A 66,205-nucleotide genomic window follows, 5' to 3' on the forward strand; every position below is an offset into this window, starting at 1 on the left:
GGCCCCAGGCGTCCTTGGGGAGGGCTTAGGGGCCGGTGGCTTGCAGAGTCCCAAGGGCTCCAGCAGGAAGAGCTCTGTGCGAGGGAAGGGAAGGGCCAGTGCAGGGCTCCTACAGCGGTTGCTTGGCCGCCCAGGCTCAGCGCCGCACGGAGTGCACCAGGCTCCCAGGGCCCCTGGCTGGGGTCTGCAGCCCCGCACACCCGGAGGCTGACTCCCTGGGCGCCCAGCAGCTGCCTCACACACGTAGCTTCCCTAGCGCTCTCCTCCCCAGCAGAGACGTGTGCAGCTGGTTGTGGCCTGCCCCTGCGTGCCTGGGCTCCCGCCCACAGCCCCAGCTCAGGGCAAGCAGCCCCTGAGCCAAGACCTGCAGGAGGCGCAGAGCGCCCCCACCTGGAAGCCGAGTGAACAGCTGGCGGGGAGGCGAGCCTCCTCGAGGGAAGAAGAGGCAGCCCAGCCTCGTTTGGCTCAAGCCCTACTTGGCTGGAGCCGAGTGCGCCTCCAGGAAGGCAGAGCTCCAGCTCTGCTGAGAGGCCCGTTCTGGCAGAGTTGCTGGCGCGAGGCTGCTCTGCCCTGGGCGAGCCTTGCCCAGACTTGCCTCGCTGCTAGGCTTCCTGCCCAGGAAGGAGCAGGCTGCGCGAGGCTGGGAGACGCCACTGGCGCCTTCCTGGCCTCAGCTCCGCTCCTGCCTTGCCTTTGCACCTAGGCCCCAGGCGTCCTTGGGGAGGGCTTAGGGGTCGGTGGCTTGCACAGTGCCAAGGGCTCCAGCAGGAAGAGCTCTGTGCGAGGGAAGGGAAGGGCCAGTGCAGGGCTCCTCCAGCGGTTGCTTGGCCGCCCAGGCTCAGCGCTGCACGGAGTGCACCAGGCTCCCAGGGCCCGTGGCTGGGGTCTGCAGCCCCGCACACCCGGAGGCTGACTCCCTGGGAGTCCAGCAGCTGCCTCACACACGTAGCTTCCCTAGCGCTCTCCTCCCCAGCAGAGACGTGTGCAGCTGGTTGGGACCTGCCCCTGCGTGCCTGGGCTCCCGCCCACAGCCCCAGCTCAGGGCAAGCAGCCCCTGAGCCAAGACCTGCAGGAGGCGCAGAGCGCCCCCACCTGGAAGCCGAGTGAACAGCTGGCGGGGAGGCGAGCCTCCTCGAGGGAAGAAGAGGCAGCCCAGCCTCGTTTGGCTCAAGCCCTACTTGGCTGGAGCCGAGTGCGCCTCCAGGACGGCAGAGCTCCAGCTCTGCTCAGAGGCCCGTTCTGGCAGAGTTGCTGGCGCGAGGCTGCTCTGCCCTGGGCGAGCCTTGCCCAGACTTGCCTGGCTGCTAGGCTTCCTGCCCAGGAAGGAGCAGGCTGCGCGAGGCTGGGAGACGCCACTGGCGCCTTCCTGGCCTCAGCTCCGCTCCTGCCTTGCCTTTGCACCTAGGCCCCAGGCGTCCTTGGGGAGGGCTTAGGGGCCGGTGGCTTGCAGAGTGCCAAGGGCTCCAGCAGGAAGAGCTCTGTGCGAGGGAAGGGAAGGGCCAGTGCAGGGCTCCTCCAGCGGTTGCTTGGCCGCCCAGGCTCAGCGCCGCACGGAGTGCACCAGGCTCCCAGGGCCCCTGGCTGGGGTCTGCAGCCCCGCACACCCGGAGGCTGACTCCCTGGGAGTCCAGCAGCTGCCTCACACACGTAGCTTCCCTAGCGCTCTCCTCCCCAGCAGAGACGTGTGCAGCTGGTTGGGGCCTGCCCCTGCGTGCCTGGGCTCCCGCCCACAGCCCCAGCTCAGGGCAAGCAGCCCCTGAGCCAAGACCTGCAGGAGGCGCAGAGCGCCCCCACCTGGAAGCCGAGTGAACAGCTGGCGGGGAGGCGAGCCTCCTCGAGGGAAGAAGAGGCAGCCCAGCCTCGTTTGGCTCAAGCCCTACTTGGCTGGAGCCGAGTGCGCCTCCAGGACGGCAGAGCTCCAGCTCTGCTCAGAGGCCCGTTCTGGCAGAGTTGCTGGCGCGAGGCTGCTCTGCCCTGGGCGAGCTTTGCCCAGACTTGCCTCGCTGCTAGGCTTCCTGCCCAGGAAGGAGCAGGCTGCGCGAGGCTGGGAGACGCCACTGGCGCCTTCCTGGCCTCAGCTCCGCTCCTGCCTTGCCTTTGCACCTAGGCCCCAGGCGTCCTTTGGGAGGGCTTAGGGGCCGGTGGCTTGCAGAGTGCCAAGGGCTCCAGCAGGAAGAGCTCTGTGCGAGGGAAGGGAAGGGCCAGTGCAGGGCTCCTCCAGCGGTTGCTTGGCCGCCCAGGCTCAGCGCCGCACGGAGTGCACCAGGCTCCCAGGTCCCCTTGCTGGGGTCTGCAGCCCCGCACACCCGGAGGCTGACTCCCTGGGCGCCCAGCAGCTGCCTCACACACGTAGCTTCCCTAGCTCTCTCCTCCCCAGCAGAGACGTGTGCAGCTGGTTGGGGCCTGCACCTGCGTGCCTGGGCTCCCGCGCACAGCCCCAGCTCAGGGCAAGCAGCCCCTGAGCCAAGACCTGCAGGAGGCGAAGAGCGCCCCCACCTGGAAGCCGAGTGAACAGCTGGCGGGGAGGCGAGCCTCCTCGAGGGAAGAAGAGGCAGCCCAGCCTCGTTTGGCTCAAGCCCTACTTGGCTGGTGCCGAGTGCGCTTCCAGGACGGCAGAGCTCCAGCTCTGCTCAGAGGCCCGTTCTGGCAGAGTTGCTGGCGCGAGGCTGCTCTGCCCTGGGCGAGCCTTGCCCAGACTTGCCTCGCTGCTAGGCTTCCTGCCCAGGAAGGAGCAGGCTGGGCGAGGCTGGGAGACGCCACTGGCGCCTTCCTGGCCTCAGCTCCGCTCCTGCCTTGCCTTTGCACCTAGGCCCCAGGCGTCCTTGGGGAGGGCTTAGGGGCCGGTGGCTTGCAGAGTCCCAAGGGCTCCAGCAGGAAGAGCTCTGTGCGAGGGAAGGGAAGGGCCAGTGCAGGGCTCCTCCAGCGGTTGCTTGGCCGCCCAGGCTCAGCGCCGCACGGAGTGCACCAGCCTCCCAGGGCCCCTGGCTGGGGTCTGCAGCCCCGCATACCCGGAGGCTGACTCCCTGGGCGCCCAGCAGCTGCCTCACACACGTAGCTTCCCTTGCGCTCTCCTCCCCAGCAGAGACGTGTGCAGCTGGTTGGGGCCTGCACCTGCGTGCCTGGGCTCCCGCGCACAGCCCCAGCTCAGGGCAAGCAGCCCCTGAGCCAAGACCTGCAGGAGGCGCAGAGCGCCCCCACCTGGAAGCCGAGTGAACAGCTGGCGGGGAGGCGAGCCTCCTCGAGGGAAGAAGAGGCAGCCCAGCCTCGTTTGGCTCAAGCCCTACTTGGCTGGAGCCGAGTGCGCCTCCAGGACGGCAGAGCTCCAGCTCTGCTCAGAGGCCCGTTCTGGCAGAGTTGCTGGCGCGAGGCTGCTCTGCCCTGGGCGAGCCTTGCCCAGACTTGCCTCGCTGCTAGGCTTCCTGCCCAGGAAGGAGCAGGCTGCGCGAGGCTGGGAGACGCCACTGGCGCCTTCCTGGCCTCAGCTCCGCTCCTGCCTTGCCTTTGCACCTAGGCCCCAGACGTCCTAGGGGAGGGCTTAGTGGCCGCTGGCTTGCAGAGTGCCAAGGGCTCCAGCAGGAAGAGCTCTGTGCGAGGGAAGGGAAGGGCCAGTGCAGGGCTCCTCCAGCGGTTGCTTGGCCGCGCAGGCTCAGCGCCGCACGGAGTGCACCAGGCTCCCAGGGCCCCTGGCTGGGGTCTGCAGCCCCGCACACCCGGAGGCTGACTCCCTGGGCGCCCAGCAGCTGCCTCACACACGTAGCTTCCCTAGCGCTCTCCTCCCCAGCAGAGACGTGTGCAGCTGGTTGGGGCCTGCCCCTGCGTGCCTGGGCTCCTGCGCACAGCCCCAGCTCAGGGCAAGCAGCCCCTGAGCCAAGACCTGCAGGAGGCGAAGAGCGCCCCCAACTGGAAGCCGAGTGAACAGCTGGCGGGGAGGCGAGCCTCCTCGAGGGAAGAAGAGGCAGCACAGCCTCGTTTGGCTCAAGCCCTACTTGGCTGGAGCCGAGTGCGCCTCCAGGACGGCAGTGCTCCAGCTCTGCTCAGAGGCCCGATCTGGCAAAGTGGCTGGCGCGAGGCTGCTCTGCCCTGGGCGAGCCTTGCCCAGACTTGCCTCGCTGCTAGGCTTCCTGCCCAGGATGGAGCAGGCTGCGCGAGGCTGGGAGACGCCACTGGCGCCTTCCTGGCCTCAGCCCCGCTCCTGCCTTGCCTTTGCACCTAGGCCCCAGGCTTCCTTGGGGAGGGCTTAGGGGCCGGTGGCTTGCACACTGCCAAGGGCTCCAGCAGGAAGAGCTCTGTGCGAGTGAAGGGAAGGGCCAGTGCAGGGCTCCTCCAGCGGTTGCTTGGCCGCCCAGGCTCAGCGCCGCACGCAGTGCACCAGGCTCCCAGGGCCCTTGGCTGGGGTCTGCAGCCCCGCACACCCAGAGGCTGACTCCCTGGGCGCCCAGCAGCTGCCTCACACACGTAGCTTCCCTAGCGCTCTCCTCCCCAGCAGAGACGTGTGCAGCTAGTTGGGGCCTGCCCCTGCGTGCCTGGGCTCCCGCCCACAGCCCCAGCTCAGGGCAAGCAGCCCCTGAGCCAAGACCTGCAGGAGGTGCAGAACGCCCCCACCTGGAAGCCGAGTGAACAGCTGGCGGGGAGGCGAGCCTCCTCGAGGGAAGAAGAGGCAGCCCAGCCTCGTTTGGCTCAAGCCCTACTTGGCTGGAGCCGAGTGCGCCTCCAGGACGGCAGAGCTCCAGCTCTGCTCAGAGGCCCGTTCTGGCAGAGTTGCTGGCGCGAGGCTGCTCTGCCCTGGGCGAGCCTTGCCCAGACTTGCCTCGCTGCTAGGCTTCCTGCCCAGGAAGGAGCAGGCTGCGCGAGGCTGGGAGACGCCACTGGCGCCTTCCTGGCCTCAGCTCCGCTCCTGCCTTGCCTTTGCACCTAGGCCCCAGGCGTCCTTGGGGAGGGCTTAGGGGCCGGTGGCTTGCAGAGTCCCAAGGGCTCCAGCAGGAAGAGCTCTGTGCGAGGGAAGGGAAGGGCCAGTGCAGGGCTCCTCCAGCGGTTGCTTGGCCGCCCAGGCTCAGCGCCGCACGGAGTGCACCAGGCTCCCAGGGCCCCTGGCTGGGGTCTGCAGCCCCGCACACCCGGAGGCTGACTCCCTGGGCGCCCAGCAGCTGCCTCACACACGTAGCTTCCCTAGCGCTCTCCTCCCCAGCAGAGACGTGTGCAGCTGGTTGGGGCCTTCCCCTGCGTGCCTGGGCTCCCGCGCACAGCCCCAGCTCAGGGCAAGCAGCCCCTGAGCCAAGACCTGCAGGAGCCGCAGAGCGCCCCCACCTGGAAGCCGAGTGAACAGCTGGCGGGGAGGCGAGCCTCCTCGAGGGAAGAAGAGGCAGCCCAGCCTCGTTTGGCTCAAGCCCTACTTGGCTGGAGCCGAGTGCGCCTCCAGGAAGGCAGAGCTCCAGCTCTGCTCAGAGGCCCGTTCTGGTAGAGTTGCTGGCGCGAGGCTGCTCTGCCCTGGGCGAGCCTTGCCCAGACTTGCCTCGCTGCTAGGCTTCCTGCCCAGGAAGGAGCAGGCTGCGCGAGGCTGGGAGACGCCACTGGCCCCTTCCTGGCCTCAGCTCCGCTCCTGCCTTGCTTTTGCACCTAGGCCCCAGGCGTCCTTGGGGAGGGCTTAGTGGCCGGTGGCTTGCAGAGTGCAAAGGGCTCCAGCAGGAAGAGCTCTGTGCGAGGGAAGGGAAGGGCCAGTGCAGGGCTCCTCCAGCGGTTGCTTGGCCGCCCAGGCTCAGCGCCGCACGGAGTGCACCAGGCTCCCAGGGCCCGTGGCTGGGGTCTGCAGCCCCGCACACCCGGAGGCTGACTCCCTGGGAGTCCAGCAGCTGCCTCACACACGTAGCTTCCCTAGCGCTCTCCTCCCCAGCAGAGACGTGTGCAGCTGGTTGGGGCCTGCCCCTGCGTGCCTGGGCTCCCGCCCACAGCCCCAGCTCAGGGCAAGCAGCCCCTGAGCCAAGACCTGCAGGAGGCGCAGAGCGCCCCCACCTGGAAGCCGAGTGAACAGCTGGCGGGGAGGCGAGCCTCCTCGAGGGAAGAAGAGGCAGCCCAGCCTCGTTTGGCTCAAGCCCTACTTGGCTGGAGCCGAGTGCGCCTCCAGGACGGCAGAGCTCCAGCTCTGCTCAGAGGCCCGTTCTGGCAGAGTTGCTGGCGCGAGGCTGCTCTGCCCTGGGCGAGCCTTGCCCAGACTTGCCTGGCTGCTAGGCTTCCTGCCCAGGAAGGAGCAGGCTGCGCGAGGCTGGGAGACGCCACTGGCGCCTTCCTGGCCTGAACTCCGCTCCTGCCTTGCCTTTGCACCTAGGCCCCAGGCGTCCTTGGGGAGGGCTTAGGGGCCGGTGGCTTGCACACTGCCAAGGGCTCCAGCAGGAAGAGCTCTGTGCGAGGGAAGGGAAGGGCCAGTGCAGGGCTCCTCCAGCGGTTGCTTGGCCGCCCAGGCTCAGCGCCGCACGGAGTGCACCAGGCTCCCAGGGCCCCTGGCTGGGGTCTGCAGCCCCGCACACCCGGAGGCTGACTCCCTGGGAGTCCAGCAGCTGCCTCACACACGTAGCTTCCCTAGCGCTCTCCTCCCCAGCAGAGACGTGTGCAGCTGGTTGTGGCCTGCCCCTGCGTGCCTGGGCTCCCGCCCACAGCCCCAGCTCAGGGCAAGCAGCCCCTGAGCCAAGACCTGCAGGAGGCGCAGAGCGCCCCCACCTGGAAGCCGAGTGAACAGCTGGCGGGGAGGCGAGCCTCCTCGAGGGAAGAAGAGGCAGCCCAGCCTCGTTTGGCTCAAGCCCTACTTGGCTGGAGCCGAGTGCGCCTCCAGGACGGCAGAGCTCCAGCTCTGCTCAGAGGCCCGTTCTGGCAGAGTTGCTGGCGCGAGGCTGCTCTGCCCTGGGCGAGCTTTGCCCAGACTTGCCTCGCTGCTAGGCTTCCTGCCCAGGAAGGAGCAGGCTGCGCGAGGCTGGGAGACGCCACTGGCGCCTTCCTGGCCTCAGCTCCGCTCCTGCCTTGCCTTTGCACCTAGGCCCCAGGCGTCCTTGGGGAGGGCTTAGGGGCCGGTGGCTTGCACACTGCCAAGGGCTCCAGCAGGAAGAGCTCTGTGCGAGGGAAGGGAAGGGCCAGTGCAGGGCTCCCCCAGCGGTTGCTTGGCCGCCCAGGCTCAGCGCCGCACGGAGTGCACCAGGCTCCCAGGGCCCGTGGCTGGGGTCTGCAGCCCCGCACACCCGGAGGCTGACTCCCTGGGCGCCCAGCAGCTGCCTCACACACGTAGCTTCCCTAGCGCTCTCCTCCCCAGCAGAGACGTGTGCAGCTGGTTGGGGCCTGCACCTGCGTGCCTGGGCTCCCGCGCAGAGCCCCAGCTCAGGGCAAGCAGCCCCTGAGCCAAGACCTGCAGGAGGCGAAGAGCGCCCCCACCTGGAAGCCGAGTGAACAGCTGGCGGGGAGGCGAGCCTCCTCGAGGGAAGAAGAGGCAGCCCAGCCTCGTTTGGCTCAAGCCCTACTTGGCTGGTGCCGAGTGCGCTTCCAGGACGGCAGAGCTCCAGCTCTGCTCAGAGGCCCGTTCTGGCAGAGTTGCTGGCGCGAGGCTGCTCTGCCCTGGGCGAGCCTTGCCCAGACTTGCCTCGCTGCTAGGCTTCCTGCCCAGGAAGGAGCAGGCTGCGCGAGGCTGGGAGACGCCACTGGCGCCTTCCTGGCCTCAGCTCCGCTCCTGCCTTGCCTTTGCACCTAGGCCCCAGGCGTCCTTGGGGAGGGCTTAGGGGCCGGTGGCTTGCAGAGTCCCAAGGGCTCCAGCAGGAAGAGTTCTGTGCGAGGGAAGGGAAGGGCCCGTGCAGTGCTCCTCCAGCGGTTGCTTGGCCGCCAAGGCTCAGCGCCGCACGGAGTGCACCAGCCTCCCAGGGCCCCTGGCTGGGGTCTGCAGCCCCGCACACACGGAGGCTGACTCCCTGGGCGCCCAGCAGCTGCCTCACACACGTAGCTTCCCTAGCGCTCTCCTCCCCAGCAGAGACGTGTGCAGCTGGTTGGGGCCTGCCCCTGCGTGCCTGGGCTCCCGCCCACAGCCCCAGCTCAGGGCAAGCAGCCCCTGAGCCAAGACCTGCAGGAGGCGCAGAGCGCCCCCACCTGGAAGCCGAGTGAACAGCTGGCGGGGAGGCGAGCCTCCTCGAGGGAAGAAGAGGCAGCCCAGCCTCGTTTGGCTCAAGCCCTACTTGGCTGGAGCCGAGTGCGCCTCCAGGACGGCAGAGCTCCAGCTCTGCTCAAGGCCCGTTCTGGCAGAGTTGCTGGCGCGAGGCTGCTCTGCCCTGGGCGAGCCTTGCCCAGACTTGCCTCGCTGCTAGGCTTCCTGCCCAGGAAGGAGCAGGCTGCGCGAGGCTGGGAGACGCCACTGGCGCCTTCCTGGCCTCAGCTCCGCTCCTGCCTTGCCTTTGCACCTAGGCCCCAGGCGTCCTAGGGGAGGGCTTAGTGGCCGGTGGCTTGCAGAGTGCCAAGGGCTCCAGCAGGAAGAGCTCTGTGCGAGGGAAGGGAAGGGCCAGTGCAGGGCTCCTCCAGCGGTTGCTTGGCCGCCCAGGCTCAGCGCCGCACGGAGTGCACCAGGCTCCCAGGGCCCCTGGCTGGGGTCTGCAGCCCCGCACACCCGGAGGCTGACTCCCTGGGCGCCCAGCAGCTGCCTCACACACGTAGCTTCCCTAGCGCTCTCCTCCCCAGCAGAGACGTGTGCAGCTGGTTGTGGCCTGCCCCTGCGTGCCTGGGCTCCCGCCCACAGCCCCAGCTCAGGGCAAGCAGCCCCTGAGCCAAGACCTGCAGGAGGCGCAGAGCGCCCCCACCTGGAAGCCGAGTGAACAGCTGGCGGGGAGGCGAGCCTCCTCGAGGGAAGAAGAGGCAGCCCAGCCTCGTTTGGCTCAAGCCCTACTTGGCTGGAGCCGAGTGCGCCTCCAGGACGGCAGAGCTCCAGCTCTGCTCAGAGGCCCGTTCTGGCAGAGTTGCTGGCGCGAGGCTGCTCTGCCCTGGGCGAGCTTTGCCCAGACTTGCCTCGCTGCTAGGCTTCCTGCCCAGGAAGGAGCAGGCTGCGCGAGGCTGGGAGACGCCACTGGCGCCTTCCTGGCCTCAGCTCCGCTCCTGCCTTGCCTTTGCACCTAGGCCCCAGGCGTCCTTGGGGAGGGCTTAGGGGCCGGTGGCTTGCACACTGCCAAGGGCTCCAGCAGGAAGAGCTCTGTGCGAGGGAAGGGAAGGGCCAGTGCAGGGCTCCTCCAGCGGTTGCTTGGCCGCCCAGGCTCAGCGCCGCACGGAGTGCACCAGGCTCCCAGGGCCCGTGGCTGGGGTCTGCAGCCCCGCACACCCGGAGGCTGACTCCCTGGGCGCCCAGCAGCTGCCTCACACACGTAGCTTCCCTAGCGCTCTCCTCCCCAGCAGAGACGTGTGCAGCTGGTTGGGGCCTGCACCTGCGTGCCTGGGCTCCCGCGCAGAGCCCCAGCTCAGGGCAAGCAGCCCCTGAGCCAAGACCTCCAGGAGGCGAAGAGCGCCCCCACCTGGAAGCCGAGTGAACAGCTGGCGGGGAGGCGAGCCTCCTCGAGGGAAGAAGAGGCAGCCCAGCCTCGTTTGGCTCAAGCCCTACTTGGCTGGTGCCGAGTGCGCTTCCAGGACGGCAGAGCTCCAGCTCTGCTCAGAGGCCCGTTCTGGCAGAGTTGCTGGCGCGAGGCTGCTCTGCCCTGGGCGAGCCTTGCCCAGACTTGCCTCGCTGCTAGGCTTCCTGCCCAGGAAGGAGCAGGCTGCGCGAGGCTGGGAGACGCCACTGGCGCCTTCCTGGCCTCAGCTCCGCTCCTGCCTTGCCTTTGCACCTAGGCCCCAGGCGTCCTTGGGGAGGGCTTAGGGGCCGGTGGCTGGCAGAGTCCCAAGGGCTCCAGCAGGAAGAGCTCTGTGCGAGGGAAGGGAAGGGCCAGTGCAGGGCTCCTCCAGCGGTTGCTTGGCCGCCAAGGCTCAGCGCCGCACGGAGTGCACCAGCCTCCCAGGGCCCCTGGCTGGGGTCTGCAGCCCCGCACACACGGAGGCTGACTCCCTGGGCGCCCAGCAGCTGCCTCACACACGTAGCTTCCCTAGCGCTCTCCTCCCCAGCAGAGACGTGTGCAGCTGGTTGGGGCCTGCCCCTGCGTGCCTGGGCTCCCGCCCACAGCCCCAGCTCAGGGCAAGCAGCCCCTGAGCCAAGACCTGCAGGAGGCGCAGAGCGCCCCCACCTGGAAGCCGAGTGAACAGCTGGCGGGGAGGCGAGCCTCCTCGAGGGAAGAAGAGGCAGCCCAGCCTCGTTTGGCTCAAGCCCTACTTGGCTGGAGCCGAGTGCGCCTCCAGGACGGCAGAGCTCCAGCTCTGCTCAGAGGCCCGTTCTGGCAGAGTTGCTGGCGCGAGGCTGCTCTGCCCTGGGCGAGCCTTGCCCAGACTTGCCTCGCTGCTAGGCTTCCTGCCCAGGAAGGAGCAGGCTTCTCGAGGCTGGGAGACGCCACTGGCGCCTTCCTGGCCTCAGCTCCGCTCCTGCCTTGCCTTTGCACCTAGGCCCCAGGCGTCCTTGGGGAGGGCTTAGGGGCCGGTGGCTTGCACACTGCCAAGGGCTCCAGCAGGAAGAGCTCTGTGCGAGGGAAGGGAAGGGCCAGTGCAGGGCTCCTCCAGCGGTTGCTTGGCCGCCCAGGCTCAGCGCCGCACGGAGTGCACCAGGCTCCCAGGGCCCCTGGCTGGGGTCTGCAGCCCCGCACACCCGGAGGCTGACTCCCTGGGCGCCCAGCAGCTGCCTCACACACGTAGCTTCCCTAGCGCTCTCCTCCCCAGCAGAGACGTGTGCAGCTGGTTGTGGCCTGCCCCTGCGTGCCTGGGCTCCCGCCCACAGCCCCAGCTCAGGGCAAGCAGCCCCTGAGCCAAGACCTGCAGGAGGCGCAGAGCGCCCCCACCTGGAAGCCGAGTGAACAGCTGGCGGGGAGGCGAGCCTCCTCGAGGGAAGAAGAGGCAGCCCAGCCTCGTTTGGCTCAAGCCCTACTTGGCTGGAGCCGAGTGCGCCTCCAGGACGGCAGAGCTCCAGCACTGCTCAGAGGCCCGTTCTGGCAGAGTTGCTGGCGCGAGGCTGCTCTGCCCTGGGCGAGCTTTGCCCAGACTTGCCTCGCTGCTAGGCTTCCTGCCCAGGAAGGAGCAGGCTGCGCGAGGCTGGGAGACGCCACTGGCGCCTTCCTGGCCTCAGCTCCGCTCCTGCCTTGCCTTTGCACCTAGGCCCCAGGCGTCCTTGGGGAGGGCTTAGGGGCCGGTGGCTTGCACACTGCCAAGGGCTCCAGCAGGAAGAGCTCTGTGCGAGGGAAGGGAAGGGCCAGTGCAGGGCTCCTCCAGCGGTTGCTTGGCCGCCCAGGCTCAGCGCCGCACGGAGTGCACCAGGCTCCCAGGGCCCGTGGCTGGGGTCTGCAGCCCCGCACACCCGGAGGCTGACTCCCTGGGCGCCCAGCAGCTGCCTCACACACGTAGCTTCCCTAGCGCTCTCCTCCCCAGCAGAGACGTGTGCAGCTGGTTGGGGCCTGCCCCTGCGTGCCTGGGCTCCCGCCCACAGCCCCAGCTCAGGGCAAGCAGCCCCTGAGCCAAGACCTGCAGGAGGCGCAGAGCGCCCCCACCTGGAAGCCGAGTGAACAGCTGGCGGGGAGGCGAGCCTCCTCGAGGGAAGAAGAGGCAGCCCAGCCTCGTTTGGCTCAAGCCCTACTTGGCTGGAGCCGAGTGCGCCTCCAGGACGGCAGAGCTCCAGCTCTGCTCAGAGGCCCGTTCTGGCAGAGTTGCTGGCGCGAGGCTGCTCTGCCCTGGGCGAGCCTTGCCCAGACTTGCCTCGCTGCTAGGCTTCCTGCCCAGGAAGGAGCAGGCTTCTCGAGGCTGGGAGACGCCACTGGCGCCTTCCTGGCCTCAGCTCCGCTCCTGCCTTGCCTTTGCACCTAGGCCCCAGGCGTCCTAGGGGAGGGCTTAGTGGCCGGTGGCTTGCAGAGTGCCAAGGGCTCCAGCAGGAAGAGCTCTGTGCGAGGGAAGGGAAGGGCCAGTGCAGGGCTCCTCCAGCGGTTGCTTGGCCGCGCAGGCTCAGCGCCGCACGGAGTGCACCAGGCTCCCAGGGCCCCTGGCTGGGGTCTGCAGCCCCGCACACCCGGAGGCTGACTCCCTGGGCGCCCAGCAGCTGCCTCACACACGTAGCTTCCCTAGCGCTCTCCTCCCCAGCAGAGACGTGTGCAGCTGGTTGGGGCCTGCCCCTGCGTGCCTGGGCTCCTGCGCACAGCCCCAGCTCAGGGCAAGCAGCCCCTGAGCCAAGACCTGCAGGAGGCGAAGAGCGCCCCCAACTGGAAGCCGAGTGAACAGCTGGCGGGGAGGCGAGCCTCCTCGAGGGAAGAAGAGGCAGCACAGCCTCGTTTGGCTCAAGCCCTACTTGGCTGGAGCCGAGTGCGCCTCCAGGACGGCAGTGCTCCAGCTCTGCTCAGAGGCCCGATCTGGCAAAGTGGCTGGCGCGAGGCTGCTCTGCCCTGGGCGAGCCTTGCCCAGACTTGCCTCGCTGCTAGGCTTCCTGCCCAGGAAGGAGCAGGCTGCGCGAGGCTGGGAGACGCCACTGGCGCCTTCCTGGCCTCAGCCCCGCTCCTGCCTTGCCTTTGCACCTAGGCCCCAGGCGTCCTTGGGGAGGGCTTAGGGGCCGGTGGCTTGCACACTGCCAAGGGCTCCAGCAGGAAGAGCTCTGTGCGAGTGAAGGGAAGGGCCAGTGCAGGGCTCCTCCAGCGGTTGCTTGGCCGCCCAGGCTCAGCGCCGCACGGAGTGCACCAGGCTCCCAGGGCCCCTGGCTGGGGTCTGCAGCCCCGCACACCCAGAGGCTGACTCCCTGGGCACCCAGCAGCTGCCTCACACACGTAGCTTCCCTAGCGCTCTCCTCCCCAGCAGAGACGTGTGCAGCTAGTTGGGGCCTGCCCCTGCGTGCCTGGGCTCCCGCCCACAGCCCCAGCTCAGGGCAAGCAGCCCCTGAGCCAAGACCTGCAGGAGGCGCAGAGCGCCCCCACCTGGAAGCCGAGTGAACAGCTGGCGGGGAGGCGAGCCTCCTCGAGGGAAGAAGAGGCAGCCCAGCCTCGTTTGGCTCAAGCCCTACTTGGCTGGAGCCGAGTGCGCCTCCAGGACGGCAGAGCTCCAGCTCTGCTCAGAGGCCCGTTCTGGCAGAGTTGCTGGCGCGAGGCTGCTCTGCCCTGGGCGAGCCTTGCCCAGACTTGCCTCGCTGCTAGGCTTCCTGCCCAGGAAGGAGCAGGCTGCGCGAGGCTGGGAGACGCCACTGGCGCCTTCCTGGCCTCAGCTCCGCTCCTGCCTTGCCTTTGCGCCTAGGCCCCAGGCGTCCTTGGGGAGGGCTTAGGGGCCGGTGGCTTGCACACTGCCAAGGGCTCCAGCAGGAAGAGCTCTGTGCGAGGGAAGGGAAGGGCCAGTGCAGGGCTCCTCCAGCGGTTGCTTGGCCGCCCAGGCTCAGCGCCGCACGGAGTGCACCAGGCTCCCAGGGCCCCTGGCTGGGGTCTGCAGCCCCGCACACCCGGAGGCTGACTCCCTGGGCGCCCAGCAGCTGCCTCACACACGTAGCTTTCCTAGCGCTCTCCTCCCCAGCAGAGACGTGTGCAGCTGGTTGGGGCCTGCCCCTGCGTGCCTGGGCTCCCGCGCACAGCCCCAGCTCAGGGCAAGCAGCCCCTGAGCCAAGACCTGCAGGAGGGGCCGAGCGCCCCCACCTGGAAGCCGAGTGAACAGCTGGCGCGGAGGCGAGCCTCCTCGAGGGAAGAAGAGGCAGCCCAGCCTCGTTTGGCTCAAGCCCTACTTTGCTGGAGCCGAGTGCGCCTCCAGGACGGCAGAGCTCCAGCTCTGCTCAGAGGCCCGTTCTGGCAGAGTTGCTGGCGCGAGGCTGCTCTGCCCTGGGCGAGCCTTGCCCAGACTTGCCTCGCTGCTAGGCTTCCTGCCCAGGAAGGAGCAGGCTGCGCGAGGCTGGGAGACGCCACTGGCGCCTTCCTGGCCTCAGCTCCGCTCCTGCCTTGCCTTTGCACCTAGGCCCCAGGCGTCCTTGGGGAGGGCTTAGGGGCCGGTGGCTTGCACACTGCCAAGGGCTCCAGCAGGAAGAGCTCTGTGCGAGGGAAGGGAAGGGCCAGTGCAGGGCTCCTCCAGCGGTTGCTTGGCCGCCCAGGCTCAGCGCCGCACGGAGTGCACCAGGCTCCCAGGGCCCCTGGCTGGGGTCTGCAGCCCCGCACACCCGGAGGCTGACTCCCTGGGCGCCCAGCAGCTGCCTCACACACGTAGCTTTCCTAGCGCTCTCTTCCCCAGCAGAGACGTGTGCAGCTGGTTGGGGCCTGCCCCTGCGTGCCTGGGCTCCCGCGCACAGCCCCAGCTCAGGGCAAGCAGCCCCTGAGCCAAGACCTGCAGGAGGGGCCGAGCGCCCCCACCTGGAAGCCGAGTGAACAGCTGGCGCGGAGGCGAGCCTCCTCGAGGGAAGAAGAGGCAGCCCAGCCTCGTTTGGCTCAAGCCCTACTTGGCTGGAGCCGAGTGCGCCTCCAGGACGGCAGAGCTCCAGCTCTGCTCAGAGGCCCGTTCTGGCAAAGTTGCTGGCGCGAGGCTGCTCTGCCCTGGGCGAGCCTTGCCCAGACTTGCCTCGCTGCTAGGCTTCCTGCCCAGGAAGGAGCAGGCTGTGCGAGGCTGGGAGACACCACTGGCGCCTTCCTGGCCTCAGCTCCGCTCCTGCCTTGCCTTTGCACCTAGGCCCCAGGCGTCCTTGGGGAGGGCTTAGGGGCCGGTGGCTTGCACACTGACAAGGGCTCCAGCAGGAAGAGCTCTGTGCGAGGGAAGAGAAGGTTCAGTGCAGGGCTCCTCCAGCGGTTGCTTGGCCGCCCAGGCTCAGCGCCGCACGGAGTGCACCAGCCTCCCAGGGCCCCTGGCTGGGGTCTGCAGCCCCGCACACCCGGAGGCTGACTCCCTGGGAGTCCAGCAGCTGCCTCACACACGTAGCTTCCCTAGCGCTCTCCTCCCCAGCAGAGACGTGTGCAGCTGGTTGGGGCCTGCCCCTGCGTGCCTGGGCTCCCGCGCACAGCCCCAGCTCAGGGCAAGCAGCCCCGGAGCCAAGACCTGCAGGAGGCGCAGAGCGCCCCCACCTGGAAGCCGAGTGAACAGCTGGCGCGGAGGCGAGCCTCCTCGAGGGAAGAAGAGGCAGCCCAGCCTCGTTTGGCTCAAGCCCTACTTGGCTGGAGCCGAGTGCGCCTCCAGGACGGCAGAGCTCCAGCTCTGCTCAGAGGCCCGTTCTGGCGGAGTTGCTGGCGCGAGGCTGCTCTGCCCTGGGCGAGCCTTGCCCAGACTTGCCTCGCTGCTAGGCTTCCTGCCCAGGAAGGAGCAGGCTGCGCGAGGCTGGGAGACGCCCCTGGCGCCTTCCTGGCCTCAGCTCCGCTCCTGCCTAGCCTTTGCACCTAGGCCCCAGGCGTCCTTGGGGAGGGCTTAGGGGCCGGTGGCTTGCAGAGTGCCAAGGGCTCCAGCAGGAAGAGATCTGTGCGAGGGAAGGGAAGGGCCAGTGCAGGGCTCCTCCAGCGGTTGCTTGGCCGCCCAGACTCAGCCCCGCACGGAGTGCCCCAGGCTCCCAGGGCCCTGGCTGGGGTCTGCAGCCCCGCACACCCGGAGGCTGACTCTCTGGGCGCCCAGCAGATGCCTCACACACGTAGCTTCCCTAGCGCTCTCCTCCCCAGCAGAGACGTGTGCAGCTGGTTGGGGCCTGCCCCTGGGTGCCTGGGCTCCTGCGCACAGCCCCAGCTCAGGGCAAGCAGCCCCTGAGCCAAGACCTGCAGGAGGCGAAGAGCGCCCCCAACTGGAAGCCGAGTGAACAGCTGGCGGGGAGGCGAGCCTCCTCGAGGGAAGAAGAGGCAGCACAGCCTCGTTTGGCTCAAGCCCTACTTGGCTGGAGCCGAGTGCGCCTCCAGGACGGCAGAGCTCCAGCACTGCTCAGAGGCCCGATCTGGCAGAGTTGCTGGCGCGAAGCTGCTCTGCCCTGGGCGAGTCTTGCCCAGACTTGCCTCGCTGCTAGGCTTCCTGCCCAGGAAGGAGCAGGCTGCGCGAGGCTGGGAGACGCCACTGGCGCCTTCCTGGCCTCAGTTCCGCTCCTGCCTTGCCTTTGCACCTAGGCCCCAGGCGTCCTTGGGGAGGGCTTAGGGGCCGGTGGCTTGCACACTGCCAAGGGCTCCAGCTGTAAGAGCTGTGTGCGAGGGAAGGGAAGGGCCAGTGCAGGGCTCCTCCTGCGGTTGCTTGGCCGCCCAGGCTCAGCGCCGCACGGAGTGCACCAGGCTCCCAGGGCCCCTGGCTGGGGTCTGCAGCCCCGCACACCCGGAGGCTGACTCCCTGGGAGTCCAGCAGCTGCCTCACACACGTAGCTTCCCTAGCGCTCTCCTCCCCAGCAGAGACGTGTGCAGCTGGTTGGGGCCTGCCCCTGCGTGCCTGGGCTCCCGCGCACAGCCCCAGCTCAGGGCAAGCAGCCCCTGATCCAAGACCTGCAGTAGGCGCAGAGCGCCCCCACCTGGAAGCCGAGTGAAAAGCTGGCGCGGAGGCGAGCCTCCTCGAGGGAAGAAGAGGCAGCCCAGCCTCGTTTGGCTCAAGCCCTACTTGGCTGGAGCCGAGTGCGCCTCCAGGACTGCAGAGCTCCAGCTCTGCTCAGAGGCCCGTTCTGGCAGAGTTGATGGCGCGAGGCTGCTCTGCCCTGGGCGAGCCTTGCCCAGACTTGCCTCGATGCTAGGCTTCCTGCCCAGGAAGGAGCAGGCTGCGCGAGGCTGGGAGACGCCCCTGGCGCCTTCCTGGCCTCAGCTCCGCTCCTGCCTAGCCTTTGCACCTAGGCCCCAGGCGTCCTTGGGGAGTGCTTAGGGGCCGGTGGATTGCAGAGTGCCAAGGGCTCCAGCAGGAAGAGCTCTGTGCGAGGGAAGGGAAGGGCCAGTGCAGGGCTCCTCCAGCGGTTGCTTGGCCGCCCAGACTCAGCCCCGCACGGAGTGCCCCAGGCTCCCAGGGCCCTGGCTGGGGTCTGCAGCCCCGCACACCCGGAGCCTGACTCCCTGGGAGTCCAGCAGCTGCCTCACACACGTAGCTTCCCTAGCGCTCTCCTCCCCAGCAGAGACGTGTGCAGCTGGTTGGGGCCTGCCCCTGCGTGCCTGGGCTCCCGCGCACAGCCCCAGCTCAGGGCAAGCAGCCCCGGAGCCAAGACCTGCAGGAGGCGCAGAGCGCCCCCACCTGGAAGCCGAGTGAACAGCTGGCGCGGAGGCGAGCCTCCTCGAGGGAAGAAGAGGCAGCCCAGCCTCGTTTGGCTCAAGCCCTACTTGGCTGGAGCCGAGTGCGCCTCCAGGACGGCAGAGCTCCAGCTCTGCTCAGAGGCCCGTTCTGGCAGAGTTGCTGGCGCGAGGCTGCTCTGCCCTGGGCGAGCCTTGCCCAGACTTGCCTGGCTGCTAGGCTTCCTGCCCAGGAAGGAGCAGGCTGCGCGAGGCTGGGAGACGCCACTGGCGCCTTCCTGGCCTCAGCTCCGCTCCTGCCTTGCCTTTGCACCTAGGCCCCAGGCGTCCTTGGGGAGGGCTTAGGGGCCGGTGGCTTGCACACTGCCAAGGGCTCCAGCAGGAAGAGCTCTGTGCGAGGGAAGGGAAGGGCCAGTGCAGGGCTCCTTCAGCGGTTGCTTGGCCGCCCAGGCTCAGCGCCGCACGGAGTGCACCAGGCTCCCAGGGCCCCTGACTGGGGTCTGCAGCCCCGCACACCCGGAGGCTGACTCCCTGGGAGTCCAGCAGCTGCCTCACACACGTAGCTTCCCTAGCGCTCTCCTCCCCAGCAGAGACGTGTGCAGCTGGTTGTGGCCTGCCCCTGCGTGCCTGGGCTCCCGCCCACAGCCCCAGCTCAGGGCAAGCAGCCCTTGAGCCAAGACCTGCAGGAGGCGCAGAGCGCCCCCACCTGGAAGCCGAGTGAACAGCTGGCGGGGAGGCGAGCCTCCTCGAGGGAAGAAGCGGCAGCCCAGACTCGTTTGGCTCAAGCCCTACTTGGCTGGAGCCGAGTGCGCCTCCAGGACGGCAGAGCTCCAGCTCTGCTCAGAGGCCCGTTCTGGCAGAGTTGCTGGCGCGAGGCTGCTCTGCCCTGGGCGAGTCTTGCCCAGACTTGCCTCGCTGCTAGGCTTCCTGCCCAGGAAGGAGCAGGCTGCGCGAGGCTGGGAGACGCCACTGGCGCCTTCCTGGCCTCAGTTCCGCTCCTGCCTTGCCTTTGCACCTAGGCCCCAGGCGTCCTTGGGGAGGGCTTAGGGGCCGGTGGCTTGCACACTGCCAAGGGCTCCAGCTGTAAGAGCTGTGTGCGAGGGAAGGGAAGGGCCAGTGCAGGGCTCCTCCTGCGGTTGCTTGGCCGCCCAGGCTCAGCGCCGCACGGAGTGCACCAGGCTCCCAGGGCCCCTGGCTGGGGTCTGCAGCCCCGCACACCCGGAGGCTGACTCCCTGGGAGTCCAGCAGCTGCCTCACACACGTAGCTTCCCTAGCGCTCTCCTCCCCAGCAGAGACGTGTGCAGCTGGTTGGGGCCTGCCCCTGCGTGCCTGGGCTCCCGCGCACAGCCCCAGCTCAGGGCAAGCAGCCCCTGATCCAAGACCTGCAGTAGGCGCAGAGCGCCCCCACCTGGAAGCCGAGTGAACAGCTGGCGCGGAGGCGAGCCTCCTCGAGGGAAGAAGAGGCAGCCCAGCCTCGTTTGGCTCAAGCCCTACTTGGCTGGAGCCGAGTGCGCCTCCAGGACTGCAGAGCTCCAGCTCTGCTCAGAGGCCCGTTCTGGCAGAGTTGCTGGCGCGAGGCTGCTCTGCCCTGGGCGAGCCTTGCCCAGACTTGCCTCGCTGCTAGGCTTCCTGCCCAGGAAGGAGCAGGCTGCGCGAGGCTGGGAGACGCCCCTGGCGCCTTCCTGGCCTCAGCTCCGCTCCTGCCTAGCCTTTGCACCTAGGCCCCAGGCGTCCTTGGGGAGTGCTTAGGGGCCGGTGGATTGCAGAGTGCCAAGGGCTCCAGCAGGAAGAGCTCTGTGCGAGGGAAGGGAAGGGCCAGTGCAGGGCTCCTCCAGCGGTTGCTTGGCCGCCCAGACTCAGCCCCGCACGGAGTGCCCCAGGCTCCCAGGGCCCTGGCTGGGGTCTGCAGCCCCGCACACCCGGAGCCTGACTCCCTGGGAGTCCAGCAGCTGCCTCACACACGTAGCTTCCCTAGCGCTCTCCTCCCCAGCAGAGACGTGTGCAGCTGGTTGGGGCCTGCCCCTGCGTGCCTGGGCTCCCGCGCACAGCCCCAGCTCAGGGCAAGCAGCCCCGGAGCCAAGACCTGCAGGAGGCGCAGAGCGCCCCCACCTGGAAGCCGAGTGAACAGCTGGCGCGGAGGCGAGCCTCCTCGAGGGAAGAAGAGGCAGCCCAGCCTCGTTTGGCTCAAGCCCTACTTGGCTGGAGCCGAGTGCGCCTCCAGGACGGCAGAGCTCCAGCTCTGCTCAGAGGCCCGTTCTGGCAGAGTTGCTGGCGCGAGGCTGCTCTGCCCTGGGCGAGCCTTGCCCAGACTTGCCTGGCTGCTAGGCTTCCTGCCCAGGAAGGAGCAGGCTGCGCGAGGCTGGGAGACGCCACTGGCGCCTTCCTGGCCTCAGCTCCGCTCCTGCCTTGCCTTTGCACCTAGGCCCCAGGCGTCCTTGGGGAGGGCTTAGGGGCCGGTGGCTTGCACACTGCCAAGGGCTCCAGCAGGAAGAGCTCTGTGCGAGGGAAGGGAAGGGCCAGTGCAGGGCTCCTTCAGCGGTTGCTTGGCCGCCCAGGCTCAGCGCCGCACGGAGTGCACCAGGCTCCCAGGGCCCCTGACTGGGGTCTGCAGCCCCGCACACCCGGAGGCTGACTCCCTGGGAGTCCAGCAGCTGCCTCACACACGTAGCTTCCCTAGGGCTCTCCTCCCCAGCAGAGACGTGTGCAGCTGGTTGTGGCCTGCCCCTGCGTGCCTGGGCTCCCGCCCACAGCCCCAGCTCAGGGCAAGCAGCCCTTGAGCCAAGACCTGCAGGAGGCGCAGAGCGCCCCCACCTGGAAGCCGAGTGAACAGCTGGCGGGGAGGCGAGCCTCCTCGAGGGAAGAAGCGGCAGCCCAGACTCGTTTGGCTCAAGCCCTACTTGGCTGGAGCCGAGTGCGCCTCCAGGACGGCAGAGCTCCAGCTCTGCTCAGAGGCCCGTTCTGGCAGAGTTGCTGGCGCGAGGCTGCTCTGCCCTGGGCGAGCCTTGCCCAGACTTGCCTCGCTGCTAGGCTTCCTGCCCAGGAAGGAGCAGGCTGCGCGAGGCTGGGAGACGCCACTGGCGCCTTCCTGGCCTCAGCTCCGCTCCTGCCTTGCCTTTGCACCTAGGCCCCAGGCGTCCTTGGGGAGGGCTTAGGGGCCGGTGGCTTGCACACTGCCAAGGGCTCCAGCAGGAAGAGCTCTGTGCGAGGGAAGGGAAGGGCCAGTGCAGGGCTCCTCCAGCGGTTGCTTGGCCGCCCAGGCTCAGCGCCGCACGGAGTGCACCAGGCTCCCAGGGCCCCTGGCTGGGGTCTGCAGCCCCGCACACCCGGAGGCTGACTCCCTGGGCGCCCAGCAGCTGCCTCACACACGTAGCTTTCCTAGCGCTCTCCTCCCCAGCAGAGTCGTGTGCAGCTGGTTGGGGCCTGCCCCTGCGTGCCTGGGCTCCCGCGCACAGCCCCAGCTCAGGGCAAGCAGCCCCTGAGCCAAGACCTGCAGGAGGGGCCGAGCGCCCCCACCTGGAAGCCGAGTGAACAGCTGGCGCGGAGGCGAGCCTCCTCGAGGGAAGAAGAGGCAGCCCAGCCTCGTTTGGCTCAAGCCCTACTTGGCTGGAGCCGAGTGCGCCTCCAGGACGGCAGAGCTCCAGCTCTGCTCAGAGGCCCGTTCTGGCAGAGTTGCTGGCGCGAGGCTGCTCTGCCCTGGGCGAGCCTTGCCCAGACTTGCCTCGCTGCTAGGCTTCCTGCCCAGGAAGGAGCAGGCTGCGCGAGGCTGGGAGACGCCCCTGGCGCCTTCCTGGCCTCAGCTCCGCTCCTGCCTAGCCTTTGCACCTAGGCCCCAGGCGTCCTTGGGGAGGGCTTAGGGGCCGGTGGCTTGCAGAGTGCCAAGGGCTCCAGCAGGAAGAGCTCTGTGCGAGGGAAGGGAAGGGCCAGTGCAGGGCTCCTCCAGCGGTTGCTTGGCCGCCCAGACTCAGCCCCGCACGGAGTGCCCCAGGCTCCCAGGTCCCTGGCTGGGGTCTGCAGCCCCGCACACCCGGAGGCTGACTCTCTGGGCGCCCAGCAGATGCCTCACACACGTAGCTTCCCTAGTGCTCTCCTCCCCAGCAGAGACGTGTGCAGCTGGTTGGGGCCTGCCCCTGGGTGCCTGGGCTCCTGCGCACAGCCCCAGCTCAGGGCAAGCAGCCCCTGAGCCAAGACCTGCAGGAGGCGAAGAGCGCCCCCAACTGGAAGCCGAGTGAACAGCTGGCGGGGAGGCGAGCCTCCTCGAGGGAAGAAGAGGCAGCACAGCCTCGTTTGGTTCAAGCCCTACTTGGCTGGAGCCGAGTGCGCCTCCAGGACGGCAGAGCTCCAGCTCTGCTCAGAGGCCCGATCTGGCAGAGTTGCTGGCGCGAAGCTGCTCTGCCCTGGGCGAGCCTTGCCCAGACTTGCCTCGCTGCTAGGCTTCCTGCCCAGGAAGGAGCAGGCTGCGCGAGGCTGGGAGACGCCACTGGCGCCTTCCTGGCCTCAGTTCCGCTCCTGCCTTGCCTTTGCACCTAGGCCCCAGGCGTCCTTGGGGAGGGCTTAGGGGCCGGTGGCTTGCACACTGCCAAGGGCTCCAGCAGGAAGAGCTCTGTGCGAGGGAAGGGAAGGGCCAGTGCAGGGCTCCTCCAGCGGTTGCTTGGCCGCCCAGGCTCAGCGCCGCACGGAGTGCACCAGGCTCCCAGGGCCCCTGGCTGGGGTCTGCAGCCCCGCACACCCGGAGGCTGACTCCCTGGGCGCCCAGCAGCTGCCTCACACACGTAGCTTTCCTAGCGCTCTCTTCCCCAGCAGAGACGTGTGCAGCTGGTTGGGGCCTGCCCCTGCGTGCCTGGGCTCCCGCGCACAGCCCCAGCTCAGGGCAAGCAGCCCCTGAGCCAAGACCTGCAGGAGGGGCCGAGCGCCCCCACCTGGAAGCCGAGTGAACAGCTGGCGGGGAGGCGAGCCTCCTCGAGGGAAGAAGAGGCAGCCCAGCCTCGTTTGGCTCAAGCCCTACTTGGCTGGAGCCGAGTGCGCCTCCAGGACGGCAGAGCTCCAGCTCTGCTCAGAGGCCCGTTCTGGCAGAGTTGCTGGCGCGAGGCTGCTCTGCCCTGGGCGAGCCTTGCCCAGACTTGCCTCGCTGCTAGGCTTCCTGCCCAGGAAGGAGCAGGCTGTGCGAGGCTGGGAGACACCACTGGCGCCTTCCTGGCCTCAGCTCCGCTCCTGCCTTGCCTTTGCACCTAGGCCCCAGGCGTCCTTGGGGAGGGCTTAGGGGCCGGTGGCTTGCACACTGCCAAGGGCTCCAGCAGGAAGAGCTCTGTGCGAGGGAAGAGAAGGTTCAGTGCAGGGCTCCTCCAGCGGTTGCTTGGCCGCCCAGGCTCAGCGCCGCACGGAGTGCACCAGCCTCCCAGGGCCCCTGGCTGGGGTCTGCAGCCCCGCACACCCGGAGGCTGACTCCCTGGGAGTCCAGCAGCTGCCTCACACACGTAGCTTCCCTAGCGCTCTCCTCCCCAGCAGAGACGTGTGCAGCTGGTTGGGGCCTGCCCCTGCGTGCCTGGGCTCCCGCGCACAGCCCCAGCTCAGGGCAAGCAGCCCCGGAGCCAAGACCTGCAGGAGGCGCAGAGCGCCCCCACCTGGAAGCCGAGTGAACAGCTGGCGCGGAGGCGAGCCTCCTCGAGGGAAGAAGAGGCAGCCCAGCCTCGTTTGGCTCAAGCCCTACTTGGCTGGAGCCGAGTGCGCCTCCAGGACGGCAGAGCTCCAGCTCTGCTCAGAGGCCCGTTCTGGCAGAGTTGCTGGCGCGAGGCTGCTCTGCCCTGGGCGAGCCTTGCCCAGACTTGCCTCGCTGCTAGGCTTCCTGCCCAGGAAGGAGCAGGCTGCGCGAGGCTGGGAGACGCCCCTGGCGCCTTCCTGGCCTCAGCTCCGCTCCTGCCTAGCCTTTGCACCTAGGCCCCAGGCGTCCTTGGGGAGGGCTTAGGGGCCGGTGGCTTGCAGAGTCCCAAGGGCTCCAGCAGGAAGAGATCTGTGCGAGGGAAGGGAAGGGCCAGTGCAGGGCTCCTCCAGCGGTTGCTTGGCCGCCCAGACTCAGCCCCGCACGGAGTGCCCCAGGCTCCCAGGGCCCTGGCTGGGGTCTGCAGCCCCGCACACCCGGAGGCTGACTCTCTGGGCGCCCAGCAGATGCCTCACACACGTAGCTTCCCTAGCGCTCTCCTCCCCAGCAGAGACGTGTGCAGCTGGTTGGGGCCTGCCCCTGGGTGCCTGGGCTCCTGCGCACAGCCCCAGCTCAGGGCAAGCAGCCCCTGAGCCAAGACCTGCAGGAGGCGAAGAGCGCCCCCAACTGGAAGCCGAGTGAACAGCTGGCGGGGAGGCGAGCCTCCTCGAGGGAAGAAGAGGCAGCACAGCCTCGTTTGGCTCAAGCCCTACTTGGCTGGAGCCGAGTGCGCCTCCAGGACGGCAGAGCTCCAGCTCTGCTCAGAGGCCCGATCTGGCAGAGTTGCTGGCGCGAAGCTGCTCTGCCCTGGGCGAGCCTTGCCCAGACTTGCCTCGCTGCTAGGCTTCCTGCCCAGGAAGGAGCAGGCTGCGCGAGGCTGGGAGACGCCACTGGCGCCTTCCTGGCCTCAGTTCCGCTCCTGCCTTGCCTTTGCACCTAGGCCCCAGGCGTCCTTGGGGAGGGCTTAGGGGCCGGTGGCTTGCACACTGCCAAGGGCTCCAGCAGGAAGAGCTGTGTGCGAGGGAAGGGAAGGGCCAGTGCAGGGCTCCTCCTGCGGTTGCTTGGCCGCCCAGGCTCAGCGCCGCACGGAGTGCACCAGGCTCCCAGGGCCCCTGGCTGGGGTCTGCAGCCCCGCACACCCGGAGGCTGACTCCCTGGGAGTCCAGCAGCTGCCTCACACACGTAGCTTCCCTAGCGCTCTCCTCCCCAGCAGAGACGTGTGCAGCTGGTTGGGGCCTGCCCCTGCGTGCCTGGGCTCCCGCGCACAGCCCCAGCTCAGGGCAAGCAGCCCCTGATCCAAGACCTGCAGTAGGCGCAGAGCGCCCCCACCTGGAAGCCGAGTGAACAGCTGGCGCGGAGGCGAGCCTCCTCGAGGGAAGAAGAGGCAGCCCAGCCTCGTTTGGCTCAAGCCCTACTTGGCTGGAGCCGAGTGCGCCTCCAGGACTGCAGAGCTCCAGCTCTGCTCAGAGGCCCGTTCTGGCAGAGTTGCTGGCGCGAGGCTGCTCTGCCCTGGGCGAGCCTTGCCCAGACTTGCCTCGCTGCTAGGCTTCCTGCCCAGGAAGGAGCAGGCTGCGCGAGGCTGGGAGACGCCCCTGGCGCCTTCCTGGCCTCAGCTCCGCTCCTGCCTAGCCTTTGCACCTAGGCCCCAGGCGTCCTTGGGGAGTGCTTAGGGGCCGGTGGTTTGCAGAGTGCCAAGGGCTCCAGCAGGAAGAGCTCTGTGCGAGGGAAGGGAAGGGCCAGTGCAGGGCTCCTCCAGCGGTTGCTTGGCCGCCCAGACTCAGCCCCGCACGGAGTGCCCCAGGCTCCCAGGGCCCCTGGCTGGGGTCTGCAGCCCCGCACACCCGGAGGCTGACTCCCTGGGAGTCCAGCAGCTGCCTCACACACGTAGCTTCCCTAGCGCTCTCCTCCCCAGCAGAGACGTGTGCAGCTGGTTGGGGCCTGCCCCTGCGTGCCTGGGCTCCCGCGCACAGCCCCAGCTCAGGGCAAGCAGCCCCGGAGCCAAGACCTGCAGGAGGCGCAGAGCGCCCCCACCTGGAAGCCGAGTGAACAGCTGGCGCGGAGGCGAGCCTCCTCGAGGGAAGAAGAGGCAGCCCAGCCTCGTTTGGCTCAAGCCCTACTTGGCTGGAGCCGAGTGCGCCTCCAGGACGGCAGAGCTCCAGCTCTGCTCAGAGGCCCGTTCTGGCAGAGTTGCTGGCGCGAGCTGCTCTGCCCTGGGCGAGCCTTGCCCAGACTTGCCTCGCTGCTAGGCTTCCTGCCCAGGAAGGAGCAGTCTGCGCGAGGCTGGGAGACGCCCCTGGCGCCTTCCTGGCCTCAGCTCCGCTCCTGCCTAGCCTTTGCACCTAGGCCCCAGGCGTCCTTGGGGAGGGCTTAGGGGCCGGTGGCTTGCAGAGTGCCAAGGGCTCCAGCAGGAAGAGATCTGTGCGAGGGAAGGGAAGGGCCAGTGCAGGGCTCCTCCAGCGGTTGCTTGGCCGCCCAGACTCAGCCCCGCACGGAGTGCCCCAGGCTCCCAGGGCCCTGGCTGGGGTCTGCAGCCCCGCACACCCGGAGGCTGACTCTCTGGGCGCCCAGCAGATGCCTCACACACGTAGCTTCCCTAGCGCTCTCCTCCCCAGCAGAGACGTGTGCAGCTGGTTGGGGCCTGCCCCTGGGTGCCTGGGCTCCTGCGCACAGCCCCAGCTCAGGGCAAGCAGCCCCTGAGCCAAGACCTGCAGGAGGCGAAGAGCGCCCCCAACTGGAAGCCGAGTGAACAGCTGGCGGGGAGGCGAGCCTCCTCGAGGGAAGAAGAGGCAGCACAGCCTCGTTTGGCTCAAGCCCTACTTGGCTGGAGCCGAGTGCGCCTCCAGGACGGCAGAGCTCCAGCTCTGCTCAGAGGCCCGATCTGGCAGAGTTGCTGGCGCGAAGCTGCTCTGCCCTGGGCGAGTCTTGCCCAGACTTGCCTCGCTGCTAGGCTTCCTGCCCAGGAAGGAGCAGGCTGCGCGAGGCTGGGAGACGCCACTGGCGCCTTCCTGGCCTCAGTTCCGCTCCTGCCTTGCCTTTGCACCTAGGCCCCAGGCGTCCTTGGGGAGGGCTTAGGGGCCGGTGGCTTGCACACTGCCAAGGGCTCCAGCAGTAAGAGCTGTGTGCGAGGGAAGGGAAGGGCCAGTGCAGGGCTCCTCCTGCGGTTGCTTGGCCGCCCAGGCTCAGCGCCGCACGGAGTGCAACAGGCTCCCAGGGCCCCTGGCTGGGGTCTGCAGCCCCGCACACCCGGAGGCTGACTCCCTGGGAGTCCAGCAGCTGCCTCACACACGTAGCTTCCCTAGCGCTCTCCTCCCCAGCAGAGACGTGTGCAGCTGGTTGGGGCCTGCCCCTGCGTGCCTGGGCTCCCGCGCACAGCCCCAGCTCAGGGCAAGCAGCCCCTGATCCAAGACCTGCAGTAGGCGCAGAGCGCCCCCACCTGGAAGCCGAGTGAACAGCTGGCGCGGAGGCGAGCCTCCTCGAGGGAAGAAGAGGCAGCCCAGCCTCGTTTGGCTCAAGCCCTACTTGGCTGGAGCCGAGTGCGCCTCCAGGACTGCAGAGCTCCAGCTCTGCTCAGAGGCCCGTTCTGGCAGAGTTGCTGGCGCGAGGCTGCTCTGCCCTGGGCGAGCCTTGCCCAGACTTGCCTCGCTGCTAGGCTTCCTGCCCAGGAAGGAGCAGGCTGCGCGAGGCTGGGAGACGCCCCTGGCGCCTTCCTGGCCTCAGCTCCGCTCCTGCCTAGCCTTTGCACCTAGGCCCCAGGCGTCCTTGGGGAGTGCTTAGGGGCCGGTGGATTGCAGAGTGCCAAGGGCTCCAGCAGGAAGAGCTCTGTGCGAGGGAAGGGAAGGGCCAGTGCAGGGCTCCTCCAGCGGTTGCTTGGCCGCCCAGACTCAGCCCCGCACGGAGTGCCCCAGGCTCCCAGGGCCCTGGCTGGGGTCTGCAGCCCCGCACACCCGGAGCCTGACTCCCTGGGAGTCCAGCAGCTGCCTCACACACGTAGCTTCCCTAGCGCTCTCCTCCCCAGCAGAGACGTGTGCAGCTGGTTGGGGCCTGCCCCTGCGTGCCTGGGCTCCCGCGCACAGCCCCAGCTCAGGGCAAGCAGCCCCGGAGCCAAGACCTGCAGGAGGCGCAGAGCGCCCCCACCTGGAAGCCGAGTGAACAGCTGGCGCGGAGGCGAGCCTCCTCGAGGGAAGAAGAGGCAGCCCAGCCTCGTTTGGCTCAAGCCCTACTTGGCTGGAGCCGAGTGCGCCTCCAGGACGGCAGAGCTCCAGCTCTGCTCAGAGGCCCGTTCTGGCAGAGTTGCTGGCGCGAGGCTGCTCTGCCCTGGGCGAGCCTTGCCCAGACTTGCCTGGCTGCTAGGCTTCCTGCCCAGGAAGGAGCAGGCTGCGCGAGGCTGGGAGACGCCACTGGCGCCTTCCTGGCCTCAGCTCCGCTCCTGCCTTGCCTTTGCACCTAGGCCCCAGGCGTCCTTGGGGAGGGCTTAGGGGCCGGTGGCTTGCACACTGCCAAGGGCTCCAGCAGGAAGAGCTCTGTGCGAGGGAAGGGAAGGGCCAGTGCAGGGCTCCTTCAGCGGTTGCTTGGCCGCCCAGGCTCAGCGCCGCACGGAGTGCACCAGGCTCCCAGGGCCCCTGACTGGGGTCTGCAGCCCCGCACACCCGGAGGCTGACTCCCTGGGAGTCCAGCAGCTGCCTCACACACGTAGCTTCCCTAGCGCTCTCCTCCCCAGCAGAGACGTGTGCAGCTGGTTGTGGCCTGCCCCTGCGTGCCTGGGCTCCCGCCCACAGCCCCAGCTCAGGGCAAGCAGCCCTTGAGCCAAGACCTGCAGGAGGCGCAGAGCGCCCCCACCTGGAAGCCGAGTGAACAGCTGGCGGGGAGGCGAGCCTCCTCGAGGGAAGAAGAGGCAGCCCAGCCTCGTTTGGCTCAAGCCCTACTTGGCTGGAGCCGAGTGCGCCTCCAGGACGGCAGAGCTCCAGCTCTGCTCAGAGGCCCGTTCTGGCAGAGTTGCTGGCGCGAGGCTGCTCTGCCCTGGGCGAGCCTTGCCCAGACTTGCCTCGCTGCTAGGCTTCCTGCCCAGGAAGGAGCAGGCTGCGCGAGGCTGGGAGACGCCACTGGCGCCTTCCTGGCCTCAGCTCCGCTCCTGCCTTGCCTTTGCACCTAGGCCCCAGGCGTCCTTGGGGAGGGCTTAGGGGCCGGTGGCTTGCACACTGCCAAGGGCTCCAGCAGGAAGAGCTCTGTGCGAGGGAAGGGAAGGGCCAGTGCAGGGCTCCTCCAGCGGTTGCTTGGCCGCCCAGGCTCAGCGCCGCACGGAGTGCACCAGGCTCCCAGGGCCCCTGGCTGGGGTCTGCAGCCCCGCACACCCGGAGGCTGACTCCCTGGGCGCCCAGCAGCTGCCTCACACACGTAGCTTCCCTAGCGCTCTCCTCCCCAGCAGAGACGTGTGCAGCTGGTTGGGGCCTGCACCTGCGTGCCTGGGCTCCCGCGCACAGCCCCAGCTCAGGGCAAGCAGCCCCTGAGCCAAGACCTGCAGGAGGCGAAGAGCGCCCCCACCTGGAAGCCGAGTGAACAGCTGGCGGGGAGGCGAGCCTCCTCGAGGGAAGAAGAGGCAGCCCAGCCTCGTTTGGCTCAAGCCCTACTTGGCTGGTGCCGAGTGCGCCTCCAGGACGGCAGAGCTCCAGCTCTGCTCAGAGGCCCGTTCTGGCAGAGTTGTTGGCGCGAGGCTGCTCTGCCCTGGGCGAGCCTTGCCCAGACTTGCCTCGCTGCTAGGCTTCCTGCCCAGGAAGGAGCAGGCTGCGCGAGGCTGGGAGACGCCACTGGCGCCTTCCTGGCCTCAGCTCCGCTCCTGCCTTGCCTTTGCACCTAGGCCCCAGGCGTCCTTGGGGAGGGCTTAGGGGCCGGTGGCTTGCACACTGCCAAGGGCTCCAGCAGGAAGAGCTCTGTGCGAGGGAAGGGAAGGGCCAGTGCAGGGCTCCTCCAGCGGTGGATTGGCCGCCCAGACTCAGTGCCGCACGGAGTGCACCAGGCTCCCAGGGCCCCTGGCTGGGGTCTGCAGCCCCGCACACCCGGAGGCTGACTCCCTGGGAGTCCAGCAGCTGCCTCACACACGTAGCTTCCCTAGCGCTCTCCTCCCCAGCAGAGACGTGTGCAGCTGGTTGTGGCCTGCCCCTGCGTGCCTGGGCTCCCGCCCACAGCCCCAGCTCAGGGCAAGCAGCCCTTGAGCCAAGACCTGCAGGAGGCGCAGAGCGCCCCCACCTGGAAGCCGAGTGAACAGCTGGCAGGGAGGCGAGCCTCCTCGAGGGAAGAAGAGGCAGCCCAGCCTCGTTTGGCTCAAGCCCTACTTGGCTGGAGCCGAGTGCGCCTCCAGGACGGCAGAGCTCCAGCTCTGCTCAGAGGCCCGTTCTGGCAGAGTTGCTGGCGCGAGGCTGCTCTGCCCTGGGCGAGCCTTGCCCAGACTTGCCTCGCTGCTAGGCTTCCTGCCCAGGAAGGAGCAGGCTGCGCGAGGCTGGGAGACGCCACTGGCGCCTTCCTGGCCTCAGCTCCGCTCCTGCCTTGCCTTTGCACCTAGGCCCCAGGCGTCCTTGGGGAGGGCTTAGGGGCCGGTGGCTTGCACACTGCCAAGGGCTCCAGCAGGAAGAGCTCTGTGCGAGGGAAGGGAAGGGCCAGTGCAGGGCTCCTCCAGCGGTTGCTTGGCCGCCCAGGCTCAGCGCCGCACGGAGTGCACCAGGCTCCCAGGGCCCCTGGCTGGGGTCTGCAGCCCCGCACACCCGGAGGCTGACTCCCTGGGCGCCCAGCAGCTGCCTCACACACGTAGCTTCCCTAGCGCTCTCCTCCCCAGCAGAGACGTGTGCAGCTGGTTGGGGCCTGCCCCTGCGTGCCTGGGCTCCCGCGCACAGCCCCACCTCAGGGCAAGCAGCCCCTGAGCCAAGACCTGCAGGAGGCGAAGAGCGCCCCCACCTGGAAGCCGAGTGAACAGCTGGCGGGGAGGCGAGCCTCCTCGAGGGAAGAAGAGGCAGCCCAGCCTCGTTTGGCTCAAGCCCTACTTGGCTGGTGCCGAGTGCGCCTCCAGGACGGCAGAGCTCCAGCTCTGCTGAGAGGCCCGTTCTGGCAGAGTTGCTGGCGCGAGGCTGCTCTGCCCTGGGCGAGCCTTGCCCAGACTTGCCTCGCTGCTAGGCTTCCTGCCCAGGAAGGAGCAGGCTGCGCGAGGCTGGGAGACGCCACTGGCGCCTTCCTGGCCTCAGCTCCGCTCCTGCCTTGCCTTTGCACCTAGGCCCCAGGCGTCCTTGGGGAGGGCTTAGGGGCCGGTGGCTTGCAGAGTGCCAAGGGCTCCAGCAGGAAGAGCTCTGTGCGAGGGAAGGGAAGGGCCAGTGCAGGGCTCCTCCAGCGGTTGCTTGGCCGCCCAGGCTCAGCGCCGCACGGAGTGCACCAGGCTCCCAGGGCCCTGGCTGGGGTCTGCAGCCCCGCACACCCGGAGGCTGACTCCCTGGGAGTCCAGCAGCTGCCTCACACACGTAGCTTCCCTAGCGCTCTCCTCCCCAGCAGAGACGTGTGCAGCTGGTTGGGGCCTGCCCCTGCGTGCCTGGGCTCCCGCGCACAGCCCCAGCTCAGGGCAAGCAGCCCCTGAGCCAAGACCTGCAGGAGGCGCAGAGCGCCCCCACCTGGAAGCCGAGTGAACAGCTGGCGCGGAGGCGAGCCTCCTCGAGGGAAGAAGAGGCAGCCCAGCCTCGTTTGGCTCAAGCCCTACTTGGCTGGAGCCGAGTGCGCCTCCAGGACGGCAGAGCTCCAGCTCTGCTCAGAGGCCCGTTCTGGCAGAGTTGCTGGCGCGAGGCTGCTCTGCCCTGGGCGAGCCTTGCCCAGACTTGCCTGGCTGCTAGGCTTCCTGCCCAGGAAGGAGCAGGCTGCGCGAGGCTGGGAGACGCCACTGGCGCCTTCCTGGCCTCAGCTCCGCTCCTGCCTTGCCTTTGCACCTAGGCCCCAGGCGTCCTTGGGGAGGGCTTAGGGGCCGGTGGCTTGCACACTGCCAAGGGCTCCAGCAGGAAGAGCTCTGTGCGAGGGAAGGGAAGGGCCAGTGCAGGGCTCCTTCAGCGGTTGCTTGGCCGCCCAGGCTCAGCGCCGCACGGAGTGCACCAGGCTCCCAGGGCCCCTGGCTGGGGTCTGCAGCCCCGCACACCCGGAGGCTGACTCCCTGGGAGTCCAGCAGCTGCCTCACACACGTAGCATCCCTAGCGCTCTCCTCCCCAGCAGAGACGTGTGCAGCTGGTTGTGGCCTGCCCCTGCGTGCCTGGGCTCCCGCCCACAGCCCCAGCTCAGGGCAAGCAGCCCTTGAGCCAAGACCTGCAGGAGGCGCAGAGCGCCCCCACCTGGAAGCCGAGTGAACAGCTGGCGGGGAGGCGAGCCTCCTCGAGGGAAGAAGAGGCAGCCCAGCCTCGTTTGGCTCAAGCCCTACTTGGCTGGAGCCGAGTGCGCCTCCAGGACGGCAGAGCTCCAGCTCTGCTCAGAGGCCCGTTCTGGCAGAGTTGCTGGCGCGAGGCTGCTCTGCCCTGGGCGAGCCTTGCCCAGACTTGCCTCGCTGCTAGGCTTCCTGCCCAGGAAGGAGCAGGCTGCGCGAGGCTGGGAGACGCCACTGGCGCCTTCCTGGCCTCAGCTCCGCTCCTGCCTTGCCTTTGCACCTAGGCCCCAGGCGTCCTTGGGGAGGGCTTAGGGGCCGGTGGCTTGCACACTGCCAAGGGCTCCAGCAGGAAGAGCTCTGTGCGAGGGAAGGGAAGGGCCAGTGCAGGGCTCCTCCAGCGGTTGCTTGGCCGCCCAGGCTCAGCGCCGCACGGAGTGCACCAGGCTCCCAGGGCCCTGGCTGGGGTCTGCAGCCCCGCACACCCGGAGGCTGACTCCCTGGGAGTCCAGCAGCTTCCTCACACACGTAGCTTCCCTAGCGCTCTCCTCCCCAGCAGAGACGTGTGCAGCTGGTTGGGGCCTGCCCCTGCGTGCCTGGGCTCCCGCCCACAGCCCCAGCTCAGGGCAAGCAGCCCCTGAGCCAAGACCTGCAGGAGGCGCAGAGCGCCCCCACCTGGAAGCCGAGTGAACAGCTGGCGGGGAGGCGAGCCTCCTCGAGGGAAGAAGAGGCAGCCCAGCCTCGTTTGGCTCAAGCCCTACTTGGCTGGAGCCGAGTGCGCCTCCAGGACGGCAGAGCTCCAGCTCTGCTCAGAGGCCCGTTCTGGCAGAGTTGCTGGCGCGAGGCTGCTCTGCCCTGGGCGAGCCTTGCCCAGACTTGCCTCGCTGCTAGGCTTCCTGCCCAGGAAGGAGCAGGCTGCGCGAGGCTGGGAGACGCCACTGGCGCCTTCCTGACCTCAGCTCCGCTCCTGCCTTGCCTTTGCACCTAGGCCCCAGGCGTCCTTGGGGAGGGCTTAGGGGCCGGTGGCTTGCAGAGTCCCAAGGGCTCCAGCAGGAAGAGCTCTGTGCGAGGGAAGGGAAGGGCCAGTGCAGGGCTCCTCCAGCGGTTGCTTGGCCGCCCAGGCTAAGCGCCGCACGGAGTGCACCAGGCTCCCAGGGCCCCTGGCTGGGGTCTGCAGCCCCGCACACCCGGAGGCTGACTCCCTGGGCGCCCAGCAGCTGCCTCACACACGTAGCTTCCCTAGCGCTCTCCTCCCCAGCAGAGACGTGTGCAGCTGGTTGGGGCCTGCACCTGCGTGCCTGGGCTCCCGCGCACAGCCCCAGCTCAGGGCAAGCAGCCCCTGAGCCAAGACCTGCAGGAGGCGAAGAGCGCCCCCACCTGGAAACCGAGTGAACAGCTGGCGGGGAGGCGAGCCTCCTCGAGGGAAGAAGAGGCAGCCCAGCCTCGTTTGGCTCAAGCCCTACTTGGCTGGTGCCGAGTGCGCCTCCAGGACGGCAGAGCTCCAGCTCTGCTCAGAGGCCCGTTCTGGCAGAGTTGCTGGCGCGAGGCTGCTCTGCCCTGGGCGAGCCTTGCCCAGACTTGCCTCGCTGCTAGGCTTCCTGCCCAGGAAGGAGCAGGCTGCGCGAGGCTGGGAGACGCCACTGGCGCCTTCCTGGCCTCAGCTCCGCTCCTGCCTTGCCTTTGCACCTAGGCCCCAGGCGTCCTTGGGGAGGGCTTAGGGGCCGGTGGCTTGCACACTGCCAAGGGCTCCAGCAGGAAGAGCTCTGTGCGAGGGAAGGGAAGGGCCAGTGCAGGGCTCCTCCAGCGGTTGCTTGGCCGCCCAGGCTCAGCACCGCACGGAGTGCACCAGGCTCCCAGGGCCCCTGGCTGGGGTCTGCAGCCCCGCACACCCGGAGGCTGACTCCCTGGGAGTCCAGCAGCTGCCTCACACACGTAGCTTCCCTAGCGCTCTCCTCCCCAGCAGAGACGTGTGCAGCTGGTTGGGGCCTGCCCCTGCGTGCCTGGGCTCCCGCCCACAGCCCCAGCTCAGGGCAAGCAGCCCCTGAGCCAAGACCTGCAGGAGGCGCAGAGCGCCCCCACCTGGAAGCCGAGTGAACAGCTGGCGGGGAGGCGAGCCTCCTCGAGGGAAGAAGAGGCAGCCCAGCCTCGTTTGGCTCAAGCCCTACTTGGCTGGAGCCGAGTGCGCCTCCAGGACGGCAGAGCTCCAGCTCTGCTCAGAGGCCCGTTCTGGCAGAGTTGATGGCGCGAGGCTGCTCTGCCCTGGGCGAGCCTTGCCCAGACTTGCCTGGCTGCTAGGCTTCCTGCCCAGGAAGGAGCAGGCTGCGCGAGGCTGGGAGACGCCACTGGCGCCTTCCTGGCCTCAGCTCCGCTCCTGCCTTGCCTTTGCACCTAGGCCCCAGGCGTCCTTGGGGAGGGCTTAGGGGCCGGTGGCTTGCACACTGCCAAGGGCTCCAGCAGGAAGAGCTCTGTGCGAGGGAAGGGAAGGGCCAGTGCAGGGCTCCTTCAGCGGTTGCTTGGCCGCCCAGGCTCAGCGCCGCACGGAGTGCACCAGGCTCCCAGGGCCCCTAGCTGGGGTCTGCAGCCCCGCACACCCGGAGGCTGACTCCCTGGGAGTCCAGCAGCTGCCTCACACACGTAGCTTCCCTAGCGCTTTCCTTCCCAGCAGAGACGTGTGCAGCTGGTTGTGGCCTGCCCCTGCGTGCCTGGGCTCCCGCCCACAGCCCCAGCTCAGGGCAAGCAGCCCTTGAGCCAAGACCTGCAGGAGGCGCAGAGCGCCCCCACCTGGAAGCCGAGTGAACAGCTGGCGGGGAGGCGAGCCTCCTCGAGGGAAGAAGAGGCAGCCCAGCCTCGTTTGGCTCAAGCCCTACTTGGCTGGAGCCGAGTGCGCCTCCAGGACGGCAGAGCTCCAGCTCTGCTCAGAGGCCCGTTCTGGCAGAGTTGCTGGCGCGAGGCTGCTCTGCCCTGGGCGAGCCTTGCCCAGACTTGCCTCGCTGCTAGGCTTCCTGCCCAGGAAGGAGCAGGCTGCGCGAGGCTGGGAGACGCCACTGGCGCCTTCCTGGCCTCAGCTCCGCTCCTGCCTTGCCTTTGCACCTAGGCCCCAGGCGTCCTTGGGGAGGGCTTAGGGGCCGGTGGCTTGCACACTGCCAAGGGCTCCAGCAGGAAGAGCTCTGTGCGAGGGAAGGGAAGGGCCAGTGCAGGGCTCCTCCAGCGGTTGCTTGGCCGCCCAGGCTCAGCGCCGCACGGAGTGCACCAGGCTCCCAGGGCCCTGGCTGGGGTCTGCAGCCCCGCACACCCGGAGGCTGACTCCCTGGGAGTCCAGCAGCTTCCTCACACACGTAGCTTCCCTAGCGCTCTCCTCCCCAGCAGAGACGTGTGCAGCTGGTTGGGGCCTGCCCCTGCGTGCCTGGGCTCCCGCCCACAGCCCCAGCTCAGGGCAAGCAGCCCCTGAGCCAAGACCTGCAGGAGGCGCAGAGCGCCCCCACCTGGAAGCCGAGTGAACAGCTGGCGGGGAGGCGAGCCTCCTCGAGGGAAGAAGAGGCAGCCCAGCCTCGTTTGGCTCAAGCCCTACTTGGCTGGAGCCGAGTGCGCCTCCAGGACGGCAGAGCTCCAGCTCTGCTCAGAGACCCGTTCTGGCAGAGTTGCTGGCGCGAGGCTGCTCTGCCCTGGGCGAGCCTTGCCCAGACTTGCCTCGCTGCTAGGCTTCCTGCCCAGGAAGGAGCAGGCTGCGCGAGGCTGGGAGACGCCACTGGCGCCTTCCTGGCCTCAGCTCCGCTCCTGCCTTGCCTTTGCACCTAGGCCCCAGGCGTCCTTGGGGAGGGCTTAGGGGCCGGTGGCTTGCACACTGCCAAGGGCTCCAGCAGGAAGAGCTCTGTGCGAGGGAAGGGAAGGGCCAGTGCAGGGCTCCTCCAGCGGTTGCTTGGCCGCCCAGGCTCAGCGCCGCACGGAGTGCACCAGGCTCCCAGGGCCCCTGGCTGGGGTCTGCAGCCCCGCACACCCGGAGGCTGACTCCCTGGGAGTCCAGCAGCTGCCTCACACACGTAGCTTCCCTAGCGCTCTCCTCCCCAGCAGAGACGTGTGCAGCTGGTTGGGGCCTGCCCCTGCGTGCCTGGGCTCCCGCCCACAGCCCCAGCTCAGGGCAAGCAGCCCCTGAGCCAAGACCTGCAGGAGGCGCAGAGCGCCCCCACCTGGAAGCCGAGTGAACAGCTGGCGGGGAGGCGAGCCTCCTCGAGGGAAGAAGAGGCAGCCCAGCCTCGTTTGGCTCAAGCCCTACTTGGCTGGAGCCGAGTGCGCCTCCAGGACGGCAGAGCTCCAGCTCTGCTCAGAGGCCCGTTCTGGCAGAGTTGCTGGCGCGAGGCTGCTCTGCCCTGGGCGAGCCTTGCCCAGACTTGCCTCGCTGCTAGGCTTCCTGCCCAGGAAGGAGCAGGCTGCGCGAGGCTGGGAGACGCCACTGGCGCCTTCCTGGCCTCAGCTCCGCTCCTGCCTTGCCTTTGCACCTAGGCCCCAGGCGTCCTTGGGGAGGGCTTAGGGGCCGGTGGCTTGCACACTGCCAAGGGCTCCAGCAGGAAGAGCTCTGTGCGAGGGAAGGGAAGGGCCAGTGCAGGGCTCCTCCAGCGGTTCCTTTCCGCCCAGGCTCAGCGCCGCACGGAGTGCACCAGGCTCCCAGGGCCCCTGGCTGGGGTCTGCAGCCCCGCACACCCGGAGGCTGACTCCCTGGGCGCCCAGCAGCTGCCTCACACACGTAGCTTCCCTAGCGCTCTCCTCCCCAGCAGAGACGTGTGCAGCTGGTTGGGGCCTGCCCCTGCGTGCCTGGGCTCCCGCGCACAGCCCCAGCTCAGGGCAAGCAGCCCCTGAGCCAAGACCTGCAGGAGGCGCAGAGCGCCCCCACCTGGAAGCCGAGTGAACAGCTGGCGGGGAGGCGAGCCTCCTCGAGGGAAGAAGAGGCAGCCCAGCCTCGTTTGGCTCAAGCCCTACTTGGCTGGAGCCGAGTGCGCCTCCAGGACGGCAGAGCTCCAGCTCTGCTCAGAGGCCCGTTCTGGCAGAGTTGCTGGCGCGAGGCTGCTCTGCCCTGGGCGAGCCTTGCCCAGACTTGCCTCGCTGCTAGGCTTCCTGCCCAGGAAGGAGCAGGCTGCGCGAGGCTGGGAGACGCCACTGGCGCCTTCCTGGCCTCAGCTCCGCTCCTGCCTTGCCTTTGCACCTAGGCCCCAGGCGTCCTTGGGAGGGCTTAGTGGCCGGTGGCTTGCAGAGTGCCAAGGGCTCCAGCAGGAAGAGCTCTGTGCGAGGGAAGGGAAGGGCCAGTGGAGGGCTCCTCCAGCGGTTGCTTGACCGCACAGGCTCAGCGCCGCACGGAGTGCACCAGGCTCCCAGGGCCCCTGGCTGGGGTCTGCAGCCCCGCACACCCGGAGGCTGACTCCCTGGGCGCCCAGCAGCTGCCTCACACACGTAGCTTCCCTAGCGCTCTCCTCCCCAGCAGAGACGTGTGCAGCTGGTTGGGGCCTGCCCCTGCGTGCCTGGGCTCCTGCGCACAGCCCCAGCTCAGGGCAAGCAGCCCCTGAGCCAAGACCTGCAGGAGGCGAAGAGCGCCCCCAACTGGAAGCCGAGTGAACAGCTGGCGGGGAGGCGAGCCTCCTCGAGGGAAGAAGAGGCAGCACAGCCTCGTTTGGCTCAAGCCCTACTTGGCTGGAGCCGAGTGCGCCTCCAGGACGGCAGTGCTCCAGCTCTGCTCAGAGGCCCGATCTGGCAAAGTGGCTGGCGCGAGGCTGCTCTGCCCTGGGCGAGCCTTGCCCAGACTTGCCTCGCTGCTAGGCTTCCTGCCCAGGAAGGAGCAGGCTGCGCGAGGCTGGGAGACGCCACTGGCGCCTTCCTGGCCTCAGCCCCGCTCCTGCCTTGCCTTTGCACCTAGGCCCCAGGCGTCCTTGGGGAGGGCTTAGGGGCCGGTGGCTTGCACACTCCCAAGGGCTCCAGCAGGAAGAGCTCTGTGCGAGGGAAGGGAAGGGCCAGTGCAGGGCTCCTCCAGCGGTTGCTTGGCCGCCCAGTCTCAGCGCCGCATGGAGTGCACCAGGCTCCCAGGGCCCCTGGCTGGGGTCTGCAGCCCCGCACACCCGGAGGCTGACTCCCTGGGCGCCCAGCAGCTGCCTCACACACGTAGCTTCCCTAGCGCTCTCCTCCCCAGCAGAGACGTGTGCAGCTAGTTGGGGCCTGCCCCTGCGTGCCTGGGCTCCCGCCCACAGACCCAGCTCAGGGCAAGCAGCCCCTGAGCGAAGACCTGCAGGAGGCGCAGAACGCCCCCACCTGGAAGCCGAGTGAACAGCTGGCGGGGAGGCGAGCCTCCTCGAGGGAAGAAGAGGCAGCCCAGCCTCGTTTGGCTCAAGCCCTACTTGGCTGGAGCCGAGTGCGCCTCCAGGACGGCAGAGCTCCAGCTCTGCTCAGAGGCCCGTTCTGGCAGAGTTGCTGGCCTGAGGCTGCTCTGCCCTGGGCGAGCCTTGCCCAGACTTGCCTCGCTGCTAGGCTTCCTGCCCAGGAAGGAGCAGGCTGCGCGAGGCTGGGAGACGCCACTGGCGCCTTCCTGGCCTCAGCTCCGCTCCTGCCTTGCCTTTGCACCTAGGCCCCAGGCGTCCTTGGGGAGGGCTTAGGGGCCGGTGGCTTGCACACTGCCAAGGGCTCCAGCAGGAAGAGCTCTGTGCGAGGGAAGGGAAGGGCCAGTGCAGGGCTCCTCCAGCGGTTGCTTGGCCGCCCAGGCTCAGCGCCGCACGGAGTGCACCAGGCTCCCAGGGCCCCTGGCTGGGGTCTGCAGCCCCGCACACCCGGAGGCTGACTCCCTGGGCGCCCAGCAGCTGCCTCACACACGTAGCTTTCCTAGCGCTCTCCTCCCCAGCAGAGACGTGTGCAGCTGGTTGGGGCCTGCCCCTGCGTGCCTGGGCTCCCGCGCACAGCCCCAGCTCAGGGCAAGCAGCCCCTGAGCCAAGACCTGCAGGAGGGGCCGAGCGCCCCCACCTGGAAGCCGAGTGAACAGCTGGCGGGGAGGCGAGCCTCCTCGAGGGAAGAAGAGGCAGCCCAGCCTCGTTTGGCTCAAGCCCTACTTGGCTGGAGCCGAGTGCGCCTCCAGGACGGCAGAGCTCCAGCTCTGCTCAGAGGCCCGTTCTGGCAGAGTTGCTGGCGCGAGGCTGCTCTGCCCTGGGCGAGCCTTGCCCAGACTTGCCTCGCTGCTAGGCTTCCTGCCCAGGAAGGAGCAGGCTGCGCGAGGCTGGGAGACGCCACTGGCGCCTTCCTGGCCTCAGTTCCGCTCCTGCCTTGCCTTTGCACCTAGGCCCCAGGCGTCCTTGGGGAGGGCTTAGGGGCCGGTGGCTTGCACACTGCCAAGGGCTCCAGCAGTAAGAGCTGTGTGCGAGGGAAGGGAAGGGCCAGTGCAGGGCTCCTCCTGCGGTTGCTTGGCCGCCCAGGCTCAGCGCCGCACGGAGTGCACCAGGCTCCCAGGGCCCCTGGCTGGGGTCTGCAGCCCCGCACACCCGGAGGCTGACTCCCTGGGAGTCCAGCAGCTGCCTCACACACGTAGCTTCCCTAGCGCTCTCCTCCCCAGCAGAGACGTGTGCAGCTGGTTGGGGCCTGCCCCTGCGTGCCTGGGCTCCCGCGCACAGCCCCAGCTCAGGGCAAGCAGCCCCTGAGCCAAGACCTGCAGGAGGCGCAGAGCGCCCCCACCTGGAAGCCGAGTGAACAGCTGGCGCGGAGGCGAGCCTCCTCGAGGGAAGAAGAGGCAGCCCAGCCTCGTTTGGCTCAAGCCCTACTTGGCTGGAGCCGAGTGCGCCTCCAGGACGGCAGAGCTCCAGCTCTGCTCAGAGGCCCGTTCTGGCAGAGTTGCTGGCGCGAGGCTGCTCTGCCCTGGGCGAGCCTTGCCCAGACTTGCCTCGCTGCTAGGCTTCCTGCCCAGGAAGGAGCAGGCTGCGCGAGGCTGGGAGACGCCCCTGGCGCCTTCCTGGCCTCAGCTCCGCTCCTGCCTAGCCTTTGCACCTAGGCCCCAGGCGTCCTTGGGGAGTGCTTAGGGGCCGGTGGATTGCAGAGTGCCAAGGGCTCCAGCAGGAAGAGCTCTGTGCGAGGGAAGGGAAGGGCCAGTGCAGGGCTCCTCCAGCGGTTGCTTGGCCGCCCAGACTCAGCCCCGCACGGAGTGCCCCAGGCTCCCAGGGCCCTGGCTGGGGTCTGCAGCCCCGCACACCCGGAGGCTGACTCCCTGGGAGTCCAGCAGCTGCCTCACACACGTAGCTTCCCTAGCGCTCTCCTCCCCAGCAGAGACGTGTGCAGCTGGTTGGGGCCTGCCCCTGCGTGCCTGGGCTCCCGCGCACAGCCCCAGCTCAGGGCAAGCAGCCCCTGAGCCAAGACCTGCAGGAGGCGCAGAGCGCCCCCACCTGGAAGCCGAGTGAACAGCTGGCGCGGAGGCGAGCCTCCTCGAGGGAAGAAGAGGCAGCCCAGCCTCGTTTGGCTCAAGCCCTACTTGGCTGGAGCCGAGTGCGCCTCCAGGACGGCAGAGCTCCAGCTCTGCTCAGAGGCCCGTTCTGGCAGAGTTGCTGGCGCGAGGCTGCTCTGCCCTGGGCGAGCCTTGCCCAGACTTGCCTGGCTGCTAGGCTTCCTGCCCAGGAAGGAGCAGGCTGCGCGAGGCTGGGAGACGCCACTGGCGCCTTCCTGGCCTCAGCTCCGCTCCTGCCTTGCCTTTGCACCTAGGCCCCAGGCGTCCTTGGGGAGGGCTTAGGGGCCGGTGGCTTGCACACTGCCAAGGGCTCCAGCAGGAAGAGCTCTGTGCGAGGGAAGGGAAGGGCCAGTGCAGGGCTCTTTCAGCGGTTGCTTGGCCGCCCAGGCTCAGCGCCGCACGGAGTGCACCAGGCTCCCAGGGCCCCTGGCTGGGGTCTGCAGCCCCGCACACCCGGAGGCTGACTCCCTGGGAGTCCAGCAGCTGCCTCACACACGTAGCTTCCCTAGCGCTCTCCTCCCCAGCAGAGACGTGTGCAGCTGGTTGTGGCCTGCCCCTGCGTGCCTGGGCTCCCGCCCACAGCCGCAGCTCAGGGCAAGCAGCCCTTGAGCCAAGACCTGCAGGAGGCGCAGAGCGCCCCCACCTGGAAGCCGAGTGAACAGCTGGCGCGGAGGCGAGCCTCCTCGAGGGAAGAAGAGGCAGCCCAGCCTCGTTTGGCTCAAGCCCTACTTGGCTGGAGCCGAGTGCGCCTCCAGGACGGCAGAGCTCCAGCTCTGCTCAGAGGCCCGTTATGGCAGAGTTGCTGGCGCGAGGCTGCTCTGCCCTGGGCGAGCCTTGCCCAGACTTGCCTCGCTGCTAGGCTTCCTGCCCAGGAAGGAGCAGGCTGCGCGAGGCTGGGAGACGCCACTGGCGCCTTCCTGGCCTCAGCTCCGCTCCTGCCTTGCCTTTGCACCTAGGCCCCAGGCGTCCTTGGGGAGGGCTTAGGGGCCGGTGGCTTGCACACTGCCAAGGGCTCCAGCAGGAAGAGCTCTGTGCGAGGGAAGGGAAGGGCCAGTGCAGGGCTCCTCCAGCGGTTGCTTGGCCGCCCAGGCTCAGCGCCGCACGGAGTGCACCAGGCTCCCAGGGCCCTGGCTGGGTTCTGCAGCCCCGCACACCCAGAGGCTGACTCCCTGGGCGCCCAGCTGCTGCCTCACACACGTAGCTTCCCTAGCGCTCTCCTCCCCATCAGAGACGTGTGCAGCTGGTTGGGGCCTGCCCCTGCGTGCCTGGGCTCCTGCGCACAGCCCCAGCTCAGGGCAAGCAGCCCCTGAGCCAAGACCTGCAGGAGGCGAAGAGCGCCCCCAACTGGAAGCCGAGTGAACAGCTGGCGGGGAGGCGAGCCTCCTCGAGGGAAGAAGAGGCAGCACAGCCTCGTTTGGTTCAAGCCCTACTTGGCTGGAGCCGAGTGCACCTCCAGGACGGCAGAGCTCCAGCTCTGCTCAGAGGCCCGTTCTGGCAGAGTTGCTGGCGCGAGGCTGCTCTGCCCTGGGCGAGCCTTGCCCAGACTTGCCTCGCTGCTAGGCTTCCTGCCCAGGAAGGAGCAGACTGCGCGAGGCTGGGAGATGCCACTGGCGCCTTCCTGGCCTCAGCTCCGCTCCTGCCTTGCCTTTGCACCTAGGCCCCAGGCGTAATGGGGAGGGCTTAGGGGCCGGTGGCTTGCACACTGCCAAGGGCTCCAGCAGGAAGAGCTCTGTGCGAGGGAAGAGAAGGGCCAGTGCAGGGCTCCTCCAGCGGTTGCTTGGCCGCCCAGGCTCAGCGCCGCACGGAGTGCACCAGGCTCCCAGGGCCCCTGGCTGGGGTCTGCAGCCCCGCACACCCGGAGGCTGACTCCCTGGGAGTCCAGCAGCTGCCTCACACACGTAGCTTCCCTAGCGCTCTCCTCCCCAGCAGAGACGTGTGCAGCTGGTTGGGGCCTGCCCCTGCGTGCCTGGGCTCCCGCGCACAGCCCCAGCTCAGGGCAAGCAGCCCCTGAGCCAAGACCTGCAGGAGGCGCAGAGCGCCCCCACCTGGAAGCCGAGTGAACAGCTGGCGCGGAGGCGAGCCTCCTCGAGGGAAGAAGAGGCAGCCCAGCCTCGTTTGGCTCAAGCCCTACTTGGCTGGAGCCGAGTGCGCCTCCAGGACGGCAGAGCTCCAGCTCTGCTCAGAGGCCCGTTCTGGCAGAGTTGCTGGCGCGAGGCTGCTCTGCCCTGGGCGAGCCTTGCCCAGACTTGCCTCGCTGCTAGGCTTCCTGCCCAGGAAGGAGCAGGCTGCGCGAGGCTGGGAGACGCCCCTGGCGCCTTCCTGACCTCAGCTCCGCTCCTGCCTAGCCTTTGCACCTAGGCCCCAGGCGTCCTTGGGGAGGGCTTAGGGGCCGGTGGCTTGCAGAGTGCCAAGGGCTCCAGCAGGAAGAGCTCTGTGCGAGGGAAGGGAAGGGCCAGTGCAGGGCTCCTCCAGCGGTTGCTTGGCCGCCCAGACTCAGCCCCGCACGGAGTGCCCCAGGCTCCCAGGGCCCTGGCTGGGGTCTGCAGCCCCGCACACCCGGAGGCTGACTCTCTGGGCGCCCAGCAGATGCCTCACACACGTAGTTTCCCTAGCGCTCTCCTCCCCAGCAGAGACGTGTGCAGCTGGATGGGGCCTGCCCCTGCGTGCCTGGGCTCCTGCGCACAGCCCCAGCTCAGGGCAAGCAGCCCCTGAGCCAAGACCTGCAGGAGGCGAAGAGCGCCCCCAACTGGAAGCCGAGTGAACAGCTGGCGGGGAGGCGAGCCTCCTCGAGGGAAGAAGAGGCAGCCCAGCCTCGTTTGGCTCAAGCCCTACTTGGCTGGAGCCGAGTGCGCCTCCAGGACGGCAGAGCTCCAGCTATGCTCAGAGGCCCGATCTGGCAGAGTTGCTGGCGCGAAGCTGCTCTGCCCTGGGCGAGCCTTGCCCAGACTTGCCTCGCTGCTAGGCTTCCTGCCCAGGAAGGAGCAGGCTGCGCGAGGCTGGGAGACGCCACTGGCGCCTTCCTGGCCTCAGCTCCGCTCCTGCCTTGCCTTTGCACCTAGGCCCCAGGCTTCCTTGGGGAGGGCTTAGGGGCCGGTGGCTTGCACACTGCCAAGGGCTCCAGCAGGAAGAGTTCTGTGCGAGGGAAGGGAAGGGCCAGTGCAGGGCTCCTCCTGCGGTTGCTTGGCCGCCCAGGCTCAGCGCCGCACGGAGTGCACCAGGCTCCCAGGGCCCCTGGCTGGGGTCTGCAGCCCCGCACACCCGGAGGCTGACTCCCTGGGAGTCCAGCAGCTGCCTCACACACGTAGCTTCCCTAGCGCTCTCCTCCCCAGCAGAGACGTGTGCAGCTGGTTGGGGCCTGCCCCTGCGTGCCTGGGCTCCCGCGCACAGCCCCAGCTCAGGGCAAGCAGCCCCTGAGCCAAGACCTGCAGGAGGGGCCGAGCGTCCCCACCTGGAAGCCGAGTGAACAGCTGGCGCGGAGGCGAGCCTCCTCGAGGGAAGAAGAGGCAGCCCAGCCTCGTTTGGCTCAAGCCCTACTTGGCTGGAGCCGAGTGCGCCTCCAGGACGGCAGAGCTCCAGCTCTGCTCAGAGGCCCGTTCTGGCAGAGTTGCTGGCGCGAGGCTGCTCTGCCCTGGGCGAGCCTTGCCCAGACTTGCCTCGCTGCTAGGCTTCCTGCCCAGGAAGGAGCAGGCTGCGCGAGGCTGGGAGACGCCACTGGCGCCTTCCTGGCCTCAGCTCCGCTCCTGCCTTGCCTTTGCACCTAGGCCCCAGGCGTCCTTGGGGAGGGCTTAGGGGCCGGTGGCTTGCAGAGTCCCAAGGGCTCCAGCAGGAAGAGCTCTGTGCGAGGGAAGGGAAGGGCCAGTGCAGGGCTCCTCCAGCGGTTGCTTGGCCGCCCAGGCTCAGCGCCGCACGGAGTGCACCAGGCTCCCAGGGCCCCTGGCTGGAGTCTGCAGCCCCGCACACCCGGAGGCTGACTCCCTGGGCGCCCAGCAGCTGCCTCACACACGTAGCTTCCCTAGCGCTCTCCTCCCCAGCAGAGACGTGTGCAGCTGGTTGGGGCCTGCCCCTGCGTGCCTGGGCTCCCGCGCACAGCCCCAGCTCAGGGCAAGCAGCCCCTGAGCCAAGACCTGCAGGAGGCGCAGAGCGCCCCCACCTGGAAGCCGAGTGAACAGCTGGCGGGGAGGCGAGCCTCCTCGAGGGAAGAAGAGGCAGCCCAGCCTCGTTTGGCTCAAGCCCTACTTGGCTGGAGCCGAGTGCGCCTCCAGGACGGCAGAGCTCCAGCTCTGCTCAGAGGCCCGTTCTGGCAGAGTTGCTGGCGCGAGGCTGCTCTGCCCTGGGCGAGCCTTGCCCAGACTTGCCTCGCTGCTAGGCTTCCTGCCCAGGAAGGAGCAGGCTGCGCGAGGCTGGGAGACGCCACTGGCGCCTTCCTGGCCTCAGCTCCGCTCCTGCCTTGCCTTTGCACCTAGTCCCCAGGCGTCCTTGGGGAGGGCTTAGTGGCCGGTGGCTTGCAGAGTGCCAAGGGCTCCAGCAGGAAGAGCTCTGTGCGAGGGAAGGGAAGGGCCAGTGCAGGGCTCCTCCAGCGGTTGCTTGACCGCGCAGGCTCAGCGCCGCACGGAGTGCACCAGGCTCCCAGGGCCCCTGGCTGGGGTCTGCAGCCCCGTACACCCGGAGGCTGACTCCCTGGGCGCCCAGCAGCTGCCTCACACACGTAGCTTCCCTAGCGCTCTCCTCCCCAGCAGAGACGTGTGCAGCTGTTTGGGGCCTGCACCTGCGTGCCTGGGCTCCCGCGCACAGCCCCAGCTCAGGGCAAGCAGCCCCTGAGCCAAGACCTGCAGGAGGCGAAGAGCGCCCCCACCTGGAAGCCGAGTGAACAGCTGGCGGGGAGCCGAGCCTCCTCGAGGGAAGAAGAGGCAGCCCAGCCTCGTTTGGCTCAAGCCCTACTTGGCTGGTGCCGAGTGCGCCTCCAGGACGGCAGAGCTCCAGCTCTGCTCAGAGGCCCGTTCTGGCAGAGTTGCTGGCGCGAGGCTGCTCTGCCCTGGGCGAGCCTTGCCCAGACTTGCCTCGCTGCTACGCTTCCTGCCCAGGAAGGAGCAGGCTGCGCGAGGCTGGGAGACGCCACTGGCGCCTTCCTGGCCTCAGCTCCGCTCCTGCCTTTCCTTTGCACCTAGGCCCCAGGCGTCCTTGGGGAGGGCTTAGGGGCCGGTGGCTTGCACACTGCCAAGGGCTCCAGCAGGAAGAGCTCTGTGCGAGGGAAGGGAAGGGCCAGTGCAGGGCTCCTCCAGCGGTTGCTTGGCCGCCCAGGCTCAGCGCCGCACGGAGTGCACCAGGCTCCCAGGGCCCCTGGCTGGGGTCTGCAGCCCCGCACACCCGGAGGCTGACTCCCTGGGAGTCCAGCAGCTGCCTCACACACGTAGCTTCCCTAGCGCTCTCCTCCCCAGCAGAGACGTGTGCAGCTGGTTGGGGCCTGCCCCTGCGTGCCTGGGCTCCCGCCCACAGCCCCAGCTCAGGGCAAGCAGCCCCTGAGCCAAGACCTGCAGGAGGCGCAGAGCGCCCCCACCTGGAAGCCGAGTGAACAGCTGGCGGGGAGGCGAGCCTCCTCGAGGGAAGAAGAGGCAGCCCAGCCTCGTTTGGCTCAAGCCCTACTTGGCTGGAGCCGAGTGCGCCTCCAGGACGGCAGAGCTCCAGCTCTGCTCAGAGGCCCGTTCTGGCAGAGTTGCTGGCGCGAGGCTGCTCTGCCCTGGGCGAGCCTTGCCCAGACTTGCCTCGCTGCTAGGCTTCCTGCCCAGGAAGGAGCAGGCTGCGCGAGGCTGGGAGACGCCACTGGCGCCTTCCTGGCCTCAGCTCCGCTCCTGCCTTGCCTTTGCACCTAGGCCCCAGGCGTCCTTGGGGAGGGCTTAGGGGCCGGTGGCTTGCACACTGCCAAGGGCTCCAGCAGGAAGAGCTCTGTGCGAGGGAAGGGAAGGGCCAGTGCAGGGCTCCTCCAGCGGTTGCTTGGCCGCCCAGGCTCAGCGCCGCACGGAGTGCACCAGGCTCCCAGGGCCCCTGGCTGGGGTCTGCAGCCCCGCACACCCGGAGGCTGACTCCCTGGGCGCCCAGCAGCTGCCTCACACACGTAGCTTCCCTAGCGCTCTCCTCCCCAGCAGAGACGTGTGCAGCTGGTTGGGGCCTGCCCCTGCGTGCCTGGGCTCCCGCGCACAGCCCCAGCTCAGGGCAAGCAGCCCCTGAGCCAAGACCTGCAGGAGGCGCAGAGCGCCCCCACCTGGAAGCCGAGTGAACAGCTGGCGGGGAGGCGAGCCTCCTCGAGGGAAGAAGAGGCAGCCCAGCCTCGTTTGGCTCAAGCCCTACTTGGCTGGAGCCGAGTGCGCCTCCAGGACGGCAGAGCTCCAGCTCTGCTCAGAGGCCCGTTCTGGCAGAGTTGCTGGCGCGAGGCTGCTCTGCCCTGGGCGAGCCTTGCCCAGACTTGCCTCGCTGCTAGGCTTCCTGCCCAGGAAGGAGCAGGCTGCGCGAGGCTGGGAGACGCCACTGGCGCCTTCCTGGCCTCAGCTCCGCTCCTGCCTTGCCTTTGCACCTAGGCCCCAGGCGTCCTTGGGGAGGGCTTAGGGGCCGGTGGCTTGCACACTCCCAAGGGCTCCAGCAGGAAGAGCTCTGTGCGAGTGAAGGGAAGGGCCAGTGCAGGGCTCCTCCAGCGGTTGCTTGGCCGCCCAGTCTCAGCGCCGCACGGAGTGCACCAGGCTCCCAGGGCCCCTGGCTGGGGTCTGCAGCCCCGCACACCCAGAGGCTGACTCCCTGGGCGCCCAGCAGCTGCCTCACACACGTAGCTTCCCTAGCGCTCTCCTCCCCAGCAGAGACGTGTGCAGCAAGTTGGGGCCTGCCCCTGCGTGCCTGGGCTCCCGCCCACAGCCCCAGCTCAGGGCAAGCAGCCCCTGAGCCAAGACCTGCAGGAGGCGCAGAACGCCCCCACCTGGAAGCCGAGTGAACAGCTGGCGGGGAGGCGAGCCTCCTCGAGGGAAGAAGAGGCAGCCCAGCCTCGTTTGGCTCAAGCCCTACTTGGCTGGAGCCGAGTGCGCCTCCAGGACGGCAGAGCTCCAGCTCTGCTCAGAGGCCCGTTCTGGCAGAGTTGCTGGCGCGAGGCTGCTCTGCCCTGGGCGAGCCTTGCCCAGACTTGCCTCGCTGCTAGGCTTCCTGCCCAGGAAGGAGCAGGCTGCGCGAGGCTGGGAGACGCCACTGGCGCCTTCCTGGCCTCAGCTCCGCTCCTGCCTTGCCTTTGCACCTAGGCCCCAGGCGTCCTTGGGGAGGGCTTAGGGGCCGGTGGCTTGCACACTGCCAAGGGCTCCAGCAGGAAGAGCTCTGTGCGAGGGAAGGGAAGGGCCAGTGCAGGGCTCCTCCAGCGGTTGCTTGGCCGCCCAGGCTCAGCGCCGCACGGAGTGCACCAGGCTCCCAGGGCCCCTGGCTGGGGTCTGCAGCCCCGCACACCCGGAGGCTGACTCCCTGGGCGCCCAGCAGCTGCCTCACACACGTAGCTTCCCTAGCGCTCTCCTCCCCAGCAGAGACGTGTGCAGCTGGTTGGGGCCTGCCCCTGCGTGCCTGGGCTCCCGCCCACAGCCCCAGCTCAGGGCAAGCAGCCCCTGAGCCAAGACCTGCAGGAGGCGCAGAGCGCCCCCACCTGGAAGCCGAGTGAACAGCTGGCGGGGAGGCGAGCCTCCTCGAGGGAAGAAGAGGCAGCCCAGCCTCGTTTGGCTCAAGCCCTACTTGGCTGGAGCCGAGTGCGCCTCCAGGACGGCAGAGCTCCAGCTCTGCTCAGAGGCCCGTTCTGGCAGAGTTGCTGGCGCGAGGCTGCTCTGCCCTGGGCGAGCCTTGCCCAGACTTGCCTCGCTGCTAGGCTTCCTGCCCAGGAAGGAGCAGGCTGCGCGAGGCTGGGAGACGCCACTGGCGCCTTCCTGGCCTCAGCTCCGCTCCTGCCTTGCCTTTGCACCTAGGCCCCAGGCGTCCTTGGGGAGGGCTTAGGGGCCGGTGGCTTGCACACTGCCAAGGGCTCCAGCAGGAAGAGCTCTGTGCGAGGGAAGGGAAGGGCCAGTGCAGGGCTCCTCCAGCGGTTGCTTGGCCGCCCAGGCTCAGCGCCGCACGGAGTGCACCAGGCTCCCAGGGCCCCTGGCTGGGGTCTGCAGCCCCGCACACCCGGAGGCTGACTCCCTGGGCGCCCAGCAGCTGCCTCACACACGTAGCTTCCCTAGCGCTCTCCTCCCCAGCAGAGACGTGTGCAGCTGGTTGGGGCCTGCCCCTGCGTGCCTGGGCTCCTGCGCACAGCCCCAGCTCAGGGCAAGCAGCCCCTGAGCCAAGACCTGCAGGAGGCGAAGAGCGCCCCCAACTGGAAGCCGAGTGAACAGCTGGCGGGGAGGCGAGCCTCCTCGAGGGAAGAAGAGGCAGCACAGCCTCGTTTGGCTCAAGCCCTACTTGGCTGGAGCCGAGTGCGCCTCCAGGACGGCAGTGCTCCAGCTATGCTCAGAGGCCCGATCTGGCAAAGTGGCTGGCGCGAGGCTGCTCTGCCCTGGGCGAGCCTTGCCCAGACTTGCCTCGCTGCTAGGCTTCCTGCCCAGGAAGGAGCAGGCTGCGCGAGGCTGGGAGACGCCACTGGCGCCTTCCTGGCCTCAGCTCCGCTCCTGCCTTGCCTTTGCACCTAGGCCCCAGGCGTCCTTGGTGAGGGCTTAGGGGCCGGTGGCTTGCACACTGCCAAGGGCTCCAGCAGGAAGAGCTCTGTGCGAGGGAAGGGAAGGGCCAGTGCAGGGCTCCTCCAGCGGTTGCTTGGCCGCCCAGGCTCAGCGCCGCACGGAGTGCACCAGGCTCCCAGGGCCCCTGGCTGGGGTCTGCAGCCCCGCACACCCGGAGGCTGACTCCCTGGGCGCCCAGCAGCTGCCTCACACACGTAGCTTTCCTAGCGCTCTCCTCCCCAGCAGAGACGTGTGCAGCTGGTTGGGGCCTGCCCCTGCGTGCCTGGGCTCCCGCGCACAGCCCCAGCTCAGGGCAAGCAGCCCCTGAGCCAAGACCTGCAGGAGGGGCCGAGCGCCCCCACCTGGAAGCCGAGTGAACAGCTGGCGGGGAGGCGAGCCTCCTCGAGGGAAGAAGAGGCAGCCCAGCCTCGTTTGGCTCAAGCCCTACTTGGCTGGAGCCGAGTTCGCCTCCAGGACGGCAGAGCTCCAGCTCTGCTCAGAGGCCCGTTCTGGCAGAGTTGCTGGCGCGAGGCTGCTCTGCCCTGGGCGAGCCTTGCCCAGACTTGCCTCGCTGCTAGGCTTCCTGCCCAGGAAGGAGCAGGCTGCGCGAGGCTGGGAGACGCCACTGGCGCCTTCCTGGCCTCAGCTCCGCTCCTGCCTTGCCTTTGCACCTAGGCCCCAGGCGTCCTTGGGGAGGGCTTAGGGGCCGGTGGCTTGCAGAGTGCCAAGGGCTCCAGCAGGAAGAGCTCTGTGCGAGGGAAGGGAAGGGCCAGTGCAGGGCTCCTCCAGCGGTTGCTTGGCCGCCCAGGCTCAGCGCCGCACGGAGTGCACCAGGCTCCCAGGGCCCTGGCTGGGTTCTGCAGCCCCGCACACCCAGAGGCTGACTCCCTGGGCGCCCAGCTGCTGCCTCACACACGTAGCTTCCCTAGCCCTCTCCTCCCCAGCAGAGACGTGTGCAGCTGGTTGGGGCCTGCCCCTGCGTGCCTGGGCTCCTGCGCACAGCCCCAGCTCAGGGCAAGCAGCCCCTGAGCCAAGACCTGCAGGAGGCGAAGAGCGCCCCCAACTGGAAGCCGAGTGAACAGCTGGCGGCGAGGCGAGCCTCCTCGAGGGAAGAAGAGGCAGCACAGCCTCGTTTGGTTCAAGCCCTACTTGGCTGGAGCCGAGTGCACCTCCAGGACGGCAGAGCTCCAGCTCTGCTCAGAGGCCCGTTCTGGCAGAGTTGCTGGCGCGAGGCTGCTCTGCCCTGGGCGAGCCTTGCCCAGACTTGCCTCGCTGCTAGGCTTCCTGCCCAGGATGGAGCAGGCTGCGCGAGGCTGGGAGATGCCACTGGGGCCTTCCTGGCCTCAGCTCCGCTCCTGCCTTGCCTTTGCACCTAGGCCCCAGGCGTCCTTGGGGAGGGCTTAGGGGCCGGTGGCTTGCACACTGCCAAGGGCTCCAGCAGGAAGAACTCTGTGCGAGGGAAGAGAAGGGCCAGTGCAGTGCTCCTCCAGCGGTTGCTTGGCCGCCCAGGCTCAGCGCCGCACGGAGTGCACCAGGCTCCCAGGGCCCCTGGCTGGGGTCTGCAGCCCCGCACACCCGGAGGCTGACTCCCTGGGAGTCCAGCAGCTGCGTCACACACGTAGCTTCCCTAGCGCTCTCCTCCCCAGCAGAGACGTGTGCAGCTGGTTGGGGCCTGCCCCTGCGTGCCTGGCTCCCGCGCACAGCCCCAGCTCAGGGCAAGCAGCCCCTGAGCCAAGACCTGCAGGAGGCGCAGAGCGCCCCCACCTGGAAGCCGAGTGAACAGCTGGCGCGGAGGCGAGCCTCCTCGAGGGAAGAAGAGGCAGCCCAGCCTCGTTTGGCTCAAGCCCTACTTGGCTGGAGCCGAGTGCGCCTCCAGGACGGCAGAGCTCCAGCTCTGCTCAGAGGCCCGTTCTGGCAGAGTTGCTGGCGCGAGGCTGCTCTGCCCTGGGCGAGCCTTGCCCAGACTTGCCTCGCTGCTAGGCTTCCTGCCCAGGAAGGAGCAGGCTGCGCGAGGCTGGGAGACGCCCCTGGCGCCTTCCTGGCCTCAGCTCCGCTCCTGCCTAGCCTTTGCACCTAGGCCCCAGGCGTCCTTGGGGAGTGCTTAGGGGCCGGTGGATTGCAGAGTGCCAAGGGCTCCAGCAGGAAGAGCTCTGTGCGAGGGAAGGGAAGGGCCAGTGCAGGGCTCCTCCAGCGGTTGCTTGGCCGCCCAGACTCAGCCCCGCACGGAGTGCCCCAGGCTCCCAGGGCCCTGGCTGGGGTCTGCAGCCCCGCAGACCCGGAGGCTGACTCCCTGGGAGTCCAGCAGCTGCCTCACACACGTAGCTTCCCTAGCGCTCTCCTCCCCAGCAGAGACGTGTGCAGCTGGTTGTGACCTGCCCCTGCGTGCCTGGGCTCCCGCCCACAGCCCCAGCTCAGGGCAAGCAGCCCCTGAGCCAAGACCTGCAGGAGGCGCAGAGCGCCCCCACCTGGAAGCCGAGTGAACAGCTGGCGGGGAGGCGAGCCTCCTCGAGGGAAGAAGAGGCAGCCCAGCCTCGTTTGGCTCAAGCCCTACTTGGCTGGAGCCGAGTGCGCCTCCAGGACGGCAGAGCTCCAGCTCTGCTCAGAGGCCCGTTCTGGCAGAGTTGCTGGCGCGAGGCTGCTCTGCCCTGGGCGAGCCTTGCCCAGACTTGCCTCGCTGCTAGGCTTCCTGCCCAGGAAGGAGCAGGCTGCGCGAGGCTGGGAGACGCCCCTGGCGCCTTCCTGGCCTCAGCTCCGCTCCTGCCTAGCCTTTGCACCTAGGCCCCAGGCGTCCTTGGGGAGTGCTTAGGGGCCGGTGGATTGCAGAGTGCCAAGGGCTCCAGCAGGAAGAGCTCTGTGCGAGGGAAGGGAAGGGCCAGTGCAGGGCTCCTCCAGCGGTTGCTTGGCCGCCCAGACTCAGCCCCGCACGGAGTGCCCCAGGCTCCCAGGGCCCTGGCTGGGGTCTGCAGCCCCGCAGACCCGGAGGCTGACTCCCTGGGAGTCCAGCAGCTGCCTCACACACGTAGCTTCCCTAGCGCTCTCCTCCCCAGCAGAGACGTGTGCAGCTGGTTGTGACCTGCCCCTGCGTGCCTGGGCTCCCGCCCACAGCCCCAGCTCAGGGCAAGCAGCCCCTGAGCCAAGACCTGCAGGAGGCGCAGAGCGCCCCCACCTGGAAGCCGAGTGAACAGCTGGCGGGGAGGCGAGCCTCCTCGAGGGAAGAAGAGGCAGCCCAGCCTCGTTTGGCTCAAGCCCTACTTGGCTGGAGCCGAGTGCGCCTCCAGGACGGCAGAGCTCCAGCTCTGCTCAGAGGCCCGTTCTGGCAGAGTTGCTGGCGCGAGGCTGCTCTGCCCTGGGCGAGCCTTGCCCAGACTTGCCTCGCTGCTAGGCTTCCTGCCCAGGAAGGAGCAGGCTGCGCGAGGCTGGGAGACGCCACTGGCGCCTTCCTGGCCTCAGCTCCGCTCCTGCCTTGCCTTTGCACCTAGGCCCCAGGCGTCCTTGGGGAGGGCTTAGGGGCCGGTGGCTTGCACACTGCCAAGGGCTCCAGCAGGAAGAGCTCTGTGCGAGGGAAGGGAAGGGCCAGTGCAGGGCTCCTCCAGCGGTTGCTTGGCCGCCCAGGCTCAGCGCCGCACGGAGTGCACCAGGCTCCCAGGGCCCCTGGCTGGGGTCTGCAGCCCCGCACACCCGGAGGCTGACTCCCTGGGCGCCCAGCAGCTGCCTCACACACGTAGCTTCCCTAGCGCTCTCCTCCCCAGCAGAGACGTGTGCAGCTGGTTGGGGCCTGCCCCTGCGTGCCTGGGCTCCCGCCCACAGCCCCAGCTCAGGGCAAGCAGCCCCTGAGCCAAGACCTGCAGGAGGCGCAGAGCGCCCCCACCTGGAAGCCGAGTGAACAGCTGGCGGGGAGGCGAGCCTCCTCGAGGGAAGAAGAGGCAGCCCAGCCTCGTTTGGCTCAAGCCCTACTTGGCTGGAGCCGAGTGCGCCTCCAGGACGGCAGAGCTCCAGCTCTGCTCAGAGGCCCGTTCTGGCAGAGTTGCTGGCGCGAGGCTGCTCTGCCCTGGGCGAGCCTTGCCCAGACTTGCCTCGCTGCTAGGCTTCCTGCCCAGGAAGGAGCAGGCTGCGCGAGGCTGGGAGACGCCACTGGCGCCTTCCTGGCCTCAGCTCCGCTCCTGCCTTGCCTTTGCACCTAGGCCCCAGGCGTCCTTGGGGAGGGCTTAGGGGCCGGTGGCTTGCACACTGCCAAGGGCTCCAGCAGGAAGAGCTCTGTGCGAGGGAAGGGAAGGGCCAGTGCAGGGCTCCTCCAGCGGTTGCTTGGCCGCCCAGGCTCAGCGCCGCACGGAGTGCACCAGGCTCCCAGGGCCCCTGGCTGGGGTCTGCAGCCCCGCACACCCGGAGGCTGACTCCCTGGGCGCCCAGCAGCTGCCTCACACACGTAGCTTCCCTAGCGCTCTCCTCCCCAGCAGAGACGTGTGCAGCTGGTTGGGGCCTGCCCCTGCGTGCCTGGGCTCCTGCGCACAGCCCCAGCTCAGGGCAAGCAGCCCCTGAGCCAAGACCTGCAGGAGGCGAAGAGCGCCCCCAACTGGAAGCCGAGTGAACAGCTGGCGGGGAGGCGAGCCTCCTCGAGGGAAGAAGAGGCAGCACAGCCTCGTTTGGCTCAAGCCCTACTTGGCTGGAGCCGAGTGCGCCTCCAGGACGGCAGTGCTCCAGCTATGCTCAGAGGCCCGATCTGGCAAAGTGGCTGGCGCGAGGCTGCTCTGCCCTGGGCGAGCCTTGCCCAGACTTGCCTCGCTGCTAGGCTTCCTGCCCAGGAAGGAGCAGGCTGCGCGAGGCTGGGAGACGCCACTGGCGCCTTCCTGGCCTCAGCTCCGCTCCTGCCTTGCCTTTGCACCTAGGCCCCAGGCGTCCTTGGGGAGGGCTTAGGGGCCGGTGGCTTGCACACTGCCAAGGGCTCCAGCAGGAAGAGCTCTGTGCGAGGGAAGGGAAGGGCCAGTGCAGGGCTCCTCCAGCGGTTGCTTGGCCGCCCAGGCTCAGCGCCGCACGGAGTGCACCAGGCTCCCAGGGCCCCTGGCTGGGGTCTGCAGCCCCGCACACCCGGAGGCTGACTCCCTGGGCGCCCAGCAGCTGCCTCACACACGTAGCTTTCCTAGCGCTCTCCTCCCCAGCAGAGACGTGTGCAGCTGGTTGGGGCCTGCCCCTGCGTGCCTGGGCTCCCGCGCACAGCCCCAGCTCAGGGCAAGCAGCCCCTGAGCCAAGACCTGCAGGAGGGGCCGAGCGCCCCCACCTGGAAGCCGAGTGAACAGCTGGCGGGGAGGCGAGCCTCGTCGAGGGAAGAAGAGGCAGCCCAGCCTCGTTTGGCTCAAGCCCTACTTGGCTGGAGCCGAGTTCGCCTCCAGGACGGCAGAGCTCCAGCTCTGCTCAGAGGCCCGTTCTGGCAGAGTTGCTGGCGCGAGGCTGCTCTGCCCTGGGCGAGCCTTGCCCAGACTTGCCTCGCTGCTAGGCTTCCTGCCCAGGAAGGAGCAGGCTGCGCGAGGCTGGGAGACGCCACTGGCGCCTTCCTGGCCTCAGTTCCGCTCCTGCCTTGCCTTTGCACCTAGGCCCCAGGCGTCCTTGGGGAGGGCTTAGGGGCCGGTGGCTTGCAGAGTGCCAAGGGCTCCAGCAGGAAGAGCTCTGTGCGAGGGAAGGGAAGGGCCAGTGCAGGGCTCCTCCAGCGGTTGCTTGGCCGCCCAGGCTCAGCGCCGCACGGAGTGCACCAGGCTCCCAGGGCCCTGGCTGGGTTCTGCAGCCCCGCACACCCAGAGGCTGACTCCCTGGGCGCCCAGCTGCTGCCTCACACACGTAGCTTCCCTAGCCCTGTCCTCCCCAGCAGAGACGTGTGCAGCTGGTTGGGGCCTGCCCCTGCGTGCCTGGGCTCCTGCGCACAGCCCCAGCTCAGGGCAAGCAGCCCCTGAGCCAAGACCTGCAGGAGGCGAAGAGCGCCCCCAACTGGAAGCCGAGTGAACAGCTGGCGGCGAGGCGAGCCTCCTCGAGGGAAGAAGAGGCAGCACAGCCTCGTTTGGTTCAAGCCCTACTTGGCTGGAGCCGAGTGCACCTCCAGGACGGCAGAGCTCCAGCTCTGCTCAGAGGCCCGTTCTGGCAGAGTTGCTGGCGCGAGGCTGCTCTGCCCTGGGCGAGCCTTGCCCAGACTTGCCTCGCTGCTAGGCTTCCTGCCCAGGATGGAGCAGGCTGCGCGAGGCTGGGAGATGCCACTGGGGCCTTCCTGGCCTCAGCTCCGCTCCTGCCTTGCCTTTGCACCTAGGCCCCAGGCGTCCTTGGGGAGGGCTTAGGGGCCGGTGGCTTGCACACTGCCAAGGGCTCCAGCAGGAAGAACTCTGTGCGAGGGAAGAGAAGGGCCAGTGCAGTGCTCCTCCAGCGGTTGCTTGGCCGCCCAGGCTCAGCGCCGCACGGAGTGCACCAGGCTCCCAGGGCCCCTGGCTGGGGTCTGCAGCCCCGCACACCCGGAGGCTGACTCCCTGGGAGTCCAGCAGCTGCGTCACACACGTAGCTTCCCTAGCGCTCTCCTCCCCAGCAGAGACGTGTGCAGCTGGTTGGGGCCTGCCCCTGCGTGCCTGGCTCCCGCGCACAGCCCCAGCTCAGGGCAAGCAGCCCCTGAGCCAAGACCTGCAGGAGGCGCAGAGCGCCCCCACCTGGAAGCCGAGTGAACAGCTGGCGCGGAGGCGAGCCTCCTCGAGGGAAGAAGAGGCAGCCCAGCCTCGTTTGGCTCAAGCCCTACTTGGCTGGAGCCGAGTGCGCCTCCAGGACGGCAGAGCTCCAGCTCTGCTCAGAGGCCCGTTCTGGCAGAGTTGCTGGCGCGAGGCTGCTCTGCCCTGGGCGAGCCTTGCCCAGACTTGCCTCGCTGCTAGGCTTCCTGCCCAGGAAGGAGCAGGCTGCGCGAGGCTGGGAGACGCCCCTGGCGCCTTCCTGGCCTCAGCTCCGCTCCTGCCTAGCCTTTGCACCTAGGCCCCAGGCGTCCTTGGGGAGTGCTTAGGGGCCGGTGGATTGCAGAGTGCCAAGGGCTCCAGCAGGAAGAGCTCTGTGCGAGGGAAGGGAAGGGCCAGTGCAGGGCTCCTCCAGCGGTTGCTTGGCCGCCCAGACTCAGCCCCGCACGGAGTGCCCCAGGCTCCCAGGGCCCTGGCTGGGGTCTGCAGCCCCGCAGACCCGGAGGCTGACTCCCTGGGAGTCCAGCAGCTGCCTCACACACGTAGCTTCCCTAGCGCTCTCCTCCCCAGCAGAGACGTGTGCAGCTGGTTGTGACCTGCCCCTGCGTGCCTGGGCTCCCGCCCACAGCCCCAGCTCAGGGCAAGCAGCCCCTGAGCCAAGACCTGCAGGAGGCGCAGAGCGCCCCCACCTGGAAGCCGAGTGAACAGCTGGCGGGGAGGCGAGCCTCCTCGAGGGAAGAAGAGGCAGCCCAGCCTCGTTTGGCTCAAGCCCTACTTGGCTGGAGCCGAGTGCGCCTCCAGGACGGCAGAGCTCCAGCTCTGCTCAGAGGCCCGTTCTGGCAGAGTTGCTGGCGCGAGGCTGCTCTGCCCTGGGCGAGCCTTGCCCAGACTTGCCTCGCTGCTAGGCTTCCTGCCCAGGAAGGAGCAGGCTGCGCGAGGCTGGGAGACGCCACTGGCGCCTTCCTGGCCTCAGCTCCGCTCCTGCCTTGCCTTTGCACCTAGGCCCCAGGCGTCCTTGGGGAGGGCTTAGGGGCCGGTGGCTTGCACACTGCCAAGGGCTCCAGCAGGAAGAGCTCTGTGCGAGGGAAGGGAAGGGCCAGTGCAGGGCTCCTCCAGCGGTTGCTTGGCCGCCCAGGCTCAGCGCCGCACGGAGTGCACCAGGCTCCCAGGGCCCCTGGCTGGGGTCTGCAGCCCCGCACACCCGGAGGCTGACTCCCTGGGCGCCCAGCAGCTGCCTCACACACGTAGCTTCCCTAGCGCTCTCCTCCCCAGCAGAGACGTGTGCAGCTGGTTGGGGCCTGCCCCTGCATGCCTGGGCTCCCGCCCACAGCCCCAGCTCAGGGCAAGCAGCCCCTGAGCCAAGACCTGCAGGAGGCGCAGAGCGCCCCCACCTGGAAGCCGAGTGAACAGCTGGCGGGGAGGCGAGCCTCCTCGAGGGAAGAAGAGGCAGCCCAGCCTCGTTTGGCTCAAGCCCTACTTGGCTGGAGCCGAGTGCGCCTCCAGGACGGCAGAGCTCCAGCTCTGCTCAGAGGCCCGTTCTGGCAGAGTTGCTGGCGCGAGGCTGCTCTGCCCTGGGCGAGCCTTGCCCAGACTTGCCTCGCTGCTAGGCTTCCTGCCCAGGAAGGAGCAGGCTGCGCGAGGCTGGGAGACGCCACTGGCGCCTTCCTGGCCTCAGCTCCGCTCCTGCCTTGCCTTTGCACCTAGGCCCCAGGCGTCCTTGGGGAGGGCTTAGGGGCCGGTGGCTTGCACACTGCCAAGGGCTCCAGCAGGAAGAGCTCTGTGCGAGGGAAGGGAAGGGCCAGTGCAGGGCTCCTCCAGCGGTTGCTTGGCCGCCCAGGCTCAGCGCCGCACGGAGTGCACCAGGCTCCCAGGGCCCCTGGCTGGGGTCTGCAGCCCCGCACACCCGGAGGCTGACTCCCTGGGCGCCCAGCAGCTGCCTCACACACGTAGCTTCCCTAGCGCTCTCCTCCCCAGCAGAGACGTGTGCAGCTGGTTGGGGCCTGCCCCTGCGTGCCTGGGCTCCTGCGCACAGCCCCAGCTCAGGTCAAGCAGCCCCTGAGCCAAGACCTGCAGGAGGCGAAGAGCGCCCCCAACTGGAAGCCGAGTGAACAGCTGGCGGGGAGGCGAGCCTCCTCGAGGGAAGAAGAGGCAGCACAGCCTCGTTTGGCTCAAGCCCTACTTGGCTGGAGCCGAGTGCGCCTCCAGGACGGCAGTGCTCCAGCTATGCTCAGAGGCCCGATCTGGCAAAGTGGCTGGCGCGAGGCTGCTCTGCCCTGGGCGAGCCTTGCCCAGACTTGCCTCGCTGCTAGGCTTCCTGCCCAGGAAGGAGCAGGCTGCGCGAGGCTGGGAGACGCCACTGGCGCCTTCCTGGCCTCAGCTCCGCTCCTGCCTTGCCTTTGCACCTAGGCCCCAGGCGTCCTTGGGGAGGGCTTAGGGGCCGGTGGCTTGCACACTGCCAAGGGCTCCAGCAGGAAGAGCTCTGTGCGAGGGAAGGGAAGGGCCAGTGCAGGGCTCCTCCAGCGGTTGCTTGGCCGCCCAGGCTCAGCGCCGCACGGAGTGCACCAGGCTCCCAGGGCCCCTGGCTGGGGTCTGCAGCCCCGCACACCCGGAGGCTGACTCCCTGGGCGCCCAGCAGCTGCCTCACACACGTAGCTTTCCTAGCGCTCTCCTCCCCAGCAGAGACGTGTGCAGCTGGTTGGGGCCTGCCCCTGCGTGCCTGGGCTCCCGCGCACAGCCCCAGCTCAGGGCAAGCAGCCCCTGAGCCAAGACCTGCAGGAGGGGCCGAGCGCCCCCACCTGGAAGCCGAGTGAACAGCTGGCGGGGAGGCGAGCCTCCTCGAGGGAAGAAGAGGCAGCCCAGCCTCGTTTGGCTCAAGCCCTACTTGGCTGGAGCCGAGTTCGCCTCCAGGACGGCAGAGCTCCAGCTCTGCTCAGAGGCCCGTTCTGGCAGAGTTGCTGGCGCGAGGCTGCTCTGCCCTGGGCGAGCCTTGCCCAGACTTGCCTCGCTGCTAGGCTTCCTGCCCAGGAAGGAGCAGGCTGCGCGAGGCTGGGAGACGCCACTGGCGCCTTCCTGGCCTCAGCTCCGCTCCTGCCTTGCCTTTGCACCTAGGCCCCAGGCGTCCTTGGGGAGGGCTTCGGGGCCGGTGGCTTGCAGAGTGCCAAGGGCTCCAGCAGGAAGAGCTCTGTGCGAGGGAAGGGAAGGGCCAGTGCAGGGCTCCTCCAGCGGTTGCTTGGCCGCCCAGGCTCAGCGCCGCACGGAGTGCACCAGGCTCCCAGGGCCCTGGCTGGGTTCTGCAGCCCCGCACACCCAGAGGCTGACTCCCTGGGCGCCCAGCTGCTGCCTCACACACGTAGCTTCCCTAGCCCTCTCCTCCCCAGCAGAGACGTGTGCAGCTGGTTGGGGCCTGCCCCTGCGTGCCTGGGCTCCTGCGCACAGCCCCAGCTCAGGGCAAGCAGCCCCTGAGCCAAGACCTGCAGGAGGCGCAGAGCGCCCCCACCTGGAAGCCGAGTGAACAGCTGGCGGGGAGGCGAGCCTCCTCGAGGGAAGAAGAGGCAGCCCAGCCTCGTTTGGCTCAAGCCCTACTTCTCTGGAGCCGAGTGCGCCTCCAGGACGGCAGAGCTCCAGCTCTGCTCAGAAGCCCGTTCTGGCAGAGTTGCTGGCGCGAGGCTGCTCTGCCCTGGGCGAGCCTTGCTCAGACTTGCCTCGCTGCTAGGCTTCCTGCCCAGGAAGGAGCAGGCTGCGCGAGGCTGGGAGACGCCACTGGCGCCTTCCTGGCCTCAGCTCCGCTCCTGCCTTGCCTTTGCACCTAGGCCCCAGGCGTCCTTGGGGAGGGCTTAGGGGCCGGTGGCTTGCACACTGCCAAGGGCTCCAGCAGGAAGAGCTCTGTGCGAGGGAAGGGAAGGGCCAGTGCAGGGCTCCTCCAACGGTTGCTTGGCCCCCCAGGCTCAGTGCCGCACGGAGTGCCCCAGGCTCCCAGGGCCCGTGGCTGGGGTCTGCAGCCCCGCACACCCGGAGGCTGACTCCCTGGGCGCCCAGCAGCTGCCTCACACACGTAGCTTTCCTAGCGCTCTCCTCCCCAGCAGAGACGTGTGCAGCTCGTTGGGACCTAGCCCTACGTGCCTGGGCTCCCGCGTACAGCCCCAGCTCAGGGCAAGCAGCCCCTGAGCCAAGACCTGCAGGAGGCGCAGAGCGCCCCCAACTGGAAGCCGAGTGAACAGCTGGCGGGGAGGCGAGCCTCCTCGAGGAAAGAAGAGGCAGCCCAGCCTCGTTTGGCTCAAGCCCTACTTGGCTGGAGCCGAGTGCGCCTCCAGGACGGCAGAGCTCCAGCTCTGCTCAGAGGCCTGTTCTGGCAGAGTTGCTGGCGCGAGGCTGCTCTGCCCTGGGCGAGCCTTGCCCAGACTTGCCTCGCTGCTAGGCTTCCTGCCCAGGAAGGAGCAGGCTGCGCGAGGCTGGGAGACGCCACTGGCGCCTTCCTGGCCTCAGCTCCGCTCCTGCCTTGCCTTTGCACCTAGGCCCCAGGCGTCCTTGGGGAGGGCTTAGGGGCCGGTGGCTTGCACACTGCCAAGGGCTCCAGCAGGAAGAGCTCTGTGCGAGGGAAGGGAAGGGCCAGTGCAGGGCTCCTCCAGCGGTTGCTTGGCCGCCCAGGCTCTGCGCCGCACGGAGTGCATCAGGCTCCCAGGGCCCCTGGCTGGGGTCTGCAGCCCCGCACACCCGGAGGCTGACTCCCTGGGCGCCCAGCAGCTGCCTCACACACGTAGCTTCCCTAGCGCTCTCCTCCCCAGCAGAGACGTGTGCAGCTGGTTGGGGCCTGCCCCTGCGTGCCTGGGCTCCTGCGCACAGCCAGAGCTCAGGGCAAGCAGCCCCTGAGCCAAGACCTGCAGGAGGCGAAGAGCGCCCCCAACTGGAAGCCGAGTGAACAGCTGGCGGGGAGGCGAGCCTCCTCGAGGGAAGAAGAGGCAGCACAGCCTCGTTTGGCTCAAGCCCTACTTGGCTGGAGCCGAGTGCGCCTCCAGGACGGCAGAGCTCCCGCTCTGCTCAGAGGCCCGTTCTGGCAGAGTTGCTGGCGCGAGGCTGCTCTGCCCTGGGCGAGCCTTGCCCAGACTTGCCTCACTGCTAGGCTTCCTGCCCAAGAAGGAGCAGGCTGCGCGAGGCTGGGAGACGCCACTGGCGCCTTCCTGGCCTCAGCTCCGCTCCTGCCTTGCCTTTGCACCTAGGCCCCAGGCGTCCTTGGGGAGGGCTTAGGGGCCGGTGGCTTGCACACTGCCAAGGGCTCCAGCAGGAAGAGCTCTGTGCGAGGCAAGGGAAGGGCCAGTGCAGGGCTCCTCCAGCGGTTGATTGGCCGCCCAGGCTCAGCGCCGCACGGAGTGCACCAGGCTCCCAGGGCCCCTGGTTGGGGTCTGCAGCCCCACACACCCGGAGGCTGACTCCCTGGAAGTCCAGCAGCTGCCTCACACACGTAGCTTCCATAGCGCTCTCCTCCCCAGCAGAGACGTGTGCAGCTGGTGGGGCCTGCCCCTGCGTGCCTGGGCTCCCGCGCACAGCCCCAGCTCAGGACAAGCAGCCCCTGAGCCAAGACCTGCAGGAGGCGCAGAGCGCCCCCACCTGGAAGCCGAGTGAACAGCTGGCGGGGAGGCGAGCCTCCTCGAGGGAAGAAGAGGCAGCCCAGCCTCGTTTGGCTCATGCCCTAGTTGGCTGGAGCCGAGTGCGCCTCCAGGACGGCAGAGCTCCAGCTCTGCTCAGAGGCCCGTTCTGGCAGAGTTGCTGGCGCGAGGCTGCTCTGCCCTGGGCGAGCCTTGCCCAGACTTGCCTCGCTGCTAGGCTTCCTGCCCAGGAAGGAGCAGGCTGCGCGAGGCTGGGAGACGCCACTGGCGCCTTCCTGGCCTCAGCTCCGCTCCTGCCTTGCCTTTGCACTTAGGCCCCAGGCGTCCTTGGGGAGGGCTTAGGGGCCGGTGGCTTGCACACTGCCAAGGGCTCCAGCAGGAAGAGCTCTGTGCGAGGGAAGGGAAGGGCCAGTGCAGGGCTCCTCCAGCGGTTGCTTGGCCGCCCAGGCTCAGCACCGCACGGAGTGCACCAGGCTCCTAGGGCCCCTGGCTGGGGTCTGCAGCCCCGCACACCCGGAGGATGACTCCCTGGGCGCCCAGCAGCTGCCTCACACACGTAGCTTCCCTAGCGCTCTCCTCCCCAGCAGAGACGTGTGCAGCTGGCTGGGGCCTGCCCCTGCGTACCTGGGCTCCCGCGCACAGCCCCAGCTCAGGGCAAGCAGCCCCTCAGCCAAGACCTGCAGGAGGCGCAGAGCGCCCCCACCTGGAAGCCGAGTGAACAGCTGGCGGGGAGGCGAGCCTCCTCGAGGGAAGAAGAGGCAGCCCAGCCTCGTTTGGCTCAAGCCCTACTTCTCTGGAACCGAGTGCGCCTCCAGGACGGCAGAGCTCCAGCTCTGCTCAGAGGCCCGTTCTGGCAGAGTTGCTGGCGCGAGGCTGCTCTGCCCTGGGCGAGCCTTGCCCAGACTTGCCTCGCTGCTAGGCTTCCTGCCCAGGAAGGAGCAGGCTGCGCGAGGCTGGGAGACGCCTCTGGCGCCTTCCTGGCCTCAGCTCCGCTCCTGCCTTGCCTTTGCACCTAGGCCCCAGGCGTCCTTGGGGAGGGCTTAGGGGCCGGTGGCTTGCACACTGCCAAGGGCTCCAGCAGGAAGAGCTCTGTGCGAGGGAAGGGAAGGGCCAGTGCAGGGCTCCTCCAACGGTTGCTTGGCCCCCCAGGCTCAGTGCCGCACGGAGTGCCCCAGGCTCCCAGGGCCCGGGGCTGGGGTCTGCAGCCCCGCACACCCGGAGGCTGACTCCCTGGGCGCCCAGCAGCTGCCTCACACACGTAGCTTCCCTAGCGCTCGCCTCCCCAGCAGAGACGTGTGCAGCTGGTTGGGGCCTGCCCCTGCGTGCCTGGCCTCCCGCCCACAGCCCCAGATCAGGGCAAGCAGCCCCTGAGCCAAGACCTGCAGGAGGCGCAGAGCGCCCCCACCTGGAAGCCGAGTGAACAGCTGGCGGGGAGGCGAGCCTCCTCGAGGGAAGAAGAGGCAGCCCAGCCTCGTTTGGCTCAAGCCCTACTTGGCTGGAGCCGAGTGCGCCTCCAGGACGGCAGAGCTCCAGCTCTGCTCAGAGGCCCGTTCTGGCCGAGTTGCTGGCGCGAGGCTGCTCTGCCCTGGGCGAGCCTTGCCCAGACTTGCCTCGCTGCTAGGCTTCCTGCCCAGGAAGGAGCAGGCTGCGCGAGGCTGGGAGACGCCACTGGCGCCTTCCTGGCCTCAGCTCCGCTCCTGCCTTGCCTTTGCACCTAGGCCCCAGGCGTCCTTGGGGAGGGCTTAGGGGCCGGTGGCTTGCACACTGCCAAGGGCTCCAGCAGGAAGAGCTCTGTGCGAGGGAAGGGAAGGGCCAGTGCAGGGCTCCTCCAGCGGTTGCTTGGCCGCCCAGGCTCAGCGCCGCACGGAGTGCACCAGGCTCCCAGGGCCCCTGGCTGGGGTCTGCAGCCCCGCACACCCGGAGGCTGACTCCCTGGGCGCCCAGCAGCTGCCTCACACACGTAGCTTCCCTAGCGCTCTCCTCCCCAGCAGAGACGTGTGCAGCTGGTTGGGGCCTGCCCCTGCGTGCCTGGGCTCCTACGCACAGCCCCAGCTCAGGGCAAGCAGCCCCTGAGCCAAGACCTGCAGGAGGCGAAGAGCGCCCCCAGCTGGAAGCCGAGTGAACAGCAGGCGGGGAGGCGAGCCTCCTCGAGGGAAGAAGAGGCAGCACAGCCTCGTTTGGCTCAAGCCCTACTTGGCTGGAGCCGAGTGCGCCTCCAGGACGGCAGAGCTCCCGCTCTGCTCAGAGGCCCATTCTGGCAGAGTTGCTGGCGCGAGGCTGCTCTGCCCTGGGCGAGCCTTGCCCAGACTTGCCTCACTGCTAGGCTTCCTGCCCAGGAAGGAGCAGGCTGCGCGAGGCTGGGAGACGCCACTGGCGCCTTCCTGGCCTCAGCTCCGCTCCTGCCTTGCCTTTGCACCTAGGCCCCAGGCGTCCTTGGGGAGGGCTTAGGGGCCGGTGGCTTGCACACTGCCAAGGGCTCCAGCAGGAAGAGCTCTGTGCGAGGCAAGGGAAGGGCCAGTGCAGGGCTCCTCCAGCGGTTGATTGGCCGCCCAGGCTCAGCGCCGCACGGAGTGCACCAGGCTCCCAGGGCCCCTGGTTGGGGTCTGCAGCCCCGCACACCCGGAGGTTGACTCCCTGGAAGTCCAGCAGCTGCCTCACACACGTAGCTTCCATAGCGCTCTCCTCCCCAGCAGAGACGTGTGCAGCTGGTTGGGGCCTGCCCCTGCGTGCCTGGGCTCCCGCGCACAGCCCCAGCTCAGGGCAAGCAGCCCCTGAGCCAAGACCTGCAGGAGGGGCCGAGCGCCCCCACCTGGAAGCCGAGTGAACAGCTGGCGGGGAGGCGAGCCTCCTCGAGGGAAGAAGAGGCAGCCCAGCCACGTTTGGCTCAAGCCCTAGTTGGCTGGAGCCGAGTGCGCCTCCAGGACGGCAGAGCTCCAGCTCTGCTCAGAGGCCCGTTCTGGCCGAGTTGCTGGCGCGAGGCTGCTCTGCCCTGGGCGAGCCTTGCCCAGACTTGCCTCGCTGCTAGGCTTCCTGCCCAGGAAGGAGAAGGCTGCGCGAGGCTGGGAGACGCCACTGGCGCCTTCCTGGCCTCAGCTCCGTTCCTGCCTTGCCTTTGCGCCTAGGCCCCAGGCGTCCTTGGGGAGGGCTTAGGGGCCGGTGGCTTGCACACTGCCAAGGGCTCCAGCAGGAAGAGCTCTGTGCGAGGGAAGGGAAGGGCCAGTGCAGGGCTCCTCCAGCGGTTGCTTGGCCGCCCAGGCTCAGCACCGCACGGAGTGCACCAGGCTCCTAGGGCCCCTGGCTGGGGTCTGCAGCCCCGCACACCCGGAGGCTGACTCCCTGGGCGCCCAGCAGCTGCCTCACACACGTAGCTTCCCTAGCGCTCTCCTCCCCAGCAGACACGTGTGCAGCTGGCTGGGCCCTGCCCCTGCGTACCTGGGCTCCCGCGCACAGCCCCAGCTCAGGGCAAGCAGCCCCTCAGCCAAGACCTGCAGGAGGCGCAGAGCGCCCCCACCTGGAAGCCGAGTGAACAGCTGGCGGGGAGGCGAGCCTCCTCGAGGGAAGAAGAGGCAGCCCAGCCTCGTTTGGCTCAAGCCCTACTTCTCTCGAACCGAGTGCGCCTCCAGGACGGCAGAGCTCCAGCTCTGCTCAGAGGCCTGTTCTGGCAGAGTTGCTGGCGCGAGGCTGCTCTGCCCTGGGCGAGCCTTGCTCAGACTTGCCTCGCTGCTAGGCTTCCTGCCCAGGAAGGAGCAGGCTGCGCGAGGCTGGGAGACGCCACTGGCGCCTTCCTGGCCTCAGCTCCGCTCCTGCCTTGCCTTTGCACCTAGGCCCCAGGCGTCCTTGGGGAGGGCTTAGGGGCCGGTGGCTTGCACACTGCCAAGGGCTCCAGCAGGAAGAGCTCTGTGCGAGGGAAGGGAAGGGCCAGTGCAGGGCTCCTCCAACGGTTGCTTGGCCCCCCAGGCTCAGTGCCGCACGGAGTGCCCCAGGCTCCCAGGGCCCGTGGCTGGGGTCTGCAGCCCCGCACACCCGGAGGCTGACTCCCTGGGCGCCCAGCAGCTGCCTCACACACGTAGCTTTCCTAGCGCTCTCCTCCCCAGCAGAGACGTGTGCAGCTCGTTGGGACCTAGCCCTACGTGCCTGGGCTCCCGCGTACAGCCCCAGCTCAGGGCAAGCAGCCCCTGAGCCAAGACCTGCAGGAGGCGCAGAGCGCCCCCAACTGGAAGCCGAGTGAACAGCTGGCGGGGAGGCGAGCCTCCTCGAGGAAAGAAGAGGCAGCCCAGCCTCGTTTGGCTCAAGCCCTACTTGGCTGGAGCCGAGTGCGCCTCCAGGACGGCAGAGCTCCAGCTCTGCTCAGAGGCCTGTTCTGGCAGAGTTGCTGGCGCGAGGCTGCTCTGCCCTGGGCGAGCCTTGCCCAGACTTGCCTCGCTGCTAGGCTTCCTGCCCAGGAAGGAGCAGGCTGCGCGAGGCTGGGAGACGCCACTGGCGCCTTCCTGGCCTCAGCTCCGCTCCTGCCTTGCCTTTGCACCTAGGCCCCAGGCGTCCTTGGGGAGGGCTTAGGGGCCGGTGGCTTGCACACTGCCAAGGGCTCCAGCAGGAAGAGCTCTGTGCGAGGGAAGGGAAGGGCCAGTGCAGGGCTCCTCCAGCGGTTGCTTGGCCGCCCAGGCTCTGCGCCGCACGGAGTGCATCAGGCTCCCAGGGCCCCTGGCTGGGGTCTGCAGCCCCGCACACCCGGAGGCTGACTCCCTGGGCGCCCAGCAGCTGCCTCACACACGTAGCTTCCCTAGCGCTCTCCTCCCCAGCAGAGACGTGTGCAGCTGGTTGGGGCCTGCCCCTGCGTGCCTGGGCTCCTGCGCACAGCCAGAGCTCAGGGCAAGCAGCCCCTGAGCCAAGACCTGCAGGAGGCGAAGAGCGCCCCCAACTGGAAGCCGAGTGAACAGCTGGCGGGGAGGCGAGCCTCCTCGAGGGAAGAAGAGGCAGCACAGCCTCGTTTGGCTCAAGCCCTACTTGGCTGGAGCCGAGTGCGCCTCCAGGACGGCAGAGCTCCCGCTCTGCTCAGAGGCCCGTTCTGGCAGAGTTGCTGGCGCGAGGCTGCTCTGCCCTGGGCGAGCCTTGCCCAGACTTGCCTCACTGCTAGGCTTCCTGCCCAAGAAGGAGCAGGCTGCGCGAGGCTGGGAGACGCCACTGGCGCCTTCCTGGCCTCAGCTCCGCTCCTGCCTTGCCTTTGCACCTAGGCCCCAGGCGTCCTTGGGGAGGGCTTAGGGGCCGGTGGCTTGCACACTGCCAAGGGCTCCAGCAGGAAGAGCTCTGTGCGAGGCAAGGGAAGGGCCAGTGCAGGGCTCCTCCAGCGGTTGATTGGCCGCCCAGGCTCAGCGCCGCACGGAGTGCACCAGGCTCCCAGGGCCCCTGGTTGGGGTCTGCAGCCCCACACACCCGGAGGCTGACTCCCTGGAAGTCCAGCAGCTGCCTCACACACG

This window comes from Ovis canadensis, chromosome 13, assembly GCF_042477335.2.
Source record: "Ovis canadensis isolate MfBH-ARS-UI-01 breed Bighorn chromosome 13, ARS-UI_OviCan_v2, whole genome shotgun sequence".
In the NCBI taxonomy this organism is placed as follows: Eukaryota; Metazoa; Chordata; class Mammalia; order Artiodactyla; family Bovidae; genus Ovis; species Ovis canadensis.